We start from the raw sequence: 72,089 nt of genomic DNA on the forward strand, positions 1-72,089 counted from the left end.
TGGCTTGGGCTGATCGCTATACTAACTCGTTTGGCTGGGTTAGGGGGAGGGAAGCCGTGGGTGGGGAAACTGGCGTTGTGGACAGCGACACCTACAGGTCAGGTCTGGGCGCTTGCTCAGCGGAGGCAGGACTTGAGGAAGGCAGCGTGACCTCCCACGCGTTACACTTCACCAATGAGAGCCCTCGCTGCCAGGTGAGAAGAGAGCCACTGGCTGTCGCCGCACGTGTCGGAGGAAGTGTGCGGATACTTCAGGGTTCCCTTGTACCGACCAGTAGGAGAACATGCGCACAACAACCAGGTAGGGGAGGGGGGGGAATTGGCACAACGACTAAATTGGGACGGGGAGAAAACAGAGAAAAATCGGAGAAAGAGAGATACAAAAAAAAAGAAACACCTGGTGGGGGATCTTTAAGAACTGATCATGAAGTTACAATAAGATATTCCTTTATAGATTCCCTTATGGGAAGTTCAGGTGTCATAGCAGCACAGGGGAGGGGGAGGGAGGGATGTGTATGGGAAGGGTAATAGGAAGACAATAAATATAGGCAATACAATATGCCTGAATATGAATAAAAGCTGTATTCCCAACAGGAGGCCTTGGAGCTTACTGCTCAGTACATGGAGTGCAGTGTGTGCAACATACTACATACAACAACATACTTGGAGGACCTGCCTACCCAGGTGGAAGTGGCTGTTCGTAAAAGAAGAAGAAGAAACGAAACAATTCGCTCACAGCTGTTTCCACTTGCTAGCTGTGCCATCAGGATATTTGCCAAAATAACACATCAATTATGCTTCAGGGTTCAGCATGTTTTGTATTTTCTATATTTATTTGGTGGTTCAGAACCTGGAAATAACACAGGGTATGACTTGGTGAAAAGTTAACATGATCATGTAGCAACCTTCCATACTCCATACTTGTTGGTCTTTTTAGTATTCATACGAGGCTCTTTTATGTAGGCCTACAGTATTTGCACACTAACAAACTGATCACATACTGAATTGGGAATTTGGGGGGGATTTCAGGAGAGTCGAGAGACAAGTCAGTGGGAACATTCTGAATAAAGTACCAACATCAATGCTCCTTATTTTCACGCCACTTCGTCCTGGGGGTGCAGTTGTTGGGATCATCCCTATGTTCCCCGGGTCCTATGTTCCCCGGGTTCTATGTTCCCCGCTTTGATTGATTAATAGATTGAACATTTTATAAATTTTTATAATTTTATTAATTATTAATGTCCGCGTTGTTTCGAACGGTTAAGCTTAGGCCCTCTTTCGAACTGGTTAAGGTTAGAGTTTGGAATCAGGGCTGGTGGTCTAAGATTTTCAATCAATCAAAGCGGGGAACATAGAACCCGGGGAACATAGGACCCGGGGAACATAGACATGCTCCCCAGTTGTTTATGGTTCTTTATAAACCTATAACTCTTACCTTTCACTGCCACAATGACAAAGGGTTAACCCTTTCACTGCTACACCACAGAAGGTTAACCGTCTGTAGTGTGGTAGTGAAAGGGTTAACCTTCTGTAGTGTGGTAGGCAGCGAAAGGGTTAAATGGATAGCCCTACTTTGTGTGCTCTGTGGAATATATTTCAGCGAGCCTCAGTGCGGACAGGAGCTCCACACTATCCACAGCTAGCATGGAACAGCAAGGACTCCACCAATCAACATCATCGCTGTGGTCAGTAATAAATAGGGCAAGGGTTCCAAAAAATTTGAACTATTCCTTTAACTCCAACCGTAACCTTACTGGTGGAGACCTCGGCATAACCTCAACTCCAGAATGTCCCTGGCAAAAGAGTGGGGCCAGACTGGTGATAAACAGGAAGAGAGCAGGGGAACGTGCCCAGGCGCACCAGTTCCAGCAGCCATGATGAGAAGCTGTTGTGTACGACAAGACGCAGGACCCAGTAGGCTCTACGTCACAGGGCCGTGTTTACCTTTGACCTTTAGCCCAGGTCAGCTCGTTCGGTGACAAGTGAGGTCAGCGTTTGACACGCCTGCTCTGACATGACATGCGTGACGGGGTCAAAGGTTACAGAAACTGGGTCGCCTGTTCCTGCTCGTCAGTTGTTATGTAGCTTACTGACACTGACCAGCCCACCAACCACCTAAGGCTTAGGTCTCACACCTTCCCCTCTGGCTCTCTCTCTCTCACTCTCTCCCTCTCCCTCTCTCTCCCTCTCTCCGCCTCCCCCACTCCCTCCCCTCACCTCCGAGGTGTCACAGAGAGCACCCTTGTTCTAGTGCTCGCCCCCTGTCCACCGGGACCCCTCAAAAATCCCAGATATCCCTGCAATTTCCGGTGCAATGTTTATTTGGCGGGAACAGGGGGGTGGGGGGGACGGGCTACCTTGAAAAAAGAGCCTCACTCACAAACAGTTTGGGCTGCGTTTGGGAGTAAACATGTACAGGAGGGGCTATGCGAGGCGAGCGGTGAGGAGCACTGAGGAGCGTGTGTTCTGGGGCCCGCCACACAGCTCCCACCTCAGCACGGACACAGAGCGCGGCTCTGTTCGGAACCCAACCGCCACAGCCTCGTAAACAAGTCTCCCCCCCCAGTCCTCCGCCCTCCGTGGCTCAGGGGAGAGCGCCCTCTGCTGGGGGCATCAACACAGGTTTGAAGGACAGAAAAACAGGGCTTGTTTTCCTCGGAAATTGATAAAGACGCCTCTTACTCACAGCAGGCTGACATAGTAACGTTGAGGTTATGTTTATGGAAATCTTTCTTTTTTTGGTATGGAAATAGTTGAACGTGGCAGGGTGAAACACACGGCATGTCCTAATACATAAAGTGTCATGAAGCATTGATGATGTTATTAAAGAGTAACTAAACACATGGTAACTTTGCTGCCCCCCGGTGGCTGATATCTTTACCATGCTGCACACGCTGCCCCAGCCCAATCTGTGATGTCACAGTACCTCTTTGGAGGCGCTATCAAAGTCTGTCTAGGGAAAATAAAAGAGGTACTCTGATTGTGGCGGGGCAGAGTGTACAGCAGGGTGAAAATATCAACCACTTCTAGGGGGGGCAGCAAAATAACAATGTGTTTAGTTACTCTCTAAGGTTGCCTGTCTTACCTGTTATTAAGGTTACCTGTCTTTTGTATTTTGAATACTTTCCTATTGTTTGTTGTAAAACATTCAAAACACACTCTATACACATAAAACCAGTTCCATTATTCCCAGCATAACACGATATGCATAAATCAAATCATAAATCATCAACAAACAAGGACCTTGACACCAGAGAGAGTCAACACAGCTCTATGGAGACTCCCGTCCTCGGCCGGGGCCTATCTCACTTCCTCCTCGGCAGCAGTGGGTGGAGGAGAGGAACCGGCCGGCACTGGAAGGGGGTGTCTGGGGAGGCGCTGGAAGGGGGTGTCTGGGGAGGCGCTGGAAGGGGGTGTCTGGGGAGGCGCTGGAAGGGGGTGTCTGGGGAGGTGCTGTAAGGGGGTGTCTGGGGAGGCGCTGGAAGGGGGTGTCTGGGGAGGCGCTGGAAGGGGGTGTCTGGGGAGGCACTGGAAGGGGGTGTCTGGGGAGGCACTGGAAGGGGGTGTCTGGGGAGGCACTGGAAGGGGGTGTCTGGGGAGGCACTGGAAGGGGGTGTCTGGGGAGGCGCTGGAAGGGGGTGTCTGGGGAGGTGCTGGAAGGGGGTGTCTGGGGAGGTGCTGGAAGGGGGTGTCTGGGGAGGCGCTGGAAGGGGGTGTCTGGGGAGGCGCTGGAAGGGGGTGTCTGGGGAGGCGCTGGAAGGGGGTGTCTGGGGAGGCGCATGGCGGGGGGAGTTCTCGGGCAGCAGCCGCTGTGTCTGAATATCCCTCTCTGTGGCCCAACGTCCTGCTGCCTCTGGACACAAATAGCCGCTGCAGGTCGCTCCCTGCTCCCTGCTTCCTGCTCCCTGCTCCCCGCTCCCTGCTCCCTCCTCCCTGCTCCTGCTCCCTCCTCCCTGCTCCTGCTCCCTGCTCCTGCTCCTGCTCCCTGCTCCCTGCTCCTGCTCCCTGCTCCTGCTCCCTGCTCCTGCTCCCTGCTCCTGCTCCCTGCTCCTGCTCCCCGCTCCCTGCTCCCTGCTCCTGCTCCCTCCTCCCTGCTCCCTGCTCCCCGCTCCTGCTCCCTGCTCCCTGCTCCTCCTCCCTGCTCCCCGCTCCCTGCTCCTCCTCCTGCTCCCCGCTCCTGCTCCTGCTCCCTGCTCCCCGCTCCCTGCTCCTCCTCCCTGCTCCCCGCTCCCTGCTCCTCCTCCCTGCTCCTGCTCCCCGCTCCTGCTCCCCGCCCCTGCTACCTGCTCCCTGCTCCCTGCTCCTCCTTCTCTCCACCTACGATGCCCAGACTGTGTAACCATTCACACAGTCCGTCGACTCGCTCCGTCCCTGAAGTGCGAGGTGGCACCACACCGTTCTCCCAGTCCTTTCCTTTGCAGTCCACCGTTCTCCTCCTCCTCCTCTTCTTCCTCCTTTTCTGCTGCGTGCCGTTCATCATCATCCTCATCATCATCTCCGTTGATTCAGCGGTGGGATCCTCTGGTGGTGGAAGCGGGGACGCCGCCCTGCCCCGTCTCTCCCTCTGCTTTCGCCGCCGTGGGACATTGGAGACGGACAACACTTCCTGTCCCCCTGCCTGCTGCGAGTCTGAGGACTGGCTGTCGTCGGGGACAGTGTGTCTGCAAGAACCCCTGACTTCAACACAGAACCCCTGACTTCAACACAGTGTATCTGCAAGAACCCCTGACTTCAACACAGTGTATCTGCAAGAACCCCTGACTTCAACACAGCGTGTCTGCAAGAACCCCTGACTTCAACACAGTGTATCTGCAAGAACCCCTGACTTCAACACAGCGTGTCTGCAAGAACCCCTGACTTCAACACAGTGTATCTGCACGAACCCCTGACTTCAACACAGCGTGTCTGCAAGAACCCCTGACTTCAACACAGTGTATCTGCAAGAACCCCTGACTTCAACACAGTGTATCTGCAAGAACCCCTGACTTCAACACAGTGTATCTGCAAGAACCCCTGACTTCAACACAGTGTATCTGCAAGAACCCCTGACTTCAACACAGTGTATCTGCAAGAACCCCTGACTTCAACACAGTGTATCTGCAAGAACCCCTGACTTCAACACAGTGTATCTGCAAGAACCCCTGACTTCAACACAGTGTATCTGCAAGAACCCCTGACTTCAACACAGTGTATCTGCAAGAACCCCTGACTTCAACACAGTGTATCTGCAAGAACCCCTGACTTCAACACAGCGTGTCTGCAAGAAAAGGCAAAGTAAACTATTCCCCATTGTTCTGGAGACTCACCAGAACACCATGAAGGACCCCACATTGAGAACCAGTGGTAGTTTGGCTCTATAATGCATTATTAGCAGGCGTTTTAGGTCTAACTGGGTTAAAATGAAACTCATCAAATTAAGTGTTTCTTCTCTCCTCTGGTCCTCATCATTGGGACTGCAGATTCACTGCTGCCTGTACCTACCTACCTATCTATTATTATCTATCTATTATTATCTATCTATCTATCTATCTATCTATCTATCTATCTATCTATCTATCTATCTATCTATCTATCTATCTATCTATCTATCTATCTATCTATCTATCTATCTATCTATCTATCTATCTATCTATCTATCTATCTATCTATCTATCTATCTATCTCTCATCACATCTTTTCATTTGACCTCTCCATCAATTATGAATGAAAAAAAAAACACCAGGGTATATTTACTTTGGGTCTATGTGGACTAATTTATGCCTATTATTTTCTTGTCTTTTTAGTTTTTGGTTACACCATGTAGGCAGTCCTGGACTATGAACTGAAGTTTATTTTAAATACAGTTTTTCTCAATTGCTTTGGTGCATTTCTCTGATCAGAATTAAAGTTCTCATAACTGTTAGTGCATTTCTCAAAACAATTAGTACAAACTGCAAAACCTAGGTGATAACCTGCAGAAGCGTGTCACTTGCTCAAAATGGATAATTCATTCCTCAAAAGCAAGTATTCATGTCAATGAAAGTGTCACTGTCATCAAAATGAAAAGTCCTGACACCATTGTTTATGAACAAGATAGTCAAATGGCTTTGCCATGTTTTCGTTATGACAGTTCACTCTGTAAGTGTTTTCCAATGCAAAAAAAGTCAGATCTTGGTGACACTTTCTGAAAATGCTCAAGACAGCACTATACACTATTTGCACGGCCATTTGAAATCTACAGTTACACATTGCTGTATTTAGTGAGGTAAATGAGTACAAGACACGTATGTTTCACATTTTTACTGCATATGCTCTTTGCCATTTTAATTTGTTCACAGCATTGTGCAAAAGAAAAATACAAACTAATTTACAACAAACATAAGAAACACCCTTTGGCCGTTGGGTAGAGCTGTGCACAACTGTAAACAATATTGCACATATTGGAACTGAATTGGAACATACAACATACACAGTACTGTAAATCATTCATTCACATCCAGACGTTCCTGTCTGTTTGGCTATTGGATTCAGGAATGGGGAGTAGGGAGGGAGATATTCCACCAGCATCCTTTCATGTGCTGCAAACCACTGTGTGACCAGAATTGCGTGGTGAAAACGCACATTATCCCATACAACAACGTACTTGGTCAGATGGTCGCCATTTAGACCCCTCTCATTCTCAGGGATTATGTCCCTGTAAAGAGTCTAAAAAAGTCAGCAGATGTTGTGTGTTGTATGCACCAATGCGGGGCATATGGGTGAGGATGCCGTTTTCTGAGATGGCTGCACACATTGTAATATTCCCTCCTCGTTGGCCTGGGACATCAGTGGTTGCTCTCTGTCCAATGCGATTCCTTCCACGCCTTCTACCTTTTGCCAGATTGAAACCCGCCTCATCAACATGAATGTGTGCAGCGATTCCCTGGCATCCAGCTCCATTCAGGGAAAAAATTATAAAGAAATGTATAAAATTGGCTTGACAGATTTTGACAACTAGTTCAACATATTTGTATGTAATGACTCAAGCAATGAAATGAGGACTATTAGTTTTATAGGGAATGACTATTCAGCAGTCATAAGTATAGTTCATTTTGACTGACATGACCTAAGCAAATGATAATGTTATAAAACAGCAGAGAATTGTATGAAAGCAATTGATGCATGTCCAAAAGCATTTGCAATTTGTTCGGAGGAATGAGAAACTGCTACTATGATGTGCACAAATTACAAAATGTTGTGGAGGTTGAACTAACAGTTATGAGAACTTTAATTCTGATCAGAGAAATGCACCAAAGCAATTGAGAAAAACTGTAATTTAGTAGTACTGGCCCATCAGAACACAGATGTGTAGCAGTATCATATCATTTCTCCACATAAGTGACATGTGGAGAAAATACATTCCTGGACAGAATATTAATATATTGAATTACTCCACACTTGAGAGCAGAAGTAGGTTATCCAAATGTATCAATTATTAGATCATCCTCAAGTGTGTGGCCTAGTTCCATAAAAAGAAGAAAAAAATAGGTGCTGCTGCGTTACTTGGCCGCAGCGTGGCGCTACTCACCCAAAGGTGGACAAGATATGCGCTCAAATAAGTAAAGCTGCTGCGGTCCCTTTTATCTAGAAAAGCAAAGCGGAAGTACCTCACAGGCTGGTCCGGGCGGCCAAGTTCGGCGATAGCAAACAACACGGTAAATATTTTTTTATCGTTTTCTTCTTCATATAAATACATTTGTGTTTTGTGTGGCATCGGTACGCGTGCTGTCCAACTGCACTCCGGTTTGTTTGCGTGTGTGTTTCATAACGCGGTGACGGCGGTAACGAGGAGGAGGAGGAAGAAGCGAGCAAAGTCACACGGAGGTTATCCAGGAAAAAGCTGAGGGAGCTCGTAAACACGCCGATTGCAAAACGCACGTTTGATTGATTGATTGAAAACTTTATTAACAGATTGCAGAATGGGTACAGTACAGCACAGCTCAATACATACAATTGTTAAGGAGATGCAGACCAGAGAGAGACTTTCGTCTTGTTTACATCAGGGTCCCCCATTTTCAATTCATCATAACATGACACACGACATACAGATAGACAGTACTGCTCTATACATTTATGACATACCAGATTTGCAAATAAATACAGTACTGTTTGTGATACAAAAATAGTAAAAAAAACAAAAGAGAGTATATACATTTGACGTAGAAACTGTACATTGGAGGAGGTTGGGTCGGGTGGGGGGGGGGGGCTGTACATTGGAGGAGGTTGGGTGGGGTGGGGGGGGGGCTGTACATTGGAGGTGGTTGGGGGGGGGGGGGGCGACACGACACTGTACGTCTTTACTGTACGTCGTCGTAGTAACTGTTAGTAGGGGATGGTCTGTGACTGTCTTTAAATACCATACACTGACTACTGAAAGTCCAGGGTTGTTTACAACCTCACTGCTGTGTGGTTTGTTATAACAATGACGACTATCAATCGGACGATATTAAATATCATAATGGTTTGGCCAATGTTAGTTGCCAATGAAGTAGTCATCTATCTATACGTTTTCAGATTTATATATCGCAGGTTTTTGTCACAGCTTCTGAAGTTTTCCAAGCCTACTTGTTGCTATCTAAGTGTGTTGGGTGATGTCGCTCTACTCTGTAGGAACGTGTCGTGGGGAGGAATCTGGTTGAGTCTTGTTTGGCTGTCAGCCAGTCACACACCTCTAGGGGCACCAGTCACGGTACCCCTGCCTTTTAGAGAAGGGTGGTAAACAAGCTCGACTTACATACGTGTCCTCTGTTCTGTCTGCATTGTACTCAACTTGTAGTCTGTCATGTATGTGTACTGTAGTCATGCATGTCCCTATGCCCCTTAACAATTGTGTGTATTGAACCGTACTGTATTGTACCCATTCTTCAATCTGTTAAATAAAGTTTTCATTCAGAAACTGGCCTGAACTTAATTTAAGATTTACCAACGTGAAAGCTACCTTCTGTTGTTCTCTCCCATATGTCTTCCCATACAGATGGCTCACAGGCTGCTAGTCCGTAAGATCTGGACCCTCCCTGTGAAGGACATCCGCTGTCTCTCTGCGTCCGCGTCCCCAGTGTCCTCTTTTTCCACCTCCTCCTTGCGGCCGGCCTCCGCGCCCCGCGTCTCCTTCCTGTCTCCGTCACGCGCCCTGCTGCCCCACACCACCTCTCGGCGCGAGGTCTCGTTCAACGTGCAGGACCACGAGGACTTCACGGAGAGAGTCATCAACAGTGAGCTGCCGGTGCTGGTGGACTTCCATGCTCAGTGAGTCCTGGAGGGGGGGAGGGAGGGATGGAGGGAGGGATGGGAGGGCAAGTAAAGATGGTTCTGCCTCTGTCTGACTCAGTGAAGGAAGTAGTGACGGGAGAAAACATTGAGAGAGAAAAAAATAAACAATTTAATCATTACACAATACACACACACATACATATGACCGTTTTATTTTTTTTGTCTACTTTTTCTCCCCATTTTTCTATTTTTCTCCCGTCCCCAATTTCGTATCGTCCAATTCTACCCTCCCTTGTCTCGAACGCTGTTAGGCCATGCCTCCCACAAGCCGGCTGCAATGTGGACGAAGCCTTGCATCACGTGTCCCCTCCGGTACTCGAGGAAGCAGCCGTCGCATCTTTTCACCTGCACAGCGCGATCTCTCAGCGGCGAGGGTCTGCGTGGGAGGCACACGCCGCCCTCGTCGCTTCCTGATTCTACTGCGCAGGCGCACCAACCGACCTGTAGGAGTCGCTGTCCACAACGTCCAATCCCCACCCACCAGCTTCCCACCCCCCTAATACAGCCAATTGTATTAGTATGAACGACCAGCCAAGCTGGTAGCAACGCCAAGAGCTGGGCTCGAACCCAGCATCGTTGGTGGCGAGCGCCTTGCCCACTGCGCCACCTAGCCACCCTATGACCTTTTTATTTGACCACTATATGAATAGCATAGATGTTCGGCAAGGGGATTGGGTCTCTTCATTGAGCCCTTATCATTAGGCAGATAAACATGAAAAGTTCTCCAGCCGTTAGCCGGAGTAAGTCAGTCCTTGTCCACAGTTGTGGAGCCTGGTGGCTACTGGCACAAAGGACTGACTGAGGTGTGTGGGGTGGGGCGGGGGTGAAACTATAACTATATAACTCGGAATGAGAGCAACTTCCCCAGCTGTCTTTTTTGCCACTTTTGTCTCTCTCCAATCGATATAACACAGTAGTGATTCTACCCAGTTCACGAATGCTTCAACATTTTCCGGCTGTAAACGAGTGTGTAGGACATTCCCAAGAAAATCGTCTGGCGCACAGGAAGTGATACGTTTATCAATCGGTAGTTGGCGTGATGATGGCTTATCAACGGCAACGATGGCTTATCACTAGTAGTAGATGTGGAGGATCTTGTGGATTACCAGGCCAACCTCGGCAGCGTGTACGATCCGTGGAACGCCTCCATGGTAACGGGTCACCCAGCCAGTGGGAGGAGGAGCGGCACTGCATCTAGAGATTCCATGTTGAGCCTGTTTTCTCTGAAAAATAGATCCAAATCCCTTCTTTCAAAAGAAGCAGGATAAAGATGAGATGAGGATATGTTCCAATATAAAGCTGTTTGCAGCAGGGCAGGGTGATATGGAAGAAATGAGAGATCCAGGGAAACGTTGGTATCAAAATCCAAATGTATCACTTTTTTTTTGGTGTTCGTGCAGAGTGACGTAACTCACGGAGTAAAGTGTGTTTTCCAGGAAGAGAAAAACTATGGATTTCTTTAGACAAAAATAAGAAGGAAATGATATTGTGATAAGTAATTTCACAGGATCTTTAATGACCCCTTGATTGTAAGGATACCCTGTCCCTCGTATGATGGTCAGTACCAGAATTGGTGTCTGTTCATATAAGACTGTTTTTAAGATTGACCCCACGCTGTCACTACGTCCCAGTAGGCTCTTTTAAATGAAGACTTGAAGGAGCATCATGTGTCCTGTTAAAAAATACATCTTGCCTTTCACATGTATATGCTGCCAGCTGACCACTGGGCTTCCACTGGGTCGACAGGAAGGAAACTGTAAAAGAAGGAAGGGTTGGGCGGCTCGCGCCACAATACCAGCGTTCTATGCTCTGCTTGGTGCCAGACTTTGGCAGTTTTCTTTTGTTTTTTTTTATATTTTTTTCTTTTGGATTTAAGTTTAACAAAAAAAAACAATACAAAACATTTAACTTTAACACATTGGGCGCCAGCCATTACCCATATCCTTGTAGCTAACCCGACAGCTGTACTGTATTGTACCCATTCTGCAATCTGTTAATAAAGTTTTCAATCAATCAGAGAGAGAGAAAGAGAGAGAGAGAGGCGGACATCTGTGCTCTACTGAGCGCACCTTTCTAGTCCCCAGATGACTTTGGCACAGTAGACGCGCGACAGACAGCGTCAATGTGAGAAACACAATCCCTCCCCCTCTCGCTCTGAATAATATGCATATTAGATCACTCAGTGATTAACCGCGACGGGCATATAGTAAATAAGGATAAAGTATGCTAAAGACGCATTTATTGGACTCGTTGCGCGCAGAGTTTACATAGAAACAGCGCGACTCCCGAGGAGATGCATTGCTCCCGAGTCCCAAGAGGAGTATCACGCAGGACTGCATGTAATGACTGAATCCACGTTTTGATGACATCATCACAACAACACGCGTTAGGTTACAGGTTGCTTCCGTTTCTGTGATATATTTTCGGTGAAAAAACTCTTTTGGCCAAAAGCCGAAAAGCCATTTTCGGCCGAAAACTTTCGGTCACCGAAATTTCGGTGCATCCCTAGATAAAAGCTGTTATATAAATGAATACAGTCCATTCACCAGTTCTAATGACGAGACGGATCACTGTGGTAGTTTAACCAGAGATGGTCTAATTCCGAGACGGATCACTGTGGTAGTTTAACCAGAGACTGTCTAATTCTGAGATGGATAACTGTGGTAGTTTAACCAGAGACAGGCTAATTCTGAGACGGATCACTGTTGTAGTTTAACCAGAGACAGGCTAATTCTGAGACGTATCACTGTGGTAGTTTAACCAGAGACAGGCTAATTCTGAGACGGATCACTGTGGTAGTTTAACCAGAGACAGGCTAATTCTGAGACGGATCACTGTGGTAGTTTAACCAGAGACAGGCTAATTCGGCGACGGATCACTCTGGTAGTTTAACCAGAGACAGGCTAATTCTGAGACGGATCACTCTGGTAGTTTAACCAGAGACTAGGGCTGTCAGGATTCGTCGACCATGTCGATGTCATCGACTATGAAATTTCGTCGATTTGCATATTCATGATTGCAGTATTGTTGTTACTTGTATTCCTTTTGCGGTGGAAATGGCAGACGTTCAGAGTCATAACATGCACAACGTGTAATCTAATAAATTAGGTTCACAATATAAATAACTTCTCTTAACTCATTCAGCGCCATTCCTGAGTAAAGTCGGGTTATCTCACCAGCGGTTGAGCGCCATACCCGAGTATAATCGAGTTTTGGCAGTTTTTTTCTTCGATTTTTTTAATTCTTTACAGGCTCACGGACCTCGGTGTTACCATAGGAAATAATTCTGAGACCCCGAGAGAGCAATACCGGCCGGATCCTGCTAGGTGGCAGTATCACCCACCCTTTGAAACCTTATTTCACACTGTGTGTCACATCTAATGTCGTCCAGGCGGAGAATTTAGACCAAGCCAAGTAAATCGCTTCATCCGAGCACTTCGAAACGCATTCAGCACACTTGAGGCATATCTTGTGCCACTTCGTGTCAGGGACCTGAGCGACATCTATACTGGAAATCGCGATCAGACAATTGATGAACTGATCAAAGGTAAGGACTATCTGATGTCAATTCCACCTTAATCCTACAATGATTTCATATCCATCCAGCCGATCAACGTATGTAGTATTCAAAAAATCAAATGCGTTGCTGGCGATCAAAGCATAAAAAAAACTACCCCCCCCCCCCTTTCATGCATTCATGACGAAACATAATACCTATTATATACCTTTTGATTTGGAAATAGTAGCGTGTCCAGGCGAACAACGCGAACGCTTTTAGCAAAATGCACATATCGCTCCACAACGCAGTTACCAGGAATTAGTCAGGATCACTCTGAAATAGGGATGCACGATATAATTATCGGCCCAATATCAGCAATTATGACGTCATCCCGATAAACATTATTGATAGCTCCGATAATATATTAAAAAAAAAATTGGTTAAAAGAAATCCGGTGTGGGTGGATTGGGATGAAGGGCGTTTGTTTTTACTCTAGGCTCCTCCCGTTTTGCCAGTACTGTGGTACGACTGATAGCGTGTGGTTTAGGAAGAGGGAGTTTTTCACAAATCCAGCGCTCCCTTTCTAATGCCTGGCTGTGACGTAGCCACGTAAGTTTCAGAAGCAGCACAGATGGTAAACAAACATGGCGTCGTCGGTAGTGTGGGACGTTTTCAAAGTTTCAGAGGAAAACAGTTCGCTTGCTATTTGTAACAAATGCAGAAGTTCCACGAGGAGGGAAAGGGCCAACACGCTATAACACAGCCAACCTAATAACAAGTCACCTGAAACATCACCACCGCTACGATGGTGTATTAATCCGACGACGCGCGAGCAGCTAAAGGCTAAGCTGCTGCGAATCCAAAGCCAGCTGCAAAGCAAGCGGCGCGGCTTATACCTATTGACGAGCGTTTGCAAAATTAAAGATGTTTGACAGATGATTTGTTTGGTTTATTTAATTGTTTTTGAGGCGTGCTGTCCTATAAATGCCAAGTAATAGTTGTTTCATGGACCAAGACCACAACAGTCTCCTCTCCTATAGCGTCAAATGTTTTATCTGCTGACAAAGCACAATACCTGTTGGTTTTTAGTTCACTCATTGTTCAGGGAAACACATTGTTAATGACATTGACGGATTGTGAATTTTGTGATTGACTCAAATTATATTAACCCATTCTCTGCCACCACTTTGACCATCCTAAACCATCCTCTGCCAGCGCTATTTGTCTATGGAGATGTTCACCTTCTTTGCAGGGCTATAACTTTTTAAATTGTATTGCTAAATTGACATTACTATGGCCCATTCAACATCAATTATCTATCGTTCTGGATGTAGGAACGTTTTACTTTTTCATTCACACATGCATACTAAAATACCGTCCAGAGTATAAATATGTTTTTATCGTTTTCTGCTGTATTTCATAGAACGTGAGATATAGCCATAAATGCATATATTAGATGATCAAATGCAGTTTGATACCGATCAACGTTATATAAAAAATTTCAACTGTACATGATCCTAAACGTCATGACTGGTCATCTGCGGGTGAACGGAGGGGGTCTGGTTAATCTGGTTAGGTCAAAACTACAGGAATATACATAAAAAAAATATAATACATTATATATTATAATACAATAAATATATATATATATAGTATTGGTATCGACCTTGAGGAGCAGAAAGTTATCTATATCGGGGTAAAAAAAATCAATATCGTGCACCCCTACTCTGAAACTATACATATTCACCACGGTATCACACGTGAACGTATACATGAAAAAATTTATTCTTTTTCACATGTTGGACGAGGGATAGTTACTGTCAATTGAGCCATAGTATTGTCTCCATAGCTTAGGGTGACCAAACGTCCTCTTTTGCCCAGACATGTCCTCTTTTCACGCCCTGTCCGGGGCGTCCACTCGTCAAAATCCGTGCCTCGGTTCTCGAGTTACATGCCGATATGTCAGGCATGCAACTTTTTATGCGCGCACGTCAGATTATCACCCCGGGCTCCAGAAGTCAATCATCCGCCGATTGTGAAAATGATTGGTCAGCGTTGTAACTTGTAGCCAACAATGAGTGTAGCCACGTGGGGTTGTGCGAATCAGGGATCTAGGTGAAAATTGACAAGCGAAGACGGGATCAAGTGATAAAAACTCCGAATTTACTTGGATGAGGAAATGGAGAGATGGAGAGCTTTTTTCTTGGCACACGGATGTCTATAAGACTAATTTCTGAATGTTTTTTTTAATAAAATTTGGACCTGTACTACATAAGACTTCAGGCTATGGATTTGCTGTGTTTTCCAGCTTATACAAAAAATATATATTATTTTGGAATATTGCAACTACTACACAAAAATTTTAGTACACAAGTTCAAGTTCAGCCCTATGTTACTCATTAGCACTAAAAGTGATGTTCCTCTATTGTGTAAGAAACTTCTGAATGTTATCTTTCAAAAGAGACCAGGCTTATGCATGTGCTATAAGCATAAAGTATAAAGATAAGCTTTGCAAAAAAAGTATGCAGTCCTCAAGTTCAAATAAATAAATGGCCACTTTTCTGGGCGCATGTTATGTGGTTAAATTTGGGATATTGCAACCACTACAGAAATTTTTTAGTACACAAGTTCAAGTTCGGACGTATATGCTACTCTATTTCATTAGCACTAAAAGTGATTTTCCTTTTTTGCATTAGTAACTTCAGAATGTTATCTTTCAAAAGAGACCAGGCTTATGCATGTGCTATAAGCGTAACGTATAAAGATAAGCTTTGCAAAAATGTCAACTGTACATGATCCTAAACGTCATGACTGGTCATCTGCGGGTGAACGGAGGGGGGGGGGGGGGGGGGGGGGGGTAGTTTATAATTCAATGACCGAAGTTAAATGATTCATGTAGTATGGGTGATATATTGATCAGAGCAGTTTGTATGGATAATAATAAACAAACAGGCTGAAAGTAACGTCAGCCTCCTCTTACCGTTGGGCGATCACACTGGCGCAAACAGATCCCAGTTATGTGATGTTGATCGATGTGATCCAGTTCCGGTTTGTATAATACTAATATACGTCCAAATCATGTTGTTTATTGAGTTATGGCAACGGATCGATATCCACGGTGTCTGGATTGAGTCCCGGGAGCGATAGCAAGTGGCCGGACGGAATAGGGGACGGACCAAGCATTTCCGGCCACTTCCGGTTTGGCAACTCGTCGATCGGCCACGAGGTGGCGGTATTGAAGCGTTGCAGAGTTGAGCGGAGTCCTACAGCACCAGCCAAGACTCCGTGGGTGAAATGTGAATACCATGACGAAAATATGAAATATTGATCTCAAAGACGCCTTACGGCGTCATTGGCAGATTACGCATGGTGGAGAATGACGTGTTAACACGTCATCGGCGGAGAATGGGTTAATAAATATAGTCACTTTATTTGAAGAGTCAAAACTGTTCTCTTGGCTTTGTTTTGTTCATAGTAGTAACGCTCATGTCATGATAAATCTGGTTAGGTCAAAACTACAGGAATATACATAAAAAAAATATAATACATTATATATTATAATACAATAAATATATATATATATAGTATTGGTATCGACCTTGAGGAGCAGAAAGTTATCGATATCGGGGTCAAAAAAATCAATATCGTGCACCCCTACTCTGAAACTATACATATTCACCACGGTATCACACGTGAACGTATACATGAAAAAATTTATTCTTTTTCACATGTTGGACGAGGGATAGTTACTGTCAATTGAGCCATAGTATTGTCTCCATAGCTTAGGGTGACCAAACGTCCTCTTTTGCCCAGACATGTCCTCTTTTCACGCCCTGTCCGGGGCGTCCACTCGTCAAAATCCGTGCCTCGGTTCTCGAGTTACATGCCGATATGTCAGGCATGCAACTTTTTATGCGCGCACGTCAGATTATCACCCCGGGCTCCAGAAGTCAATCATCCGCCGATTGTGAAAATGATTGGTCAGCGTTGTAACTTGTAGCCAACAATGAGTGTAGCCACGTGGGGTTGTGCGAATCAGGGATCTAGGTGAAAATTGACAAGCGAAGACGGGATCAAGTGATAAAAACTCCGAATTTACTTGGATGAGGAAATGGAGAGATGGAGAGCTTTTTTTTTGGCACACGGTTTACCCGGATGTCTATAAGACTAATTTCTGAATGTTTTTTTTAATAAAATTTGGACCTGTACTACATAAGACTTCAGGCTATGGATTTGCTGTGTTTTCCAGCTTATACAAAAAATATATATTATTTTGGAATATTGCAACTACTACACAAAAATTTTAGTACACAAGTTCAAGTTCAGCCCTATGTTACTCATTAGCACTAAAAGTGATGTTCCTCTATTGTGTAAGAAACTTCTGAATGTTATCTTTCAAAAGAGACCAGGCTTATGCATGTGCTATAAGCATAAAGTATAAAGATAAGCTTTGCAAAAAAAGTATGCAGTCCTCAAGTTCAAGTAAATAAATGGCCACTTTTCTGGGCGCATGTTATGTGGTTAAATTTGGGATATTGCAACCACTACAGACATTTTTTAGTACACAAGTTCAAGTTCGGACGTATATGCTACTCTATTTCATTAGCACTAAAAGTGATTTTCCTTTTTTGCATTAGTAACTTCAGAATGTTATCTTTCAAAAGAGACCAGGCTTATGCATGTGCTATAAGCGTAACGTATAAAGATAAGCTTTGCAAAAATGTCAACTGTACATGATCCTAAACGTCATGACTGGTCATCTGCGGGTGAACGGAGGGGGGGGGGGGGTAGTTTATAATTCAATGACCGAAGTTAAATGATTCATGTAGTATGGGTGATATATTGATCAGAGCAGTTTGTATGGATAATAATAAACAAACAGGCTGAAAGTAACGTCAGCCTCCTCTTACCGTTGGGCGATCACACTGGCGCAAACAGATCCCAGTTATGTGATGTTGATCGATGTGATCCAGTTCCGGTTTGTATAATACTAATATACGTCCAAATCATGTTGTTTATTGAGTTATGGCAATCGACTAATATATTTAGTATCGCGATACTATCGTATTGTGACGCAAGTATCGCGATAGTATCGTATCGTGAGGTCTCTGGCGATTCCCACCCCTAATAGTACATATAGCCGTGCATGAGTTAACAGGTGCCCCCAAAAGTGGCAATTTCTTTACTTGAACTTGAGGACTGCATACTTTTTTTGCAAACCAAAATACTATACTTTATACTTATAGCACATGGTCTCTTTTGAAAGATAACATTCTGAAGTTTCTGATACAATAAAGAAAATTCACTTTTAGTGCTAATGAAATGGAGTAACATAGGTCTGAACTTGAGTTGTAGAAAAACTTGTTACTCACGTTTTTCTGTAGTAGTTGCAATAACCAGAAGTAGTATATCCAAAAAAATTTTAATCCGTTCAGAAATGAGTGATTAGGAGCGGTTTTGGTAAAATGTGAGAGAAAAAAAGCTCTGCAGGTTTCAGTTTTCTCATAGACTCCAATGCATTGCGTGTTTTTTTTCTCTTCCTGTTTTTGCTTTTCACCTAGATCCCTGATTCGCGCATCCCCAACTGGGGTATCATTGGAAAGCCACACTCATTGGTTACAACCCTGTCCAATAATTTTCGAGATTGCCAAATGATTGACTGAGCTAGAGCCTCGGCAGTCGCGGGTGGTATTCGGAAAAAAAGAAAAGTCTGCCGTGTACTTTGGTGCACGGCTTGCATATCGGCATGTAACTCGAGAAACGCTGAACGGATTTTGTTGCCTGAAATGGCAATCGACAGGCAACAAATAGGGCTTTATATATATTGTGTTTAAAAATAAAAATGCACAACCGAGCCGCTAGAGGTCGGCAAAGTGGCGCGGCGCGCCGGTGGGCAAATCATCCTCAAGAGGGGCCGGGCCGTTGCACGTTAAGTTAAACCACTATTTGTGATTCTGCCTAGAGCCAGGACTCAACAGTGCAAGTTTTGCTCACATTTGATAACTTCTGTGTTTCACGTCAACTCCAGCTGGAAGGGGAGGGGCTGAGCCCAATACCCCCACCTTCAATTCAATGCAGCTCTTCAGCCCTGGCTGCGTTCTACAGCCTGTGACGACTCCTCTTGCGAGTCTTGCTGTTTCTATGTAAACTCTGCGAGCAACAGGTCCAATAAATGCATCTAATGCGCTTTACATCCTTGATTCCTCGCCATTCCTGTATGCCCACGTTGCGGTAAATACCTTAACTAACGTTAACTACAGTGCTAACTAGGGCTGTCACTAACTATTATTTTGTTATCGATTTAATCTAAACGATAAATTTACCAGAAAAATCAACAATTGATTTTATTTGCAATTGAATAATTAAAATTATACAACAGGTAGGTCTGACCACACATTGTGATTGGTCGAGAGCGTTCTAAGCTGTGAGTATATTCATGATACACTCACGGTTAAATCACCATGAATATACCACTGCGCTGGCTTTAGAATGTTGTAGAAAGTTTCAACTGCCATTCATCAAACGGAAACTGTCAACATTACATGACCTACTCCGCGGACAACGTTACGTTTGATTTAACGTACCTGTAGGAGCTATTTGAATCTCAAACACGCCTCTTGTTAAATGAGAAGGTGAGAGACATTTTTTTCTTTTGACATGTTTTGGCCTTAAATAGTTTCAAAATATCAGTCATTTCTGAAAATAAGTTACAAGAGTAAAAAAAAAATGCGTTTTGGAAAATAGCTCTTTATTTGATTATCATAAAAAAGTGTTTTCTATACAGAGATATCGACATCGGTAAATATCGGTATCGGCCAGAACAGCAATATTAATATCGGTTATCGGTATCGGCCACAATTTTCACATCGGTGTATCACTACCTACGCCATGGCAATATTCCTGATATTCCACTGGTTCTCGTGTATTATTGCTTATCCTCATCCTTTTTAGCTTTAGATATTAAAAAAACTACCAGCCAGAGATTTTTTTACCGTCTTCTCTACTTTATGTTGCCATTTTCAAATGATCAGTAAAGGAACTTGATGTGTAGTTTCACCAACCTTTCACCACCTTTTCACAGAATGTTTACAATCTTTCATCTATCAAGGCAGCAGGTAACCATAACTACTCATGAACATTCCATGCAGGGCAAAAATACACAGCACACTCAAACCTACAACAAATTAACCAGATCTTTTCCAGACTTTTCAAAGGAAATACAAAGACTCATCAAATGCCAAAGCAAACGCATACCGTTGACTCAGAATTGTCTTATTTTATTTAAATTCACACAGCAGTAAGTTGTTTATACCTCAGAAGTAATATTATGGAAGTGATTGAGGAGCCTGACACTTGGGAGGAATGGTGGTGTTCTCTGCTTCCCCGCACAGTGGGCGTGTAGAATAGTCTAGTGAAAAGGTGATGTGCTTCGTGGCCAGACCAGCCGTGCCCAAATAGGGAACATTGTAAATACTTTGTTCACCCATAAATGCAAGACTGCTTAGCTACAGCTAACCCTAACATTACAATGTGATATGACATTTATGTCTTTTAATTGCCACGGTCCTATTTCACTCAAAAGGTTATATTTTTATAATATATAAAGGCCCTAACCCTATTAAAACAGCAGTCAAAGTGTATATTTTCAGCACTACATGTTTACCAATGATTTTAAGTGTTATTAGCGAAATATGAGTTCATAAATATCTCGGCGCATCCCGGCGGAAACCGGATGAAATAGAGCTGTTATACGTGTGTAGCCTTTTTAAAGAAGAGACCCAGGGCTTTCAATGGGCTTTTGAATTTCATAAAACTACACGTTTCCACGTGTGGTCAATGTTGGCATGGTGTTATTCACCGTCAAAGATAACTTAATTTTTTTTAAAATAATTTAAGATTTCTTTTTTACCGTTTATCGCTTTTCATGGTCAGACATGACCGACAGATGAGGAGAGGATGAACGGGAGAAGAGGCGGGGAAGACATGCGACAAATGGAAGTCACCGGGAGTGGGAAGCGAACCCGGGACGGCCGCTTCGCGACGCAGCGCGATACATGGTGTGCTACTAAAGCGCCCCAGATAACTTAATTTTATTTATATATATATTCTCCTTTGGTTCATTACAAACCACGGTGGTGTAGTGGTTAACACTGTCGCCTCACAGCTAGAAGGTCCAGGGTTCGATTCCCGCTTGGGGACCAGGTTTCCGCGTTGCCAGGTACCCAGGCCTTTCTGTGTGGAGTTTGCATGTTCTCCCCCCCCCCCCCCCCCCGATAAGAGAAACCCAATGGAAAAACATGCACAACAGATCGCTAACGCTGTCGCGGCCCCACGCCGACACCCCTATCTGTTCCCGGCTGCCCTTGGGGGGAAGGACGACGGGATGGGTCATGTGCAGAGACTCAATCGCATCGGCAACCCAACCAATTGCATGTGTGTGTGTTCCTGTGTGTGTGCCGCCCATCCGCATGTGTGTCTGCCTGCATGCCGAATAAAGACTTCTCCAAAGTCCAGTCATTATTATTATATTATATTATTACATGGCGTTTTAACATTCGCCAAAATGTTTGATTGTGATTAGTCAATAGTGCTCGGTTGCCCCTAACAACGGTCAATTATTTCTCGATAATTGACCGCTGCTATGGGCAACGCACAATAATGACCGCTGTTAGGGGCAACAGAGCGCTATTGACCAATCACAATCAAGCATTTTGATCGCAGTCACGAAAGCTATAACCTCGTTCCCAGCTTTATCTCGCACAGCTGCACTACATCAGGTGCAATCACATCCACACCTGCCGATGACCGAGGAGCAACAGAACAACTGCGTCTGCATTTGATCTCGTCTTGTCGATGGTGTAAAATTACGTATATTGTTGTTAATAAGTTAGCCATATAATAAGCGGGATAATGTATAGCTATACTCGGTCGGTCAATTATTTTGCGACAATGACCTCGTAGCTATACATTATCCCTTACTTATTATTATTACAATTTACTCAGGCCTAGTAACGGACACAATATTTCTGACACTGGGAATACATTCCCTGGGATCCATAGATGTCCCTAGATACCAAGAACATGTATTTTTAGGCGAATGTTCTGAAAATAGAGGTTAACCTGCAAACATAAAACTGTTCTGACAACACAATATTGATGTAACCAATACATCTTCTGAAATGTTTTTAATGCAGAGGTACTGTATATCAACTCCAATATGAGGTTCACTCTGGCATGTCCATGTTGTAAACTGGTGCCAGAGAGCTGATTCCAATGGACAGTGGTGGAAATTACGGTAATAAAAATTAAATACTTGTCATTGAACGTTTAAAAAAAATATATATATATATATATAAATCTGCTGTCAGTATGTGCGAAGTACACAGACACATGCATGGACAGGAGTTATTACAGTCTCCCCTGTTGCAGTGCTACGCAGGTGTAATAACGACTCACATAGGGGGTCTCTAGCCTTAGACTTTCTCTAAACAGACATTGGCCAGTCTTGCCAGAACACACACCCATCTATAGTATTATTCTATAGTGAATCTGTAAAACCTTCGGCTCACATGACTCAAATCATTAAGAGCCGACAGGTGTTCAGAACGGATAGCTCCCGGCAACCACAGCCATTTTTTAGATGTAAGATTCAGTAATTTACTGCCAGACCAACTCAGTTACTGGGAATTAGCCTCAGCAGGCTCATGACGAAACAGCAATAAAAACATGGACATCAAACACAAGGTCCAGAATAACAGCGTGAAACATAGACTAACCCCCAACCCATAAAATATAACCATAGATTTAACACTTGAGTGACCGCATACAAACAAGTCCTGAGAAAGGTTTGTTCCAAGGTAAGATCACCTGGTGCAGTGGTGCAGTATCAGAATAAAGTAAGAACACCAGGTGCAGACAGTATCAGAATAAAGTAAGAACACCTGGTGCAGACAGTATCAGAATAAAGTAAGAACACCAGGTGCAGACAGTATCAGAATAAAGTAAGAACACCAGGTGCAGACAGTATCAGAATAAAGTAAGAACACCAGGTGCAGACAGTATCAGAATAAAGTAAGAACACCTGGTGCAGTATCAGAATAAAGTAAGAACACCAGGTGCAGACAGTATCAGAATAAAGTAAGAACACCAGGTGCAGTATCAGAATAAAGTAAGAACACCTGGTGCAGTATCAGAATAAAGTAAGAGCCCCTGGTGCAGTATCAGAATAAAGTAAGAACACCAGGTGCAGACAGTATCAGAATAAAGTAAGAACACCTGGTGCAGACAGTATCAGAATAAAAGTAAGAACACCTGGTGCAGACAGTATCAGAATAAAGTAAGAACACCTGGTGCAGACAGTATCAGAATAAAGTAAGAACACCTGGTGCAGACAGTATCAGAATAAAGTAAGAGCCCCTGGTGCAGACAGTCGGACCCCCCCCCCTCACTATTGGTGGATGCCTCTGAGCGTTCCCAGGGATAGGTTTAGTTAGCGTTAGCAGCTAACATTAGTTAAGGTTTTAGCGCGACATGGGCATTCCAGAATGGCGATGATGCAAACTAAGCATGTTAGACCATACATTGGACCCGTCGCAGAGTTTACATTACACATACCGGTAGTTCTAAACTGCGACTCGTGAGAGAAGTCACACAGCTGTCAAACGCAGGGCTGAAGAGCTAGTTTGCTTCTAGAATTGAAGGTCTGCGCCGCTCTGTATTATGAAATGACTATTGCACATTGACACTAGGGCTGTCTTAAATACTTCGAAGCTTCGTTCGATGGCACAAGCTTCGAACATAAAAAAAAAAATCGAAGTTAAAAAAAAACCAATTTTTTTTTTATTATTGTTTTTTTTACTTCGGTGTGTGTGCATGGGGCCATTGGGTGGGGCCGGGGGACAAATACACTGGAGGAAAGGAACCCAGCTCAGCACTGCCCAAATTATATCATCACTATTGCCTGTTTGAAGGATATCATCCTCAAACACATATACACCACCTACACGCCTATTCTCAGTCCTTGCCCCACAATGGTGGAATGAACTACCCACCCCAGTTAGGACAGCCGAATCCCGTCAAATCTTTCGCCGTCGACTAAAGACGCACTTCTTCAACCATTATCTGAAATAAAATAAAAAAATAAAAATAAAAAATCTAACCCTAACTAACCTTACTGTCATGCACTTGTCCTAATAAACTAACCTACACTGTAACACACAACACTTTGATGAATATTGTTACTCAGCTGATAGAGTTGTATCCTTCCTGGTGACCTGTCGTACAGAACTTGTAAGTCGCTTTGGATAAAAGCGAATGTAAATGCCTTGTAGAATTCCACACATAAGAAAGAAAGATACTGGGATGAATAAACAAAATAGGAAATAAAATGTAGAAATGCATGCAATACATAAATAAATATGAATCTCCATATATGAAATGGAACATTTAGATAAGGTGCTACTGAGATGTTTTGGTGAGTTCTTTGTTTTTTTGTGGAAGTAGCCCTTCTTAAAAATGCATGAACATTCACTGATAATTGGTCTGTAGTGGAGTCTACAAGGTCTACATTGCCGGACCATGTAGAATCCGGACCTTGTAGACTGACATAATTCTGTGCATAGTTTAGTCTACACAGGCCATATTTCAAATAATCAAAATCATCATTCATCTTAAACATTCTTGATTTGGGGGATTGGTAGTTCCCATGAAATCTGAAGTTGTTCAAACGACAACAGCGATCCACCTTGAATTAAATCACACAGCCGTGTTGGCTGCGTCACAGTCACGAAAGGGGCTACTTAATTCATTAATCCAATCCACTTTATTTATAGAGCACATTTAAAAACAACAAAGTTTACCAAAGTGCTGTACAAGTCCCACAACATAAGATTAAAAAAAAAAAATGTAATTAATTTTTTTTAATTCGAAGCTTCGAATTAAAATCGAAGCTCCCCCCCGAAGCTTCGATTGCCAAAAAAAAATCTAAGGTCAGCCCTAATTGACACGCCCACTACGCAAAGCCATTACTCGCACACTGTGCTCCTAAATGCTTTTTCCAGTTTGCACTCATCTATCTTTAGGGGCAAATGCGAGTGAAATAGTCGCACTGGAACTTCCGGTATGGTGAGCAGGGAGTAGGACGCGTTTTCCCTCTCTCCCTCATGTTTTTTTAAATTCTACGTTTTAAGACTCCAAACCATCATAATTCTTGTTTATATGCAAGTATCGATACAGCTAACTAAATATTTATCTTCGCAAAGATGACATCCAAGACTCCAAAACCAAAACGGGGCGATGTTCAGAAAGAAGAGGAAGCGGACGACGCTTTTAGCAAGGCCTGGCTGGCCGCCCTGCTTGAAAACCACAAAGAGGCTATGACCACCGAGTTCAGAAAAGCCATTACCACTCTGGAAAATAAACTCGACCAAATTAAATCGGACGTGGCCGACAACGGACAGCGTGTCAAGTCCCTGGAGGAGAACGCGGAATCTGTAAGCGAAAAAATTGTGTCGCTGGAGGCTACATGTGCCGATCTGAGGGCTAGCCATGCTATGCTAAAGGCTAAAGCGGAGGACCTCGAGGCTCGTGGTCGGCGTAATAACCTTCGAATCATTGGACTACCAGAACAGATTGAGGGCCCGAGACCAACATCCTTCTTCGCCACCCTTTTATCCCAGGTTTTTGCTGCAGAAACCCTCCCTACCCCTCCAGAATTGGACCGCGCGCACAGGTCGCTGGCAGCTAAGCCGAAGCAGGGTGAAAAGCCTAGGCCTGTTATCATCAGGTTCCATAATTATCAAACCAAAGAACGGGTGATCCGGGAGGCCAGAAAGAAGAGGGCGGAGATGCAGAAGATCAAACTACTCAAGAATGGGATGGGGTGGGTATGAGGGAGGGGAAGGGGAAATGAAAGGGAAGAAAAAAGATGGAAAATGTACAATGTTGACAATTGTAAATGTACAAATTATTTTTCCTGCAATAAAGAAATAAAAATAGTCGCACTGTAGATCCCTGGTGTGGTTACGTCATTGCTACTTGAGCTGCTCTACCGGTCACAAGGTATAGTCAAAATCCATACCGTAGCGCAAATTCATACCGGTACTTTCTATACCGTTTATACCGTCCACCCCTAGGTTGGACTGTACTGTACACAGTATGGTGAGGTTGGACTGTACACAGTATGGTGAGGTTGGACTGTACACAGTATGGTGATGTTGGACTACACAGTATGGTGAGGTTGGACTGTACACAATATGGTGAGGTTGGACTGTACACAGTATGGTGAGGTTGGCCTGTACACAGTATGGTGAGGTTGGACTGTACACAGTATGGTGAGGTTGGACTGTACACCATAGGGTGAGGTTGGACTGTACACAGTATGGTGAGGTTGGATTGTACACAGTATGGTGAGGTTGGACTGTACACAGTATGGTGAGGTTGGACTGTACACAGTATGGTGAGGTTGTACTGTACACAGTATGGTACTGCTCCTCTACAACTAAGAGGGGTTGTCTGCAGATATATTACAATTGCTTTAGATTAGTCTAAGCTGTTTGTTTTTAGCGTGGCAGTCTGGCAGATTGGTGGAGGGGGAGGGGGTTAGTAATTCATAATTAATTAATTACCTTTTATTTTATGAAATACAATTGAGAGACACTCCCTAATTTTTTATGCAGCCGAGATTACAAAAAACAATAAGAAGCAATACATTACAATCATTCTAACACCACAAAAACCAAAGGGTTGCTGGTTCAATCCCTGGTACCAACACTGCCAATACTACTAAAGTGTTCCTGAGCAAGGTCACCTAAACCCCCTCCATACATTATTGACGTGTACCAACTTGCTCCAAGGACAGGTATTGAAAATTTGCTAACATAAATACTAGGCTACAACTGAATACTGTGATACAACACAACCCTATATGTCATATCTGTCCTCGTAAAAATAAACCATACACGTATACCACCCAACTGCCATTCAGTGCACATGACACTGTAGAGAATGACTCATATATTACGATTCATTTTCAAATACGAGAATACACCGAATATTCTCTGTTTTTTCATGGAAACTGAGCTAATGTAGACCAACTAAAACCAACATCCTAGCTAAGAACGATGCATCCTGGGATAATATTGGGATATAGAACTTGTTCAGCTTTGTCATCGGGATGAGAGATTATCCCGGTTATTGTAATCAGCATGTGACGTCGACATGAGCCGACATATCCTCAGTAATATGAGCCAGGATATTGGTATGCATGTAAGCGCCTATATTTGCTGCTAAACGACTGTTTAACAGTTTTGTCCAGTTCAATCATAATGCTTGGTATGTGTCTGAAAATCCCACTAAGCTTGATTGATTAAGCTGCTAAAACATTTATTAAGCAGTCTCAAAATAGAGATTAAGCAGTTTACTGTTGAATCTCTATGCCTTTCATCTAGCAGCATTACTAAAATGAAGACTACAAAATGAAACTCTCCCAAGACCTACCTAGCTGGAGAGGTAGGTCTTTATAAGGAGGTGTAGTGGTTACGTCATTGTTGTTTCCAGCGCGGTCCACCTCGCTTGAAATTGCAATGTATTTCCAATGGACACATTTCTAAATCGTCTCGTTTAAAACAAATAAAGCATGAACATTGGCATGGTGTACCTTTCTGTGTGTATTCATCCACAATATATAGCTCAACATGTAACGATTAGCAATTAATCGTAAAATAATTACATATAATTTTATTTCAACCAAAAATGCTTAAACAATAATGTTAGTGATAGAAGGGAACTCACTTTGTGCAAAAATGGAAAGCTTGCCAATGTTCATGAGGCAGAATTATTACAATAGCCGATAATACATTTGCCCAATGATAAATCCCTATACGGGTGGACCGCGCGGGAAACTAAAGTGACATCAGACTACACCTCCCTATAGCTGGATGGGTAGATATATATGCTATATATTTTCATATTATCCAAAGAACGTTTTTATTTATCAAGATTATTTTATATTAATTGAATATTTTTCAATCGTTTCGAGGAGGCTTTGTAGCTATGCTAACAATATGTAATCTCTTGCACTGATTTAGTTAGTCAAGGAATAAGGCCTGACTGCATGACATCTAGGGATGGGTACCGAATTATGTACTTTTAAAGGTACTTACCGAAACACGTCGGTACTACCGAGTATCGATTCACGTGAGATACAAAAAAATATATATATAAATGTTTTACACTTAAAAAAATGTGTAACCTTTTTTCTATTCATGTCAACGTTCACACGCACAATATAAGCTTACCTAGGATTTGACTTGATTCAACAACAAAGCAGTCGGGGCAATGGCAAGCCGAAAACGGTCGAAAGTGTAGTTATTTGAAGTTTAGATTATTTTTTTTCACTACTGAGGTGGGTAGATAGAATGTTTAGAGACTAAAGTACCGAAAAAAGGTACCGTTGGGTACCGGTATCGATTCACAGGTACCGGTACCGTATCGGTTCAAATGTGAACGGTACCCATCCCTAATGACATCATTCTTGTATCATTTGACATCATTCTTATAGTTACAGAAAAGTATAGCAATTTCCTTGCCAGCCATACGCTTCCACTGTGCCTGTCTGAGAATGTGTCTTAAAACACCACATAAACTCATGAAAGTCGCCACAAATGCCATGCTAAAATCTGAGGTGCATTTGTTTTCTTGAAAAGTTGCTCTGATATGGCGTCTACAAGGAAGAAGAGGAATTCTACCTCAGAATGCTGTATTATATCACAATGGCAAAACCTTCAGAAAACAAGTGACTCATAAGATGTCAGCATGACATTTTACTCAAATGTGACTTTTCATAACTACCACATTTTTTCAGTAATTGCAAAGGTTCATAGGGGGGGGGGCGAGCGCCGCACTCCAGGGCCCATTTCATTCTTGCATGAGGAAGGATAATAACGATAATCTAGCGTTGATTTCAGGATGATTAGATAATCAGGCGAAAAATTACAACGTGTTTAGTGGATTCCACTAAAACACTATCGCGTCTTTTCCTGGGATTACTAGGAATCACAAACTATACTGAATGAATGAATGAATTATTTTATTTAGAATGTTTACAAATAAATAAACAAACAAATAATTTTTCGAAAATTTTCACAAACAAACGAAAAGGATAGGTTTGAAGCCGAAGGCTTATAGAGCAACCTACCCCTAATTCAAAAAACAAATTCAAAAAAGTTTTCAAAATATAACAAACAAAAAAATCAATCAACAATCAAAAATCAACAAAAACCCATCCAGAAAAGAACAAAAAAGTTAAAGTTTGCAAGATAAAACAAACAAACAAAAAAAATCAATCAACAAAAAACTTTCCTGAAAAGAACATAAGCCAACATAGGAAAATCAAAAATTCATCTGCAATACCAGAGTTTCATGGTAGAAAATAAATAAATTGTAGGTTACATTTTACTATAAGATTCTAGAACCCTGTGTTTAAACATCTTTTTAAACTTAAAAAAAATACTCCTGCTGTTTTTTTATTTCATCCGGTATATTGTTCCAGAGTTTCACTCCTTTAACTGACACAGACATACTTTTAAGTGTGGTTCGAGCTCTAGGCTGTTTCAAATTGAGTGTTCTTCTTAAATTATACGTCACCTCTCGTTCTTTAAACAAAATGTGTAAGTTACATGGCAGTTGATAACTTCTAGCTTTAAAAACTATCTCTGCTGTTTTTTTTTTTTATTTTTTATCCACTTTTTCTCCCATTTTTCTATATTTTCTCCCATCCCAATTTCGTATCATCCAATTCAACCCTCCCCTGTCACGAACGCTGTTTCTTGCCTCCCACAAGCCGGCTGCAATGTGGACTAAGTCATACATAGCACAAGTCCCCTCCGGTACTTGAGGTAACAGCAGTCGCATCTTTTCACCTGCGCAGCTCGATCTCTCAGTGTCGAGGAGTAACGCGTGGGAGGCTCACGCTGCCCCCGACACTTCCTGATTCTACTGCGCAGGCGCACCAACCGACTTGTAGGAGTCGCTTGTTCACAACGTTCGATCCCCACCCTTCAGTTTCCCTCCCCGTAATACGGCCAATGTGTATTACTGCGGACGACCAGCTAAACTGAAAACAATGTGGAGAGCTGGATTCGAACACGCGAATCCTAGCGTCTCCACACTGGTGGCGAGTGCCTTGTCCACTACACCACCTAGCCGCCCTATCTCTGCTGTTTTAAGGTCAACTAAGTCGAGGAACTTTAATGCCCTTAGTTCAAAAAACAGTGTTTGTAGGATGGAGATAACTAACATTGTTCACAACCCTTATTGCCTTTTTCTGTAAGATAATAGGATTCAGATTCGTTTTGTATGCGTTTCCCCAAGTTTCTATACATTAAGTTAGATATGGTAATAAAAGAGTACAATAAATTGTGTATAATGATCTCAAATTTAATATTCAAAACGGTATAAAACGGAAATGTACGGATGAAAAAAACTATCTGTTTTGTGCATGTTGACTGGAAGCAACTCACTAACGATCGACGGGTGTATTAGACCCATAGCTATAATATAAGATATATTTTAAGCACTCGCAGGTGAACAAAGCGCCCCATTGACTTACAGCACTAACATTCTATACAGAAGGTAAACAGCGACCCCTGGCCGTGAATGTGTTAACACTAAACTTACCATCTTTAGATAATAAAGTTTGAAAACATTGAACCTAAATGGTTCTTCGCCCTGAGGTACTTGATGTTGTTGAACGGTGAAATGGAATGTTGTTTTGTTGACTCTGTCATGTTTGTGTTTTTCAAGGTGGTGTGGTCCCTGTAAGATCCTTGGGCCTCGGTTAGAGAAGGCCGTCGCTAAGCAGAAAGGCCGTGTTGCCATGGCGAAGGTTGACATAGACGACCACACAGACTTGGCTATTGAATATGGGGTAAGAACTTTATTTTTCAGATTTTTTTTAAACTTATTTCTGCTCTATTTCTGCCTCCTACATAGCTTAACATATATGGACAAAATTCCCACTCCTATGCAGAGAGTTGGATGACGTTCCCCCGTCAAACATCTCTGCTCAAACAGGAAGTAAACCAACCACTGCTACCTATACTTGTATTATTTTTCCATAACATATTGAAGAAATAATATTAAGTTAATTGTTCCCTATATATTTTATTAGTCTACTTTATTACTAAGAAGTAAGAACCAAAGAGGAGTTGGTGAATAATTACATTTAACGGCATCTGTCCAGCCTTGTTTTTTCACCGTGTCCATGGAAACGACGATGAACGCAGCCATAAAGGTATCGTTTCCGTACGCAGCAAAGATGGTCCGTTTACTTTCCTGATAATTATCACGGCATAACTCATAAATGTTCAGACAAGCTTAATATTTGGTTTATTTGTATATACTATGTATTCATGCAATTCAAAGTTATTTCCACATTTTCTTTCAAGCTAATTTGGTCGTGGAGGTCAGTTTTTGTTACAGGCGTAGAACAGCTCTTCATAGGAGTGTGCAAAAAAAAAACACCCTTGGTTTCGTGTCGTTAAATAATCTCGTCTAATTCTAACGCTCTCTCGTCTCCGTCACCAGGTGTCAGCGGTTCCGACGGTAATCGCCATACGGGGGGGCGCCGTCATCGACCAGTTTGTGGGGATCAAAGATGACGAACAGCTTGACTCATTCGTCGGCAAGCTCATTGGACAATGAACCCATCCATCACACGGCCCTGTCGTATGACACTCTCATGACCCCCTGGCCCCCCCCCCCCCCCCATTTTTTCAGATCCCGGCCAGGTCCGCAGCACCAAAATGGCCGACGTAGAGTCTGTTGAAATGCAGAGCAGCCAAAAAAAACAAACCCACCCTGACACGATCCCTACGGACAAACACTTGAGAAGCACAACGCTCACACCCATCTCTGACCTTCGAGGTCCACTGCTTCGATCTCTCCCTACCTGTCACTGTCTGAAGTCTAGTGATGGGTGTGGGCCTATGTGAAGTGCCCCCACCCCCCCCTTGCTTTTTTTGTTTTGTTTGTTGGTTTTGTTTATCTTTTAACTCCCATCATGCAACATTTCCCTCCTTCACATGCAGTAATGTGACTGCTCCACACCATTGGAGCTGCTCGGGAGGCAGCTGAGCCAGTGTGTACCAGTAGAATAGAGTCACCTCAAACCGCTGTACTGTACCTGCAAGCTTTTACTATTAAAGGGGGGGGTACAGGAAACCAGACATAAGTGAATGAGCTTTGTGACGTTGCAACCTGCAGTTTTTGCTTCTGTCCACACGAGGGAGGTCTTTCTCTAGCATTGCAAGGCCACAAAACACAAGTCATTTTACACCATTATGCCTAATGATGTGAGAGAGGAATGTGTAGGTCAAAGTGATTGCGAGTGTGTGTGTGTGTGTGTGTGTGTGTGCACCTGCACGTCTTGCGTCTGTTTCTCCGTCTTTCAGCTGTCTGTGTCTGGGTTCCGACTGACATTTTTTAGTTAAGCGGGAATCACAAACACGGTTTTGGGTTTGACTTTAGGTTTTATTTCAGTAATAAACGTATGTAATATGACCAAGTGAAGTAATAAATAAAGGAGTTTAAAGATACACTCTGGAGCGTGCTTTGGCTGGGGGGGGGGGGGGGGAAGAGATTTGATGGGGCACGAGGAAGTCACGGTTTTGTTCATTACCTCTTAATGACGATGCTGCAACGGACACAGTATTTAAAGCATGTACTTTCACACTCAGCGATGCTGGCTTTCTAGTTGGCGACGTAGAGCTTCAGGAATGTAGAAGGAGAACAGATTGCTGTTGTGTTTGTTTGGTGGCAGGAGTTGTCAGGAGGAGGTCGGAGACATTTCGGGGACACTTGATTAAACTGTTCCCTCAAGCGAGAGGAGCGGGTGTGAGGTTCCCACAGAGGCTGCCAATCGACCTATCTCAAACCCCGCCCTCTTTTCCTCAACCCTCCAATCAGAACTGTTGCAAGCAGGTAAAAATTACTACTGAATCTATTCTATTTCAAACAAACTGCCATTGCTGCTGGTGACATGAAACACATCACTTCCTGTTGTTGCCGGTGGCATGAAACGCATCACTTCCTGTGCACCGGTGATTTTCCAGGGAATGGAGTAGCATCTGGTTGAAGTGGAAGACGAGCGGGAAAATTAATGGGAGGCGACATCCTCTGAAAACTCAACACACATCATTCATGTCATTAGCTAAACTGACCTGTGCAATAGCAGTCAACTGCTCAAAGGAACATGCCAACATTATAGGGAATGCACTCTACATCCTCTCCAGACAAGAAGATGGATACCAAGTTCCTCTCTGTGTGTTGAGTAGAAAGCTATACCTGGCTGCAAGCTGGCCAACAGCTAGGCGAGCTGATCCTCTTCCATTCATTTGTACTAAGCTACGCTAGCTTGCAGTCGGATAGCTTTCTACTGAACGCACAGAGAGGAAATTGGTATCCATCTTCTTGTCTGACTGGAGAAGATGGTAAGCACATTTACTATAATGTTGGCATCTTTCTTTTAAATATCAGGAATGTCAATTTCAACATTGTAAATACTATATTTTCTCAATTTCATGTCAAAACTGCCAAATCGTTAGTCTATCTCCCCCTCCTTTTTTGTAAATCATCAAAAATGGGGAATTATGTCATCGGTATACAATATAACAAAAATCCAAAAAATTTAAGATCTGCCTAATGACCGTAAACATGGTAAGCCTCCTACTTTTAATGCTATAAGCAATTGTACATCTCTCTCCGTTCATTTAGTAGATTTCCATGCCTGCTTATTTCCCCAGAGAAACATATAAACATAACATCAAAAACAAACATATAAACATAACATCGAAAACAAACAAACAGAAAATGGAAACGACATAGAAAAAAGAGAAACAAACATAACAAAAAAACGTAGAAACAAAACAACAGAGAAACATAAGTATACATTTCTCTATCTACATTTTTGTACCTAATTTTCATTTCCTTTTTCTGTGCGTTTGTGTGTGTGTGTCTAAACATGTAGGAGCTGCTCACGCTCCGTCCAACCCCCTCATCAGACTAGCGGAGCGAGGGGTGAAATACGCCTACATACCTCCCTCCACCCTAACGCCTCTAAATTACCTCCCGCTGTCCGTGTCCTCGGATCAACTCTCTAAGCATCTAAACCCCATCGCCCAACAAAGGAGTTTTAATTAAACAATAATTTGTTGTTGAAAAAAACACAAACTGGCATCCATAATAAGCAGAGGCCCATGTTTATAAAAATATAAACGAATAATAAAATAAAAATGTAATAAATGTAACTTACAACATTAAAGGTCACAATCCGGAAGCTGGGAGATTTAGCTTCTCATTATGCGATTTATAAATGGACTCTAAATTCTTTCAAATATATCGGAGGAACTGCAAACAGTTTTTCAAGTTTGAGATGGTGCATGATGCGCCCCTTCTTGAGGGCTCATAAGAAAACTAAGATTCCATGAGCGAATCTGGCAAGTTGGGAAAGGAGAATAACTAAGAATCTTTTTTATTTTTAGTAATTTTTTTCGCATTTTTACAGCTTTACTGGTCTGACAGAGGAGATGGTGAACGGGAGACATGCAACAAATATCGCCGGGAGCGGGAGACGAACCCGGGACGGCCGCGTAGGTGTGCGAGCCACTATGCGGTGCGCCACGAGGGCGCCCGAATAACTAAGAATTTTAGTGAGATTTTGCAGCTGTTGGAATGTAGGAAATATTTTTATCTAACTAAGGAGATTTTTTTTATTAATTGCAAATGGTTATGGTAAGGGATAGGTTTATAAACAACTTTTTAGGTGGAAATTGTGATGAATAACAGCTTTGCAACTTGGCCAACAACGTTATTGATTGTTTGGATCCCCAATAGCTTCCTCCTATGTGGTTGCTAATCTTCCTGAGTTCCATGGAAACAAATGCACACTGACAACATAGAACAAACGAGAACTAAACATTGGAGCTTGATCGTATGATTAGAAACAAAAGAAACAAAACAAAATGCGGACAAAGGAAGAACATACTGTAAAACCGTAACGTTGAAAGTTAAAAAGTGACGACATCCATGAAAACGTCTTTCTGGACGATGGGACCTAGACACCACCCTCCCTCATCCCCACGTCTGGGCGATGGGACCTAGACACCACCCTCCCTCATCCCCACGTCTGGGCGATGGGACCTAGACACCACCCTCCCTCATCCCCACGTCTGGGAGATGGGACCTAGACACCACCCTCCCTCATCCCCACGTCTGGGAGATGGGACCTAGACACCACCCTCCCTCATCCCCACGTCTGGGCCTATTACCTGACACACTTTTCCTGCAGTAGCACAGCACTTTCCTCTCATTCATCATAGCCAGTGACACCCCCCCTCCACACACACATCATTCTTCTGAGACAGATAACCATCTCCCCCTTGCTCCCATTCCAGCTCCAGCTGCTGGTGGGGTGGAGCGAGAGGTTAAACCACCTGCCTGCCTGCATGTCTGTCACCAGTACAGGTGCTATTCCAGTATTGTCCCGTCATCACCTCAGCTTTCTCTAGCTCTATCTCCTATCTCCCTTTCTCTTTATCTAGCTCTATCTCCTATCTAGCTCTCTATCTATCTCTCTCTATCTATCCCTCTCCTATCTCTCTCTCCTACTTGTTTCCATCTATACTGTTGTTTCTTTCTTATTTTATCTATCTGCCAGTTGGGGACTATATTTATGTGTTTTTGAACTTACAAATGAACCTGCTGAACCAGGGCCACGTTACTGCTTTCTACCCTCTGCCCTGTAGATCTGTGTGTGGAAGCAATATTACAACATGTTTCTTCAGCTTAAAGGGGTAATGCCACCCATTTTAAGAATTCATATTCCACTCTTTTGTGTCTTTTGTGTTTACTACTGAGTATAATGAGCTCACAACCAGCGTCCTGCTTTACAAAGGACTACACTGAGGTGAAAAACGGGCAGGCATCAGATGCCAGTCAAAGGTCTGCCACTCCTACCAGACACACACAAGGAGGGGGGGGGGGGGGGGGCTGAGCGCTGTCTGCTTCTGATCACTCCATCACCTGGCGAAGAGAGTGGGAAACCGATTGAGAGAGACGATAGACATGTCATGACAAATTGAGTGAGGGTAGAGCAATGCGTCATTGCGACATCTGGCTCCGCCGAATTAACACGTTCCGCTGCTGTTTCAGAACAGAGATCGCTTTGGCCACATAGAGAGAGTTCATCGGTCACGCCTTGAATCTGATAAACGAGTTTAACCCTTTCACTACCACGCTATAGAAGGTTAACCCTTTCACTACCACACTACTGGTGGTAGTGAAAGGGTTAACCTTCTGTAGTGTAGTAGTGAAACGGTTAACCTTCTGTAGTGTTGTAGTGAAAGGGTTAATTGCCTTCTGTAGTGTGGTAGTGAAAGGGTTAACCTGTAGTGTGGTAGTGAAAGCGTTAACTCTTTGTAATGTGGTAGTGAAAGGTTAACCTGTAGTGAAAGGGTTAACCTGTTGTAGTGTGGTAGTAAAAGTGTTAACTTTCTGTAGTGTGGTAGTGAAAGGGTTCATCTGTAGTGTGGTAGTGAAAGGGTTAACCTTCTGTAGTGTGGTAGTGAAAGTGTTAACCTTCTGTAGTGTGGTAGTGAAAGTGTTAACCTTCTGTAGTGTGGTAGTGAAAGGTTAACCTTGTGTAGTGAAAGTGTTAACCCTTTGCAGTGTGGTAGTGAAAGTGTTAACCCTTTGCAGTGTGGTAGTGAAAGTGTTAACCCTTTGCAGTGTGGTAGTGAAAGGGTTAATGTTGCTTTGCGGTGGTATTTCCCTTTAACCTGTCTAACTTTGTGATGTCACCTGGATGTAAAACCAAGAGAGAGCGTGGCACTGAAACACAGCTGGGGTCAGGGGTTTGATCGGCCGCACAGAACATGTCTTCAGCACGTTGTTAAAAGTGTCCCACTGAAACAACACGGGTAAGAGCACCCGGGTGCCGTGTGTCAATGTGATTAGACGCTGGCAACCGTCCCGAGAGCAAGTGAGAACAAAAGGTAGAACGGCACCTGTGCCCGTCCCTTTCCTCCCCCAGTCATCATTCCATCATCTCCTCTCCTCCCGATGACTGCACCCCAGGAATATTCCCACCCATCCCTGCCTGCCCGTCGCAGCGTGTTATTACAGGACCCACAGCTGAGCGGCAGCGTGGTGGTGGTGGTGGGGGCCCCTCAGACTGCTTATTAATTAACAAGAGGCAACATTTGACATATTCCAACTGCAGTTTCAGCACTCTGCGATTAGATCATCGCTGTCGGGCTGTCCAAATAAAACGCCTCTGGATAGATTCACACAGAGTTGTTATAGCTGTTCAGTAGCCAACGCAGCAGGCAGAGATCCAGCAGTGAAAGAGGGGGGGGGGGGGATTCCACTTGCATTACATAATCAGGTATGAGTAAGGCGGGGGGCTGGACCAGCCAATCATATAGATATATAAAATCCTGACTTCTGCTCTGGATGAAAGACATTCCTTTGGGGACACTACATAGCTTAAATGTCTGGGATTACAAGGCAGTGTCTTTGATAATGATCTACCATTTTTAACCTCTGTCTCTCTCTCTCTCCCCCCCCCATCTCCCTCTCAATTAAATCCTCAGTAGCTTTACTGGTATTAACTTACAATAATTACAAGGTCTTACCATTGTTAATGATCTACAACGTTTAACCTCTGTGTCTCTCTAAATCACTGTGTGAGTGGTGTCTGTCCCTCGAGGCCCAGCACTGTCTATGTGTGAACCATGTTTCCTCCCCCTGTGTGTCACTTCTGTCTCTCTCTCTCTCTGTGCGTGTTCATCCTCTTTGTCTGTCCCGGCGGTCAGAAAGGAATGAGTTGTTTGTCTGACTGACTGCTGTAGTGGATGACGGCGGGCGGGCGGGCAGGCAGGCGGGCATGCTGGAAGGCTGCGTAGGCTCATGGAGCAGTGTAACCCTACACCTCTTCCGCCAAAACAATAGACCACACCTCCGTCCTCGCTCCCGCTGTCTCTCTCTCTCTTACTCAACCACTCTTGTTACCATATAAGGCAAAAAAGACAGGGGAAGCCAGTGACTGTTGAACAAACAGGGAGAGAGCGGGAGAGAGCTGCAGAATTCCTCCGCTCTCTCTCTCTCTCTCTCTCTCTCTCTCTCTCTCTCTCTCTCTCTCTCTCTCTTTCTCCCCCTACTTTCCTCACTCTAAAAAAACTGTTAATGTTTGCTGTGTGTTTGTTTGAGGGGCCTTGCCTGAGCCACAAAGCCAAATGCCTTCTTCTCCTTGTGTGTGTGTGTGTGTGTGTGTGTGTGTCTAGGTGCGCAACTGCATATAATGTGTGTGTGTGTGTGTAAGAACTGTGCGTTTGTGTTTGTGTGTATGTGTGAGACGGAGACTAGCTCCCCTGTAACAACAGCCAGATCTGGCACGGCCCAGGAGTGTCCTGTGTTTATAGTAAATACAGCTCTGTATTTATATTTTAAACACACTCTGCCCACCAGTTTGTTAGGTCTCTATTCTGTTCCAGACCAATGCCAACCCCAGGCAGGTCAGACAAAGCAGCCACTGTTGCTCTCTCTCTCTTTATCACCGTTTTCACAAGCTACTCATACACATGAAACAATAAACATTGACTTATATATCATAGCTGATACATTGACTTATAGCTTATACATTGTCTTATATACTTATAAAAGTGATACTATATAGACCTATACCTTATATACACTGACCTATATCATAGCTCAAATACATAGGCATATCATAGCTTATACATCGACATATACAGTATACTTGTACAAATTATACAATATAGATTTATACCGTATATACACTAACATATCATAGCTAAAATACATTGATTTATATCATAGCTTATACATAGATTTATATCATAGCTTATATACATTAACTTGTATCATATCTTATACATTGACATTGGAGATGAATTTAGATCTTTACAGATGAGACCAGGAAAGAAAAGACAAAAACTGAAAATAATGATCGCTCACACAAAGATGACTTGACGATGCATCCAGGAGAACATAAAAAGGCAATATAGACATAATTGTTCAAATTCAAAACGAGCGGAGTAGGAAGGAACTCTTCCTGCCTGTTCCCTTTACTACACATTCCTCAGTTTTGTGAGTCAACGTGTGCCTTATCAACCCTTCCTCTGTCCTGATTAGGGAGGAAGGGGAGGCGGTCAAGGGCAGCGATAGTAACCTTCAGAAGACACAGCAAAGCACCAGGCTACTATACAATCTTATTACTGCATGTCGGGAATTCTGGAGTTGCTGTTAATTATTCTGTGTGGTTGAAAGAAGGGATGTGTACAAACCACACACACACACGCCCCCTTCTCCACTGCCATTTAAGGACACATAACAAACAGACGTTCTCAGAGCGGTGCTCTGTCACGTCAGAGAGGAGAGCCTGGGCAAAGGAAAGAAACTAAGGAGAGTTGCGTAAATTCTCTTGGCAGGCATTTCTTGGACACGGCTGTTGAATGAAATACAATGGGTTGTGTTGCTGTCACCCAGAACAATGTGTTTCAACTGATAGTCCCTGGGCTTGGACTCCAGCATCTGTGTGTGTATTTAATTTTGTTTTCAGAGCATGTGTCGTGTGTTGTGAGATAGCGGTTCTATCTGGACTGAATGCAAACAAACCCAACAATCTATTTATTGCCAGACATATTACACATAAGCCTACACACATGGAGTGATGTGCGCGTGCGCATAGATATATATATATATATATATAAAGATATAAAGATGGCGCAAGGCGGAGTCTCCCGCGTAGTTCACCAGCGGCCATCTTGCTACAGTTAACTACTGCTGGTGAGTTATCTGCACAAACAAAAATACTCTTAACTTGCTGAAATCTTGACGGATTTACAAACGGTTTGGTTTATGACAAACGTTATTAACGTGGCTGTGAATAATTTATTTAAGAAATGTATTTTTCATATGAACGTCCATTATAAGTATGCAGTATGATAACTACATCTCTGACGTTTTTAACAAACCAAACGGTTGAACATTTTGCAAGCTATATGGACCATGGGTACAAGGGCCAAGGTGGTAACCCCAGTTGGCAACAGTGAGGAGTTTGACATCCTGGCTGGGGTGATGCAAGGGGTCACCCTTGCCCCCTTCCTTTTCGTCATAGTCCTCGACTATGCGCTCAGGAAGGCCATCAATGGACGGGGGCAGGAACTTGGTCTCACAATGACCCCAAGGAGATCAAGACGACACCCTGCCATAGTCCTAACAGACCTGGATTACACGGACGACATCAGCCTGCTCTCTGACCGCGTAGATCAAGCACAGGAACTCCTGTGCAGAGTGGAGACGGAGTGCGCCAAGGTTGGCCTTAGGCTAAATGCCAAGAAAAACGATGTCATAACTTATAACATCCTCCCGGATCATCCCCATCTAACAACAACAGGAGGCACTGCTCTAAAGGAAGTCAGTGACTTCAAATACCTGGGCTCGTGGGTCAACTCGTCCGAGCAAGACCTTAAAGTGAGGAAGGCGCTTGCGTGGAGGAAGGCTCTGAACGGCATGACCAGTGTGTGGAAATCCAACCTCCCCGACAAATCGAGCTCAGCTTCATTTATGCAACAGTGGAGTCGGTCCTCCTATATGGCAGTGAATGCTGGACCATGCAGCCCACCATGCAGAAGTCCCTGGATGGGTGCTACACCAGAATGATTCGTGTGGTGCTTAAAGGGGAACTATCTTATAAATGGCCTTTTCCAGTGGTTTGCATTGTTTTCTAGCAATGTGGGGTTGTACCAACACTGACTAGATGTGAAATTCTCATTCAGTCCCGTTCCTCCAGTTCAGATGAGACTGATTGATTGATTGATTAATTGAAAACTGTATTAACAGATTGCAGAATGGGTACAATACAGTACAGCTCAATACATACAATTGTTAAGGGGATGCAGACCAGAGAAAGACTTTTGTCTTGTTTACATCAGGGTCCCCCATTTTCAATTCATCATAACATATATGACATACATGACATACAGATAGACAGTACTGCTACATCTGTACATTTATGACATACCAGATTTACAAATACAGTACTGTTTGTGATACAAAAATAGTAAAAAAAAAAGAGATTATATACATTTGACGTAGAAACTGTACATTGGAGGAGGTTGGGTAGGTGGGGTGGGTTGGGTAGGTGGGGGGGGGGGGGGACTGTACATTGGAGAAAGAAATAACTATATAAATAGAGGCACCATGAGCTGCCAACCAGCAAACTTGTGCTGTGGGAGCCAACACACGGGCATCGATCACGAGGACGTCCCACATTAACATATGTGGACGTACTCGGGAGAGATGCGGGAGCAGAAAGTACCGGCGAGCCAGCCAGATGCATGGAGGATCGGGATGACTCGAAGCACCGATGGAGGGCCCGTCCGAGGACGACCTAGATAGAAGCTATGGTTATTTCAATAGTACATGCACTATAGACATTCATGTTATGAGTGGGCGTGCTGCCCTGGCCGTCATGTGGCAACGTCGGTCTCCGTTGGCCAGCAGCGCGGGTGAGTCATCTAGTCTTTATATATATCTATGCGCGTGTGCGCACACACACAAACACACACATGAGGAGAAGGCTTTGTGGCACGGGCAAGGCCCCTCAATTTACAATTACAATTTACAATTTAGTCATTTAGCTGACGCTTTTATCCAAAGTCAGCAGAAGGGGTACCTCTCTGGCAGCTAAGGGTCAGTGGCATTGTTCGTCAAATAATACCGTAGAGTGCATAGTAGTATAGACATATTAGCAAGATAGGTAGTAGTATAAGAATAGTAGCATAGTATTAGGGTACATAATAGTAAAAAGACAGTAAGTAAGTAAGTAACAAACACAGCAAACATGAACAGATTTAGAGTCAAACACATTCTCACCCAAGCACTCTCTTCGCAGACCTGAATGTCCACATACATGAATTCACACAAGCAATCTGGCCGACTGAGAGAGTGGCCAATAATAGCAGCCTGTTCATGTATTGAGACTCAATGGGTCCCTTTCTTTCTGCAGCAAATGATATAATGACTTTGCACACCCCGAAGAGCACAGACACACCCTGCTGCTATTACAACGGAACGAGGAGAGGAAAGGAAAGGGAGAGTGGGTCATGGGGAAGGAGGGAGGGAGGAAAGGAGGGACGGAGGGAGGGAGGAAAGAAGGACAGAGGGAGGGAAGTCGAGAGGGAGGGAGGAAGGGGAGTGAGGTCAGAAGTGTCCATATTTGGTAATTCACAGCAGTGCCCTGTTTTTAATCCATCTGCAGTCCTGTGCTCCTGTGTTGTTGTCGCGTGGACAGACGGGAGTCATGTTGATTAGGTCTTGTATATATAGTATTTCTCTCACTATATCTGTGTCTCTGTCAACCTCTCTCTCTCTCTCTCTCTCAGTTTTTCTCTATCTCCCTATATTTCTACTCTCTCAGCATCTGTTGCTGCTCAGCAGAGTGACACGGTGACCTTTGATCTCCCTGCTGAAATTCCTGATGTTGTCCAACCAGCCGAGAGAGAGAGAGAGACACACAGACACAGTGAGAGAGAGAGAGAGAGAGAGAGAACATGTTGACTCTTATGTTCAATTTACATGTGATGTAAATCTGATGAATGTGCAGCCAGGAAACACAGACGCATTCCATTCATACTGACACACGGTGGGCAGAGATCACACACGCCGTTTAACCCTCCAGTTGTGGTCAAATCTGGCCCAATAACAACCTTCTTCTATCAAAAATAGGTATCCTTCATTAATTCCTCCACACTGGGCATCTGAATATATATTATAAATATATCTTAATATATATTAATTATCACCACTTTCAAGTGTTTTGATCAAACTTGTACACTGGTGGTGTTTCTGGTCAAATCTGACCAAATAGAAAATGAATGGGTGAGACTACAATAAAGCATATAGTAATTTGTTGGTACTACAGGATACTACATGTTACTACATGTTACTACATGTTACTACAGGATACTACATGTTACTACATGTTACTACAGGATACTACATGTTACTACAGGATACTACATGTTACTACAGGATACTACATGTTACTACATGTTACTACAGGATACTACATGTTACTACAGGATACTACATGTTACTACATGTTACTACAGGATACTACATGTTACTACAGGATACTACATGTTACTACAGGATACTACATGTTACTACATGTTACTACAGGATACTACAGGATACTACATGTTACTACATGTTACTACAGGATACTACATGTTACTACAGGATACTACATGTTACTACATGTTACTACAGGTTACTACATGTTACTACAGGATACTACATGTTACTACAGGATACTACATGTTACTACATGATACTACAGGATACTACATGATACTACAGGATACTACATGTTACTACAGGATACTACATGTTACTACAGGATACTACATGTTACTACAGGATACTACAGGATACTACATGTTACTACATGATACTACATGTTACTACAGGATACTACATGGTACTACAGGATACTACATGTTACTACATGTTACTACATGATACTACATGTTACTACAGGATACTACATGTTACTACAGGATACTACATGATACTACATGTTACTACAGGATACTACATGTTACTACAGGATACTACAGGATACTACATGTTACTACAGGATACTACATGTTACTACATGTTACTACAGGATACTACAGGATACTACATGTTACTACATGATACTACATGTTACTACAGGATACTACAGGATACTACATGTTACTACAGGATACTACAGGATACTACATGTTACTACAGGATACTACATGTTACTACATGATACTACATGTTACTACAGGATACTACATGTTACTACAGGATACTACAGGATACTACATGATACTACATGATACTACAGGATACTACATGTTACTACAGGATACTACATGTTACTACATGTTACTACATGTTACTACAGGATACTACATGTTACTACAGGATACTACAGGATACTACATGTTACTACATGATACTACATGTTACTACAGGATACTACAGGATACTACATGTTACTACATGTTACTACAGGATACTACATGTTACTACATGTTACTACATGATACTACATGTTACTACATGATACTACAGGATACTACATGTTACTACAGGATACTATAGGATACTACAGGATACTACATGTTACTACAGGATACTACATGATACTACAGGATACTACATGTTACTACATGTTACTACATGATACTACATGTTACTACATGTTACTACAGGATACTATAGGATACTACAGGATACTACATGTTACTACAGGATACTACATGATACTACAGGATACTACATGTTACTACATGTTACTACAGGATACTACAGGATACTACAGGATACTACAGGATACTACATGTTACTACAGGATACTACATGTTACTACATGATACTACAGGATACTACATGTTACTACATGATACTACAGGATACTACATGTTACTACATGTTACTACATGATACTACAGGATACTACATGTTACTACATGATACTACATGTTACTACAGGATACTACATGTTACTACAGGATACTACATGTTACTACATGATACTACAGGATACTACATGTTACTACAGGATACTACATGTTACTACAGGATACTACATGTTACTACAGGATACTACATGTTACTACATGTTACTACAGGATACTACATGTTACTACAGGATACTACATGTTACTACAGGATACTACAGGATACTACATGTTACTACATGATACTACAGGATACTACATGTTATTACATGTTACTACAGGATACTACATGTTACTACAGGATACTACATGTTACTACATGATACTACATGTTACTACAGGATACTACAGGATACTACAGGATACTACATGTTACTACAGGATACTACAGGATACTACATGTTACTACATGATACTACATGTTACTACAGGATACTACAGGATACTACAGGATACTACATGATACTAAATGTTACTACAGGATACTACAGGATACTACATGTTACTACATGTTACTACATGATACTACAGGTTACTACATGTTACTACAGGATACTACATGTTACTACAGGATACTACAGGATACTACATGTTACTACATGTTACTACAGGATACTACAGGTTACTACATGTTACTACAGGATACTACATGTTACTACATGTTACTACATGTTACTACAGGATACTACATGTTACTACAGGATACTACAGGATACTACATGTTACTACAGGATACTACATGTTACTACATGTTACTACAGGATACTACAGGATACTACATGTTACTACATGATACTACAGGATACTACATGTTATTACATGTTACTACAGGATACTACATGTTACTACAGGATACTACATGTTACTACATGATACTACATGTTACTACAGGATACTACAGGATACTACAGGATACTACATGTTACTACAGGATACTACAGGATACTACATGTTACTACATGATACTACATGTTACTACAGGATACTACAGGATACTACAGGATACTACATGATACTAAATGTTACTACAGGATACTACAGGATACTACATGTTACTACATGTTACTACATGATACTACAGGTTACTACATGTTACTACAGGATACTACATGTTACTACAGGATACTACAGGATACTACATGTTACTACATGTTACTACAGGATACTACAGGTTACTACATGTTACTACAGGATACTACATGTTACTACATGTTACTACATGTTACTACAGGATACTACATGTTACTACAGGATACTACAGGATACTACATGTTACTACAGGATACTACATGTTACTACAGGATACTACATGTTACTACAGGATACTACATGTTACTACAGGATACTACAGGATACTACAGGATACTACATGATACTACATGTTACTACAGGATACTACATGTTACTACAGGATACTACATGTTACTACATGATACTACAGGATACTACATGTTACTACAGGATACTACATGTTACTACAGGATACTACAGGATACTACAGGATACTACATGATACTACAGGATACTACATGTTACTACAGGATACTACATGTTACTACAGGATACTACATGTTACTACAGGATACTACATGTTACTACAGGATACTACATGTTACTACATGATACTACATGTTACTACAGGATACTACATGTTACTACAGGATACTACATGTTACTACAGGATACTACATGTTACTACAGGATACTACATGATACTACATGTTACTACAGGATACTACATGTTACTACAGGATACTACATGTTACTACAGGATACTACATGTTACTACAGGATACTACATGTTACTACGTTACTACAGGATACTACATGTTACTACAAGATACTACATGATACTACATGTTACTACAGGATACTACATGATACTACATGTTACTACAGGATACTACATGTTACTACATGTTACTACAGGATACTACAGGATACTACATGATACTACATGTTACTACAGGATACTACATGTTACTACAGGATACTACATGTTACTACATGATACTACATGTTACTACATGTTACTACAGGATACTACATGTTACTACAGGATACTACAGGATACTACATGTTACTACAGGATACTACAGGATACTACAGGATACTACATGTTACTACAGGATACTACATGTTACTACATGATACTACATGTTACTACAGGATACTACATGTTACTACAGGATACTACATGTTACTACAGGATACTACATGTTACTACAGGATACTACATGATACTACATGATACTACATGTTACTACAGGATACTACATGTTACTACAGGATACTACAGGATACTACATGTTACTACAGGATACTACATGTTACTACAGGATACTACATGTTACTACAGGATACTACATGTTACTACAGGATACTACATGTTACTACATGTTACTACAGGATACTACATGTTACTACATGTTACTACAGGATACTACATGTTACTACAGGATACTACATGTTACTACATGTTACTACAGGATACTACATGTTACTACATGTTACTACAGGATACTACATGTTACTACAGGATACTACATGTTACTACATGTTACTACAGGATACTACATGTTACTACAGGATACTACATGATACTACATGTTACTACAGGATACTACATGTTACTACATGATACTACAGGATACTACATGTTACTACAGGATACTACATGTTACTACAGGATACTACAGGATACTACATGATACTACAGGATACTACATGTTACTACAGGATACTACATGTTACTACAGGATACTACATGTTACTACAGGATACTACATGTTACTACAGGATACTACATGTTACTACATGATACTACATGTTACTACAGGATACTACATGTTACTACAGGATACTACATGTTACTACAGGATACTACATGTTACTACAGGATACTACATGATACTACATGTTACTACAGGATACTACATGTTACTACAGGATACTACATGTTACTACAGGATACTACATGTTACTACAGGATACTACATGTTACTACGTTACTACAGGATACTACATGTTACTACAAGATACTACATGATACTACATGTTACTACATGATACTACATGATACTACATGTTACTACAGGATACTACATGTTACTACATGTTACTACAGGATACTACAGGATACTACATGATACTACATGTTACTACAGGATACTACATGTTACTACAGGATACTACATGTTACTACATGATACTACATGTTACTACATGTTACTACAGGATACTACATGTTACTACAGGATACTACAGGATACTACATGTTACTACAGGATACTACATGTTACTACAGGATACTACATGTTACTACAGGATACTACATGTTACTACAGGATACTACATGTTACTACAGGATACTACATGATACTACATGATACTACATGTTACTACAGGATACTACATGTTACTACAGGATACTACAGGATACTACATGTTACTACAGGATACTACATGTTACTACAGGATACTACATGTTACTACAGGATACTACATGTTACTACAGGATACTACATGTTACTACATGTTACTACAGGATACTACATGTTACTACATGTTACTACAGGATACTACATGTTACTACAGGATACTACATGTTACTACATGTTACTACAGGATACTACATGTTACTACATGTTACTACAGGATACTACATGTTACTACAGGATACTACATGTTACTACATGTTACTACAGGATACTACATGTTACTACAGGATACTACATGATACTACATGTTACTACAGGATACTACATGTTACTACATGTTACTACAGGATACTACATGTTACTACAGGATACTACATGTTACTACATGTTACTACAGGATACTACATGTTACTACAGGATACTACAGGATACTACATGTTACTACAGGATAATACATGTTACTACAGGATACAGGATACTACATGTTACTACATGATACTACATGTTACTACACAGGATACTACATGTTACTACATGACACTACAGGATACTACATGTTACTACATGTTACTACATGTTACTACATGTTACTACAGGATACTACATGTTACTACATGATACTACATGTTACTACATGTTACTACAGGATACTACATGTTACTACATGATACTACATGTTACTACAGGATACTACATGTTACTACATGATACTACATGTTACTACATGATACTATATGTTACTACATGTTACTACAGGATACTACATGTTACTACAGGATACTACATGTTACTACATGATACTACATGTTACTACATGTTACTACAGGATACTACAGGATACTACATGTTACTACATGATACTACAGGATACTACATGTTACTACATGTTACTACATGATACTACATGTTACTACATGTTACTACAGGATACTACATGTTACTACAGGATACTACATGTTACTACATGTTACTACAGGATACTACATGATACTACACGATACTACATGTTACTACATGTTACTACAGGATACTACATGTTACTACAGGATACTACATGTTACTACAGGATACTACATGATACTACAGGATACTACATGTTACTACATGTTACTACAGGATATTACATGATACTACACGATACTACATGTTACTACATGTTACTACAGGATACTACATGTTACTACAGGATACTACATGATACTACAGGATACTACATGTTACTACAGGATACTACATGTTACTACTTGTTACTACAGGATACTACATGTTACTACATGTTACTACATGATACTACAGGATACTACATGTTACTACATGTTACTACATGTTACTACAGGATACTACATGTTACTACATGATACTACAGGATACTACATGTTACTACATGTTACTACATGTTACTACAGGATACTACATGTTACTACATGATACTACAGGATACTACATGTTACTACATGTTACTACAGGATACTACAGGATACTACAGGATACTACAGGATACTACATGTTACTACATGTTACTACAGGATACTACATGTTACTACATGTTACTACATGTTACTACAGGATACTACATGTTACTACATGTTACTACAGGATACTACATGTTACTACAGGATACTACATGTTACTACATGATACTACATGTTACTACAGGATACTACATGTTACTACATGTTACTACATGATACTACATGTTACTACAGGATACTACATGTTACTACATGTTACTACATGTTACTACAGGATACTACATGTTACTACAGGATACTACATGTTACTACAGGATACTACAGGATACTACATGTTACTACATGATACTACATGTTACTACATGTTACTACAGGATACTACAGGATACTACAGGATACTACAGGATACTACATGTTACTACAGGATACTACATGTTACTACAGGATACTACATGTTACTACAGGATACTACATGTTACTACAGGATACTACAGGATACTACAGGATACTACATGATACTACATGTTACTACATGTTACTACAGGATACTACAGGATACTACATGATACTACATGTTACTACAGGATACTACATGTTACTACATGATACTACATGTTACTACAGGATACTACATGTTACTACAGGATACTACATGATACTACAGGATACTACAGGATACTACATGATACTACATGTTACTACAGGATACTACATGTTACTACAGGATACTACATGTTACTACAGGATACTACATGTTACTACAGGATACTACATGTTACTACATGTTACTACAGGATACTACAGGATACTACAGGATACTACATGTTACTACATGATACTACAGGATACTACATGTTACTACATGATACTACATGTTACTACATGATACTACATGTTACTACAGGATACTACATGATACTACAGGATACTACATGTTACTACAGGATACTACATGTTACTACAGGATACTACATGTTACTACATGTTACTACAGGTTACTACATGATACTACAGGATACTACATGTTACTACAGGTTACTACATGTTACTACAGGATACTACATGTTACTACAGGATACTACATGTTACTACATGTTACTACATGATAATACATGTTACTACAGGATACTACATGTTACTACATGTTACTACAGGATACTACATGTTACTACAGGATACTACATGTTACTACAGGATACTACATGATACTACAGGATACTACAGGATACTACATGTTACTACAGGATACTACATGTTATTATATATTTTTTATATATAAAAACATAAGCTATTCATCTTTTGGAACAAGTTCTCGTGGTGTAGCTATAGTTGTGAAACGAGGATTGAATATTAAATTATTGGGCGTATGGTCTGATGCAGACTGACGAGTAACTATTGCTAAGATAGAATATAGTAACAGGAAAATCGCTTTGGTAGCGGCTTACGCCCCTAATATTTACGATGCTAACTTCTACGCTACTCTCACTAGAACAATGTTGGATCTACCTGAGTATTCATTTATAACTGGTGCGGATTTTAATGCCATCTGGGATCCCTTGATTGATAAATCTAATACCACCACTTCCAATGATCAGAAACAGGCCTCTAATGCATTACAGGCTCGGGCCAAGGATACAGGTGTAAATGATCTGTGGCGAATACTCAACCCAACGGCCCGAGAGTACTCTTTTTTTCTCAGCAAGACACAAGTCATTTTCTAGAATAGATTATGTTTTTGCTTCCCCTAGACTATTTGATAGCTTTGACGTGGAATTGGTAACCAGTGCACTATCAGATCACAGATATTTACTCCTAAAGGGCTCTTTTAGTAGAATGACTTCCCGAGCACCAAGATGGAGTTTTAACCCGACACTGTTGAAAAACACTGAATTCATTTTACAATTCAGCACTAAACTAAATGATTTCGGGGGGGCAGGTGGCGCACGGAGATTACGTTCGTCACCAACACCGGGAGACACTAGGATTCGCCTGTTCGAATCCAGCTCCCGGCGTTGCTATCAGTTTGGCTGGCCTCTCACACTGATACAATTGGCTGTATCAGGGGGTGGGAAAGCTGAAGGGTGGGCAGCGACCCCTACAGTTCGGTCGGGGCGCCTGCTCAGCGAGGGTTGGAACTGAGGAGAGATAGTGTGGCCTCCCCCAGGTTGGCCTGCCCCAGGCTGCACATGCGTCGGAGGAAAGCATGTGACAGTCTCCGGTCTCCCGGACCAACAGTAGGGGAAAGTACGCAACAACCAGGAAGGGTGGGATGGGAGAAAAATCGGGAAAAAGGAGGGGAAGAAAGATATAAAAAAGAAAAAAAAAAGAAAAAAGAAAAAAATGATTTCCTACTGAGTAATAAGGGTTCGGTACAGGACCCCAGAATGTTATGGAGATCGGTAAAGGGTTTTATTAAGGAAAACACTACTGTCTTTGCCTCCAACCTCCGCAAGAAAAGTCTCAAATTAAAGTGTTAAAAAAAGAGATTAACTCCATTTTAAGACAACAATCTGAATTTCAAATACGCAGTACAAGACAACATTATTACTTTCATGGCTCTAAACCCGAGTCACCTACTAGCTATGAAGATATGATCCAATGCACAATTTGCTGATATACCCGCTATTAAGGGCCAACAGGGACTTGTTACAGACCCCAAGAAAATCAACGAGACGTTTAGTGCGTTTTACTCTAACCTATACAAGTCAGAAGTGATATTCGATCATAATAAACTGGATTCATTTCTTGATCAAATTAACCTACCTAAAATTTCAGATTTTTTTTTTGGATTACAGAAAATTTGCACTAAAGTGCTATCTGTTGCAGCTGCACTGTTCTCCATGAAAATACCATTTCTCAAAATCTGAAAGTCATTATTTAATAAAACACAGAAAAGGATCACCAAGTTACTCTGGATTAAAAAAAACCTTTACAGACAACATTGAGACAAAGCTTCCTGACACATCTCCATCCAAACTCTTGGAAGAACTCTTTGAAATCTCTAAGTACCAAGTATCTCATCTCATGGCCCACCAAGTATCTCATGATGCAGCAGTTAAGGTGTTGATACCATTCAGCACCACATAGTATCTGTGTGAAGCTGGCTTTTCATCCATGACAGCTCTGAAAACAAAATATAGGGCCAATTTGAAAGGTCATGATATTGGTGTTATTTCAATAAATTTAAACATGGCCCATTTCATGACTATTTTGTTGGGGCGAGGGGCCCAAAATATTTTGGTCCGCCAAAGGGGGGCCTGACAGAAAAAGTTTGAGAAGCACTGCACTAGAGGAACTTAGGGAGGCTATATCTGAATTGCAAAGTGGTAAGGCCCCTGGATGGGATGGTATCCCACCAGAACTGTACCTCTCATGTTGGGATGTAATCGGACCCCTATTACTTGACATGATTTTATACTCAATCAAAGAGGGGAACTTCTCCAGGGACGTTAATATGGCACTTATAACTGTCCTCCTTAAAAAAGACAAAGACCCCACCGACTGTGGTAGTTATAGACCCTTAAGCCTCCTCGGAACCGATATTAAGCTGTACGCTAAGGTTCTAGCCATCAGACTACAAAAGCATATGACATCTTTAGTTTATCCTGATCAGACAGGCTTTATAAGAGGCCGCCTGATCACGGATAATATTAGACGGTTACTGCATGTGATAGAAGCCAGCAAAGAAGCTGTACCTCCTGTAGCTGTATTATCCTTGGATGCGATGAAGGCCTTTGATAGGTTGGAATGGTCTTATTTATGGGCAGTACTTGGAAGGATGGGGTTAGGAGATGGATTTATTAATATGATCAAAGTACTATACACAGATCCGTCGGCCATGATTATAACAGGGAAATTCACCTCCCCAAACGTCCCTGTGTCGCGCTCGTCCAGACAGGGTTGTCCTCTTAGTCCCGGACTGTTTGCTCTATCTCTAGAACCTCTGGCACAGTATATAAGACAGTCCCAATCCATAGAGCCGATCTCAATTAAGGGAACACAGCATCATAACAGTTTATATGCGGATGATATAATAATGTTCATGCAAAACCCTACCACCTCACTACCTCATCTTTTCAAGGTAATAGATGATTTTGGCAATCTATCAGGATTTAAGATAAACTGGCCAAAATCGGCCTTCCTTCCACTTAATGTGACTGCGAAGGCTACCTCACTCCCAGTAAATATACCAATGGTAGAACACTTTAGATGTCTTGGAGTTGAGATATTTCCCACAATTTGCCAAACGGTGAAGTATAATTATGCCGGATTCCTAGATAGGATCACAGACGACTTCGGCAGGTGGTCAAAACTAAAAAACTCAGTACAGGCCCGAGCATCAATAGTTAAGATGGATGTTTTGCCTAGAATCAACTTTTTCAGTTCAATGTTGCCGTTACCCCCCCCCCCCCCCCCCCCCCCCCTGTTGGTTACTGGCAAAAATTACAATCCGCCGCATATGAATTTATTTGGAACAATAAACCTCCACGAATAAAAAGATCCACTGCACAGAGAAATAAAGCCGACGGGGGTTTAGCATTCCCAGATTTCAGCTACTATTTTAAAGCGTTCTCTTTAAGACCACTGATCACCTGGTTTGATTCTCAAGCATCTGTATCCTGGAGACCATTAGAGGAGAACATAGTGGCACCACATAGACTGCAGGATGTAGTATACACCAACTTATCAATTAAGCAATGCAACTTGAAATTTGGCCCTCTTATTACACATGTGATTCGGATATGGCGTGACACAGAAAAGATTTACTAACCAACATAAATGGCATAGTCATTCTCCCCTATTTAATAACAATTCACTCCTTATTGCACAACAACCTATCAGATTTACCAAATGGGAAAAGAAGGGCATACATACATTGGGGGATGTTTTCAACGATCAGGGTTTTTGCAGCTTTAAAGATATATATAACAAATTTAACCTCACCAAATCCACTTTTTATTTCTATCTACAATTAAGAACAGCTTTAAAGGCTCATGGAGTTCCATTAAAGGTGCCGCTTGAACACCACAGATATCACAAATTCTTTTCTGAAAAGGAGACATTGGAAGAATGAATATTGTATGTGATTTACCTATGCTAGCCACAGGATGTTAGCCAAGTCATACCATATTGTTACCTCTTGATGATAAAGCTGCGCGAGGCTCGTCTCCATCAGTTACTGTGAAGTGCGGCTGTATAATTGGATGCCGCTATGCGTGCTGATGTCACCTGTGAAAAGGATGTTTTCCTCAAGCATCGAGTGGACGTGTGTTTGTGTTAGTGTTGGTCGCCCTACAACGTAGCTGATCCCATCATCTGTTTCCCCTTCAGACTGGGGCCTTTAGGAAAGCATTCAGGTCTGGCGTCGCCCCTACGAGCCAAGGAGAGGGTAAGAGAGAGGAAGGTCAAAAGGTCAACGTATAGAGTTACCTCCATTCTTCCTCTTTCATCCTTCTTCATTCTTTTTCTTTTTCTTCTCCCCGCAAACCCAGCCTCCTGAACAGCACCTGGAAATTCTTAATTATTATTCCAAATATTATTTTATTTTTAGGAATATTTAATTGTATTTATTTTATATATTATTCCAAATGCCCCTATATACCTGGAATGACGGCCGTGAAGATAACTATGATTATTAAAAAAGATTCAAATAATTATACGTATGTAGAATGCCTTTCACAGAATGTTTAGAACGCCCATTTTTCCTCCATATTGGAAGAGGCAACGGTTGCTATGGGCTAAACAATGGTTGCTATGTGTTGATATATGAGACATACCGGTATATCAACAACAATTTATAATTCTGTGTCTTATATTTACTGGATCAAGTCACAGTGGAAGAGTATGTCATGCTTTTCCAATGTTTTGCTCTCTTTAACCACTGAAAATAAATTTGCCATTTTCTTTCTAAAGTGGCTACCAGAGGTTATAAACAGCCATGTTTGAAGACATTTACATTTAGTCATTTAGTCATTTAGCTGACACGTTTATCCAAAGCGATTTACAAATTGTGTCCAAGTCAGCAGGAGGGGTTTACCTCTGGCAGCTAAGGGTAAGTGGTATTGTTCATCGAACAAGTGTCTACACTCTGAGTGCATAGTAGTATAGACATAGTAGACATATATAGGTAGTAGTATTGGTATAGTAGCATAGTACATAGTAGTATAGATATAGTAGCATAATACATAATAGTAAAAAGATTTTCTTTTTTTTCAGATATTGATTGAAGAAGTGTGTTTTTAGTCAACAGAGGAAAATTGGACGAATTTCAGCTGTCCTGACTGTGATGGAAAGTTCGTTCCACCACCGTGGAGCCAGAACTGAGAATAGCCTGCTCCAGGAAAGAAAGAGAACTACACAAACATTCCACAAAAGGCCTCTATTAGTTGACTAATCAGTCATTTTGGTTTTAGTCGACTTCAATATTTTATTTTGTAGCCATTTTAATGCCATTTTCACGTTGAATGACATCTCTGGTAAACACTAGATTAACCTTCTGTAGTGTGGTAGTGAAAGGTTAACTGTCTGTAGTGTGGTAGTGAAAGGGTTAACCTTCTATAGTGTGGTAGTGAAAGGTTAACCGTCTGTAGTGTGGTAGTGAAAGGTTAACCTTCTGTAGTGTGGTAGTGAATGGTTAACCTTCTGCAGTGAAAGGGTTAAGGGTGAAAGGGGTAACCTTCTGTAGTGTGGTAGTGAAAGGTTAACCTTCTGTAGTGTGGTAGTGAACGGTTAACCTTCTGTAGTCATACCCCTAGGTTCAAGTTCAATCGTGCCGACCAACATGTCGTGGCAAGCCCGGTTCCGCGTAGGAATACGTCTGGCGAAATACGAATGGTACTATTTGTTCACAGCGCATATATATATGGCGCAAGTAAAGTAGAACTTTCTTTTAGTCCATTAGTTCTTTACCCTCCAACCTAGTAACAGACGCAAAGCCTCACCCACGACGCACGTGTGGTGCAGTAAGGCCTACTTGGCCTCAGAATAGGCATTGAGATATCGTGTGGATTAATAGTTGAATTGTCATAGTTTGGCACTATACCGTCGAGTTGGACGTATTTCTATTAAGCTAATAATAGTCTATTATGTATGGTGCATCGTTCGGTTAGAGTTATAAAGTGAGCAGTACCCCCATCGTTCCTGACGTTATCTGGAGTCTTAACCAGGCTGGGCAGACCACGTGTGGTGCTTGCATCCGAGGAGCTCCGGGCCAGGACGAGTGGACCTGTACATTGGATTACTTTACCCGGACGACGGCGAGCCTTCCACGGCTTGGATTATCTACATGCTTTGGGTGCTTTGATTATTCCATGGATAACGGCCAACACTGCTGAGTGTTGGAACTACCCCCCGGAGAGGAGTCCAGGTGAGACGGCGCTCTACACCAAGTGAGGTCGCCTCACGTCTCTTCATCTGTGGACCGGCAGCTACCGTCCACCAGAGGGTCCAGCTGTATTCATCTGCGGACCGAGGTTCTGTGGGCATCGTGTTCAGGACTCTGAATTCTCCCAAGAAATCGTCGGCCAGATGGGATACCGCCAGCGGCTCTTCTAACCCCCCCCCCTACTGTCTTACAACCAGCGGGACCCACCCCCCTTAGTGTATCCAGCTATAATCATTTAAGTACCATCGCTATAGTTCCCTAACGAACCAGGTTGTATACTTACTCCCTGCGTAACCAGAGATTGGACATTCAATGTTGATTTACCTACGAATACTCATTTGCCATACAAGTGCATTTCAAATCATAAATGTCATTAAGTGAACGTTGTATATACCCTTTGCTATATAAAATATTCGATTTATACATTTGTGTGGACTTCGTTTCATCAGGTGGGAAAGTGTTCATCATATCTATATCATGTACTGGATGGCCAGAAGTTAAAGTACAAGAGGTAGTGGTTTAATAATACCATACTTATCAATACAGTCAGGGAATTGTACCCCTCAGTTACAGTGGTAGTGAAAGGTTAACCTTCAGGATCTATGGGTAACAGTACTGTATATTTGAATATCGTATATGTCACAAATGTAACAGTACTAAATACCTGTATGTCATGTATGTCCCTATGAATTGAAAATGGGGGACCCTGATGTAAACAAGACAAACGTCTTTCTCTGGTCTGCATCCCCTTAACAATTGTGTGTATTGAGCCGTACTGTATTGTACCCATTCTGCTATCTGTTAAATAAAGTTTTCATTCATTCATTCATTCATTCATTCATTCATTCATTCATTCATTCATTCATTCATTCATTCATTCATTCATTCATTCATTCATTCATTCATTCTGTAGTGTGGTAGTGAAAAGGTTCAAAGAGTTCCTTCTGCATGACTGCATGTGGAGAAACTCAATCTTACAGAGTTGTCCATGAAATCAAATATTATATTAATCAACTAAACAACAAATAATGTCTTTATTCAACAGCCATAGTTTACACCACATCAATAATTACATCAAACACACAATAAGGTTGGTGTGACTGTGGCTTTGTTTGTTTGTTAGTTTGTTTTTTCAGTTTTGTTTTATGCTGACGGTGATTGCTGTTGATTTTGGGTCCCAGTGTCCTCTTGTGTTTCCGCTGAGGTTCTGCAGATGTCCTCCCGTGTCTCCCGCGTGTGCCGGATTGGATTCGCTGTCATCACCCCCAGCTGTTGTCTATTAGTCATTGATCCCCTGTGTATGTACGTTCCATTCCCCCGTCGGTGCTCGTACATCAGTCTGTCTCTGTAGTCTTTTCATTTTTAGCCGCTACGTATCTCGTAGTTCTACCTTGTGTCTGTTCCTGCCTGGTACTTTGTCATCTGTCCGCCTGCCTGGTCTCCTGCTCCTTAACCTGTTAAGCTGTTGCTTTATCATAAATCTATCAATACAGACTGCATTAATTAATGTTGTGTACATTTTTCAAATGTAGCCAAGAGTAAAGACCCTAACCCTATCAAAACAGCAGTCAAAGTGTATATTTTCAGCACTACGTTTGTTTACCGATGTTTTTCAAATGTATCGGAATAATGCAAATTCGATCTCTCTTTTATCGTAAAACCGTGAGGAAATGACTAAATCCAGATTTAACACTGCCATTGGAAAGAGCTTTTCCCCATCATTGGTGTATGATATGGCCATAATAAGGTCATTTATAGTTCATAATTCAATTTTGAATGTATAATTCAAATATATTATAATTATTACTGTATCTACAAATCCTTCTGTTTAATCATCTTCCCTTTATTAATTTGCTTAGAGTTTAGAATGAGCGAGGTCGGAGGTTCCACAATTTTAACATGGTGTTATTCACCGGCAAAGATGCAAAAAAGAATATCATAATTTATATTCTCCTTTTGTTTATTCACAATTTAGGGGTACCCGGCTTCTGCTCGTCACCTGCCCCCCTGCCTCCTGTCTGCACTTGGGTCCACATCTCCGCACCTGGTCGTTACATTCACACTGACTGTGTGAAAAATATTTATTTTCCTTTTCGCTGACGTCTCCCCGCTGGTCGTGGCACGTGCACTGGCCCTTTCATTCCACTCAGCAGTCTGTCTGAGATGGGATAAACAGACCGCCAAACCCCTGCCCCAGAAAATGACTTACTTATTGTCAATTTACACGAGGCCATTGAAACGTGCCCTCCTAAATACACATACCAGTACACAATAGTCCCCCTAAATGGAAATGCATTTATATAACGGTTTACCACATTATGCCTCACATTCACCCATTCACTCACACATTCACCCATTCACCCGACAATGCAAAGGTGTCAAACCTGCTCATTGGGAGCAGTTACAGGGTTAAGTGTCTCGCTCAAGGACACACTTCAACACACTGCCGGAATGGAACCGGTAACATTCTGATTTCCCAGATGACTGCACTACCTCCTGAGCCACTGTCACCCCCCACGCGATGTATTTCTTCAGTTCAGAGTTCAGAGCCCAGTGTCTGGGTGGAATATGTCCACAACACGCTGTCCTGCTCAGCCAGCTGCCTGTTGTTCCACCCTGCTCTGCACAGCTCTCAGGTACCAGTAGGGATGTCCCCGACTAAGGATTTGGATGGTCGACTATGATTGGCCAAAATTTGCATTTTTTTTTTTTTTTTTACTATTTGACTAAGAGGTTGGTTAGTCGACTACAGCTCCTTTCGACCGATTAGTCGACTAATCGACTAATAGGGGTCAGCCCTAGGTACCAGCAGCAGGTTGACCATGGCTCCTGCTCTGCAGCTCTCAGGTACCAGCAGCAGGTGGACCATGGCTCCTGCTCTGCAGCTCTCAGGTACCAGCAGCAGGTGGACTATGGCTCCTGCTCTGCAGCTCTCAGGTACCAGCAGCAGGTGGACCATGGCTCCTGCTCTGCAGCTCTCAGGTACCAGCAGCAGGTTGACCATGGCTCCTGCTCTGCAGCTCTCAGGTACCAGCAGCAGGTGGACCATGGCTCCTGCTCTGCAGCTCTCAGGTACCAGCAGCTGGTGGACCATGGCTCCTGCTCTGCAGCTCTCAGGTACCAGCAGCTGGTGGACCATGGCTCCTGCTCTACACAGCTCTCAGGTACCAGCAGCTGGTGGACCATGGCTCCTGCTCTGCAGCTCTCAGGTACCAGCAGCTGGTGGACCATGGCTCCTGCTCTACACAGCTCTCAGGTACCAGCAGCAGGTGGACCATGGCTCCTGCTCTACACAGCTCTCAGGTACCAGCAGCTGGTGGACCATGGCCGTGTTCTTGCTCCTCCACGCTGCCCTGGCCAGAGGGTTTCGCTCTCCATCCGTGGCCTGGCTGTCGCTCAGGGTGGAGTCATGCAAGCTGGCTCCCAAGTTCTAGTTCACACAAAGCGTCCTCTTAGAATGTGATTATTGATGTATTTTTTTAGATCTAGATTTTAAATGACCACTCCACTTATTAAAACAATAATGGGGCAAGATATCCATCTAAAAACATTAAATAAATCTAAAGGCAATAGTGATAACAACAATACAAGATGTTACATCTTAAAGCTGCAACTTTGGAGAAATTGGCAATTGGGGGTTTACCTGCAGAGCATAAATAGAGTAAATCAGAAATCCCTTTGGATGGATGAGCAACAAAGCAACAAAGAGGCACCAGCAGCTTTAAGCCCAATTAAAAATAAATAAATAATAATAATAATTGGCAGGTGGTTTGCTCTTTGTGTGTACTTTTTGACAAGGAACACAATGGTGGTCTTATTTTTCCGACGTGACCCTGGAAGAGCAGTTCATACCCAGACTGACTGGGGTCTCATTAAAGAACAGTTCAGGATAACTGGGGTCTCAGATGATGGAGTGAAAGGGTTAACCTTCTGTAGTGTGGTAGTGAAAGGGTTAACCTTCTGTAGTGTGGTAGTAAAAGCATTAACCTTCTGTAGTGGTAGTGAAAGGGTTAACCTTCTGTAGTGTGGTAGTAAAGGCATTAACCTGTAGTGTGGTAGTGAAAGGGTTAACATTCTGTAGTGTGGTAGTGAAAGGTTAACCTTCTGTAGTGTGGTGGTAGTGAAAGGTTAACCTTCTGCAGTGTGGTAGTGAAAGGTTAACCTTCTGTAGTGTGGTAGTGAAAGGTTAACCTTCTGCAGTGTGGTAGTGAAAGGTTAACCTTCTGTAGTGTGGTAGTGAAAGGTTAACCATCTGTAGTGTGGTAGTGAAAGGTTAACCTTCTGTAGTGTGGTAGTGAAAGGTTAACCTTCTGTAGTGTGGTAGTGAAAGGTTAACCTTCTGTAGTGTGGTAGTGAACGGTTCATCTTCTGTAGTGTGGTAGTGAAAGGTTAACCTTCTGCAGTGTGGTAGTGAAAGGTTAACCTTCTGTAGTGTGCTAGTGAAAGGTTAACCTTCTGTAGTGTGGTAGTGAAAGGTTAACCTTCTGTAGTGTGGTAGTGAAAGGTTAACAGTCTGTAGTGTGGTAGTGAAAGGTTAACCTTCTGTAGTGTGGTAGTGAAAGGTTCATCTTCTGTAGTGTGGTAGTGAAAGGTTAACCTTCTGTAGTGTGGTAGTGAAAGGTTAACCTTCTGTAGTCTGGTAGTGAAAGGTTAACCGTCTGTAGTGTGGTAGTGAAAGGTTAACCTTCTGTAGTGTGGTAGTGAAAGGTTAACCTTCTGTAGTGTGGTAGTGAAAGGTTAACCGTCTGTATTGTGGTAGTGAAAGGTTAACCTTCTGTAGTGTGGTAGTGAAAGGTTAACCGTCTGTAGTGTGGTAGTGAAAGGTTAACCTTCTGTAGTGTGGTAGTGAAAGGTTAACCGTCTGTATTGTGGTAGTGAAAGGTTAACCTTCTGTAGTGTGGTAGTGAAAGGTTAACCTTCTGCAGTGTGGTAGTGAAAGGTTAACCTTCTGTAGTGTGGTAGTGAAAGGTTAACCTTCTGTAGTGTGGTAGTGAAAGGTTAACCTTCTGCAGTGTGGTAGTGAAAGGTTAACCTTCTGTAGTGTGGTAGTGAAAGGTTAACCTTCTGTAGTCTGGTAGTGAAAGGTTAACCGTCTGTATTGTGGTAGTGAAAGGTTAACCTTCTGTAGTGTGGTAGTGAAAGGTTAACCGTCTGTATTGTGGTACTGAAAGGTTAACCTTCTGTAGTGTGGTAGTGAAAGGTTAACCGTCTGTAGTGTGGTAGTGAAAGGTTAACCGTCTGTAGTGTGGTAGTGAAATGTTAACCGTCTGTAGTGTGGTAGTGAAAGGGTTAACCTTCTGTAGTGCGGTAGTGAAAGGGTTAACCTTCTGTAGTGTGGTAGTGAAAGGTTAACCTTCTTTTTTTTTTTTTTTTTTTTTTTTATTATTGCAAAACAAAACTTATTAAAAGTCAGTACTCAACACACAATGTATAATGAAACTTTCAGTAAAGGTGGTTAAAATATATGCAAGTACAGAAACAGGATAAAACAAAAATAGTCAATAATAACATTTTAACCGTATACAGTGTATATCCAGCGAAGTTACAATTATATAAATGTTAGTATATAATATACCCCTAATACCTATTTTCTAAAACCCTACACACATATGCTCCAGCTCAAACCCCCCCCCTCCCGGACCCCCTCTTGGATAGTGCCTCCATTATCCCTCACTCCTAACCAAACATCACCATTATAGGCTAGCTTTTATTCTCTCCACCACTTCTAACCACATTGACATTTTGGATTCATTGAGCCCCAGAATTCTTGCTGTAGATATTTCTTGATATATCACATCGAGATATGTAAGAAACCACACTTTCCGGCACATTTTTTCCGGTTGAAACCAACGTGATGCGATCAGTTTTTTAGCTACTGTGATACCCGATAAAACCAATCTTTTTAGTTGTGGATTCACTGCAAACTCAAAAACATCATTCAATAGCAATACCGCGGGGTGTACAGGTATATTCCAAAATACAAGTATTGATAATTGTTGGGACACATCTTTCCAGAATGCCTTAACTGGTGGGCAGTCCCAATACATGTGCATAAATGTTCCTTCGTCCCCATTTGTACATTGGGAGCATTTGGAGTCTTGTATAAGCCCCATTTTGCACAGCCTTATAGGAGTCAAGTATGTCCTGTGAATATAGTTCAGATTGATTTGTTGATGATCCGGGTTCCTTGATGTAAGTCGGACATTTGCCCAGGCTCCTTGCCAATCAAAGTCATTTTCCAGGTCTGGTATATCCCTCCTCCAGACATTGTCTAGTTGAAGGGTTTCATACGAGGACGTTAGTAATTGATAATAAAAACCTGATACAAAACCTCCCAATGTATCTCTTTCATAGAAAAATGTGTGGTATCTGTGGTGTTCAATTGGTATGTGTAATGGAACACCGTGAGATCTCATACAAAGTCGTAACTGTATGTAAAAAAGCCATGTGGACTCGGTGAGGTTAAACTTTATGCATATTTCGACATAACTACAGAGGCCCTTGTTATTAAAAATATCCCCTAATGAGTGTATGCCTCTTTCTTCCCATACAGGGAATCTTATAGGTCGTTTTCCCATTAAGAGAGCATTGTTATTGAATATGGGAGTGTGATTATGCCATACTTGAGGGTTAGGAAATTTCCTTTGTGTTTCCCGCCATGTCCTGATTGCATGGGTTATTATTGGGCCAAATTCTCGCTCACAATGCTTGATTGAAAGTTTAGTGTATGCTATGTCTTTCAATCTCTGTGGGGCTACTATGTTTTCTTCTAATTTTCTCCAAGATACCAAAGCCTCGGGGTCAAACCATATCTTCTTCAATGGTCTTAATGTGAAGGCATTAAAATATTGTAAAAAATCTGGGACTGCCATGCCACCGTCTGCTTTATTTCTCTGTGCGGTGGATCTTTTTATGCGAGGTGGTTTGTTATTCCAAATAAATTTGTATGTGGAGGTTTGTAATCTTTTCCAGTAGCCCTCTGGAGGAGGTAACGGAAGCATTGAGCTGAAGAAATTGATTCTTGGTAATACATCCATCTTAACTATTGATACCCTTGCCTGTACTGAGTTTTTAAGTTTTGCCCACCTGTCCAGGTCGTCCTTGATTTTGTTCTGTATTTTTGTGTAATTGTGTTTCACCGTTTGTCTTATGGTGGGAAATATTTCCACACCCAAGCATCTGAAATGTTTGACCATGGGTATCGCACCTGGGAGGGTTGTCTCTTTTTTTGCACTGGTGTTAAGAGGAAGAAAAGCCGACTTAGGCCAATTTATTTTAAATCCCGATAAATCACCAAAGTTCTCTATCAACTTGAGTATAAGCGGCAATGTGTTGTTGGGGTTTTGCATGAACAATATTACGTCGTCCGCATATAAACTAATTTTATGATGTGTGCCCTTGATTACTATTGGTTCTATGTGTTGGGATTGTCTTATAAATTGTGCTAAAGGTTCTAATGATAGATCGAATAGTCCGGGACTAAGAGGGCAACCTTGTCTGGCTGAGCGTGATACCGGAAAGATATCGGAGATGAATGTGCCTGTTGTAATCCTGGCCGATGGGTCCTTGTATAGTACTTTAATCATATCAATGAAACCTTTTCCTAACCCCATCCTTTCCAATACTGCCCATAGAAACGGCCATTCCAACCTGTCAAATGCTTTCATAGCATCCAGGGATAGTATCGCCTTAGGTGTGATGTCCTCTTTGTCTGTATCTAGTACGTGCAGTATTCGCCTTATGTTATCATTGATCAGGCGACCTTTTATGAAGCCTGTTTGGTCCGGATGAACTAAAGACGTCATATGCTTTTGCAATCTGATGGCTAATATCTTAGAGTACAGTTTGACATCGGTTCCGAGGAGGCTTAAAGGACGGTAACTACCGCATTCAGTGGGGTCTTTGTCTTTTTTGTGAAGAACTGAAATGAGTGCGGTATTTTGGTGTTCAATGAAGCTTCCCTCTTTGACTGAGTATAAGATCATATTTAGTAATAAGGGTCCAAATATGTCCCAGCAAGAAATGTACATTTCTGATGGGATACCGTCAATTCCCGGAGCTTTGCCGTTTTTCATTCCGGATATGGCCTTCTTGAGTTCTTCTAATGTGATCGGTACTTCTAACTGTTTAGCGTCTTCATCCGTAAGTTTAGGGAGAGTAATTTGATTAAGATATGTGTCTAATTTGTCTTGATCAAAGGTCGTTTCTGAGTTATATAAATCGGAGTAGAATTCTTTGAATGTATCGTTTATTATTTTGGGTTCTGTTACTAGAGCTTGTTGTTTCCTAATGGCAGTTATATCTGCAAATTTTGCATTAATTCTTAGTCGCATGGCTAATAGGTGACTAGGTTTAGAACCTTGGAAGTACTGCTGTTGTCTAGTGCTGCGTATTTGCAATTCCGATTTTTGTCTGTACATTGCTTTGATCTCTGTCTTTAGAATGTTAACTTGGTTATCTAGTCTAGTAGAGTTGTTGTATTTTAAAGAATTAAAAAGCGTTGAGTAAAGCGTTTCCATTTCAGACAGTTTTGTGTTTTGATTTTTGCGCAATATGGAGGTAAATCTATCCGAGAAATCCTTGATCATATTCTTTACCGACATCCATAATATTCTGGGATCTTGCACCGAGTTAGCATTATCTTGTAGGAATACTGTGAGAGCTTCTTTAATTTGTGTAATGAATTCCTTGTTGTTAAGCAGCATCGAATTAAAACGCCATCTTGGGGCCCGGGTAGATAGTGTACCAAATGTTGCTTTCAGGATTAAGTAGCAGTGATCTGATAGCGCATTGGGTGTCATTTCCACTTCATATTTATCAAATATTCTCGGGGATGCAAAGACGTAATCAATTCTGGATAGAGTGTTGTGTCTCGCCGAACGACAGGAGTACTTGCGGGTCATGGGGTTAAGTGAACGCCATAAATCAGTTACTCCTGTTGATTTCGACCAATCTTTTAATGCTTTAGATGAATTCTTTTGTTCGCTGGAGAAGGAAAGGTAAGTTTTGTCCATCCTTGGGTTCCAAATGGCATTAAAATCCGCACCTATTATATATGAGTACTCGGGATGGTTTAACATTTCTCCTGTTAGTGAAGTGAAGAAACCCACTTCGTACAAATTCGGGGCATATACCGCTGCCAATGCAATTTTCCTGTTATTGTGTATAATCCTAGCTATAGTTATGCGCCCCTCAGCATCCGACCATACCCCTTTCAATTCGATATTTAATTTGCGTCTGACGACTATGGCTACCCCTCTAGTTCTCGTAGCAAAAGAAGAGTGACTAATATTATGGTATATGTTATCCGCTAACGTATTTATGTCTCCCTCTAAAATGTGCGTTTCGCTTAATAGAGCCACGTCCACATGTTCTTTTTTCATCAGTGTAAGCACGCTTTTGCGCTTGTGTTGTTTGTTTATCCCACCGGTGTTCCATACCATTATATTCAAACTAGCCATAGTCTATGCATGTTTTCGTGTAGTTTTTGGTAATGTTTCTGGAGTATGAAGCTACAATAGATGCACATCCAATTAATGAGGTCCCGTTGAGAGCTGAGCTTAAAAACATATATATATACAAATAAAAATCCCCTATTTTCCCCTCACCCAGAAAGTCGAACATGCCTGTGTTCCAAGAACACATCCTCCGCGATTGACTTTCTCCCATGGTCCACCGGATTGCCCAAACTGAGCATTGTAATCCTAATTTTCCTATGCTCATTGCCATAGGATCTAACATTTCCATTCTATTGCAATAGAATGTCGCTTTTGGTCTTGCACCTTCCCTTACTGTAATGAAGTATTGTGATAAATAACCTAAAGATAAAAATAAAAAATAAAATAAAAAAAAGAGAATAAACCTTTATCGACATATTCCTTTGAACCCTCCACCAACGTGTGGGGGGAAAAAAAAGGAAAAGATTGTAGAGCAATATTGACACCTTAATGTGAAGAACATTGGAAAAGAATAATGTAAGTTAAAATATATTAAAAAAATATAGAGTAATATTGACACCTTAATGTGAAGAACATTGGAAAAGAACAATGTAAGTTAAAATATATTTAAAGAATATAGAGTAATGAGAAGAAAAAATTAAATAAAATAAAAATCAATGGAAAGATATAGATAAGGAATAAGAGATAAATAATTATCAACGTGGAGAAGCCACTAGAACCGATTTAACTGATTAGATAAGATAGAAAAGCAGCGCCTTTTAGCGCTTCAATGTGCCTTTAATGGAGTGATTACTTAAATTGTTAGAATAACCTTGCTGTGCTCATACGTTTATGTGTGGTTAATTTTAAAGTATTATTAAGGACTGATTGCACTTAATTTAATTTATTATCTGCTATGTGTATGCACACCGAATGTTATTGTTATAGTTGTATGCTTCGTTGTCATGGTGCCTTATATTCTAGAAGGTTGTAGAATATACTAGTGCCTAGACTATTTTACATTCCAGAATGATCTAAGAGACCCAGGGCATTTGAGCGATAAACCCAGAATATTCCAGATAGATCTTTTTGCATTGATATTTATTTGTCCCCTCAGAGACCAGAGACTGAAATTATAATGTATTATGAATCGTATTATACACAGTACACTTTGTTATAGACGACTTGCATATCGTTTGCTACTTTGATGAACACAACAATGTCATTCCAACACTGGTGGAATGACCTCATTGATGAACACAATAAAGTCATTCCAACACTGGTATATATTTAGAGAGAGGCTTAACTGATTCCGGCATTTTCGTCATGCTTTGGGTTATTTGCTGCATTTTGATTCAGGAAATCCTCAGCTTCAAAGGGTGTAAATGGACCTGACCTGCGGCCGTTATTGTCCAAGAATGATAACAGCGCCGGATATGCTAGCCTTGGCTTGTAGCCGGCTTTGTACAGCTTTTGCATCACATCTTTGTATGGTTGACGTCGGATGATGGCCTCTCTGCTCAAATCTTCGTAGATAAATATTGGTTTATCACCATACTTCAGCTTCCCACGTTGGTTGCGAGCATATTTGATGATGTCATCCCTTGTTGTAGTTTTCCGCAGAGTGACAATGATGACTCTCGGCCCGTTGATACTTTGCCCCTGGGAACCAATTCTGTAAACTTGTTCCACTTCTGGCACTTTGTTTGGATCGGAGTTTTCCAAAATCGTTGATAACTCTTTTGGAAAGTTGATGTCTTCGCAGTTCACTGCTTCATCAAGCCCCACAATGCGGATGTTATTCCGCCTGTGGTAACGATGGGTTTCTAGTTGCCTCTCCATCACTTCGTTTTTAAGCAATTTTATTTCCCTCCGATATTCCTCTTTAGCTCTTTCCATCTCTTCTCCCATCTCTGTCAAGCCACCTTCGTTCGCTTTGACTGCTTTTGTGTTTTCTGTCACCGAAATCTCCACTGTCGTGATTCGCACGGACTGCAAAACGACCGCTCTCATAACCTCTTCGAATTTAGTATCGATGTGTTTAGCGTGTGCGACCAACTGTTCTTCTACGTGTGCTTTGAAAGCGACCATCTGTTCTTCTACGTGTGCTTTGAAAGCGACCATCTGTTCTTTGATCAGGATAGTCAGAGAGTTGAAGTCGGGCTGTGCAACTGAACTGCTTGTGTCAGTTGATGTTATTGGAGCAGTGAGGGATCCGATGGATGTTTTTGCTATTATCTTCTCAAAATCGCCTGCTTTTTCCTTCACGGTACTTTTTTCTGATGTTCCTGTTATGTTGTCATCTATTGTCTCCATCTCGGGGCCAGTTGTCCTTGGTCCCTGTGTATTCTCCTCTATATTCCCCGCGTCGGGGCTTGTCCCCAACGGATCTGCCACAGCGTCGCCTGTTATTTTCCTTGAGCGTGTTTCAATCGGCGCCGTTAGAATTGCTGTGTCTTGTTTCCTTCCACCCTTTCTCTTATCCTTATCCATGTTGTCTTTTTGATATAGTTAGTAGAGGGTCTTATCAATACATACGATGTGGTCTAATCTCTTTAGGTATTGTCCAAATAAGGTTTTTAAACGAAATTAACGATAACGGGAGCGGAGCTGTAACCAATTGCGTGCGCTACATATTGCAGCTAAACCGGTAGTGTGGTAGTGAAAGGTTAACCTTCTGTAGTGTGGTAGTGAAAGGTTAACCTTCTGTAGTGTGGTAGTGAAAGGTTAACCTTCTGTAGTGTGGTACTGAAAGGTTAACCTTCTGTAGTGTGGTAGTGAAAGGTTAACCGTCTGTATTGTGGTAGTGAAAGGTTAACCTTCTGTAGTGTGGTAGTGAAAGGTTAACCGTCTGTATTGTGGTACTGAAAGGTTAACCTTCTGTAGTGTGGTAGTGAAAGGTTAACCGTCTGTAGTGTGGTAGTGAAAGGTTAACCGTCTGTAGTGTGGTAGTGAAATGTTAACCGTCTATAGTGTGGTAGTGAAAGGGTTAACCTTCTGTAGTGCGGTAGTGAAAGGGTTAACCTTCTGTAGTGTGGTAGTGAAAGGTTAACCTTCTGTAGTGTGGTAGTGAAAGGTTAACCTTCTGTAGTGTGGTAGTGAAAGGTTAACCGTCTGTAGTGTGGTAGTGAAAGGTTAACCGTCTGTAGTGTGGTAGTGAAAGAGTTAACCTTCTGTAGTGTGGTAGTGAAAGGTTAACCTTCTGTAGTGTGGTAGTGAAAGGTTAACCGTCTGTAGTGTGGTAGTGAAAGAGTTAACCTTCTGTAGTGTGGTAGTGAAAGGTTAACCTTCTGTAGTGTGTTAGTGAAAGGTTAACCTGCAGTGTGGTAGTGAAAGGGTTAACCTTCTGTAGTGTGGTGGTGAAAGGTTAATCTTCTGTAGTGTGGTAGTGAAAGGTTAACCTTCTGTAGTGTGGTAGTGAAAGGTTAACCTTCTGTAGTGTGGTAGTGAAAGGTTAACCTTCTGTAGTGTGGTAGTGAAAGGTTAACCTTCTGCAGTGTGGTAGTGAAAGGTTAACCTTCTGTAGTGTGGTAGTGAAAGGTTAACCTTCTGTAGTCTGGTAGTGAAAGGTTAACCGTCTGTATTGTGGTAGTGAAAGGTTAACCTTCTGTAGTGTGGTAGTGAAAGGTTAACCGTCTGTATTGTGGTACTGAAAGGTTAACCTTCTGTAGTGTGGTAGTGAAAGGTTAACCGTCTGTATTGTGGTAGTGAAAGGTTAACCTTCTGTAGTGTGGTAGTGAAAGGTTAACCGTCTGTATTGTGGTACTGAAAGGTTAACCTTCTGTAGTGTGGTAGTGAAAGGTTAACCGTCTGTAGTGTGGTAGTGAAAGGTTAACCGTCTGTAGTGTGGTAGTGAAATGTTAACCGTCTGTAGTGTGGTAGTGAAAGGGTTAACCTTCTGTAGTGCGGTAGTGAAAGGGTTAACCTTCTGTAGTGTGGTAGTGAAAGGTTAACCTTCTGTAGTGTGGTAGTGAAAGGTTAACCTTCTGTAGTGTGGTAGTGAAAGGTTAACCGTCTGTAGTGTGGTAGTGAACGGTTAACCGTCTGTAGTGTGGTAGTGAAAGAGTTAACCTTCTGTAGTGTGGTAGTGAAAGGTTAACCTTCTGTAGTGTGGTAGTGAAAGGTTAACCGTCTGTAGTGTGGTAGTGAAAGAGTTAACCTTCTGTAGTGTGGTAGTGAAAGGTTAACCTTCTGTAGTGTGTTAGTGAAAGGTTAACCTGCAGTGTGGTAGTGAAAGGGTTAACCTTCTGTAGTGTGGTGGTGAAAGGTTAATCTTCTGTAGTGTGGTAGTGAAAGGTTAACCTTCTGTAGTGTGGTAGTGAAAGGTTAACCTTCTGTAGTGTGGTAGTGAAAGGTTAACCTTCTGTAGTGTGGTAGTGAAAGGGTTAACCTTCTGTAGTGTGGTAGTGAAAGGTTAACCTTCTGTAGTGTGGTAGTGAAAGGTTAACCTTCTGTAGTGTGGTAGTGAAAGGGTTAACCTTCTGTAGTGTGGTAGTGAAAGGTTAACCTTCTGTAGTGTGGTAGTGAAAGGTTAACCTTCTGTAGTGTGGTAGTGAAAGGTTAACCTTCTGTAGTGTGGTAGTGAAAGGTTAACCGTCTGTAGTGTGGTAGTGAAAGGGTTAACCTTCTGTAGTGTGGTAGTGAAAGGTTAACCTTCTGTAGTGTGGTAGTGAAAGGTTAACCTTCTGTAGTGTGGTAGTGAAAGGTTAACCTTCTGTAGTGTGGTAGTGAAAGGTTAACCTTCTGTAGTGTGGTAGTGAAAGCGTTAATCTTCTGTAGTGTGGTAGTGAAAGGTTAACCGTCTGTAGTGTGGTAGTGAAAGGGTTAACCTTCTGTAGTGTGGTAGTGAAAGGTTAACCTTCTGTAGTGTGGTAGTGAAAGGTTAACCTTCTGTAGTGTGGTAGTGAAAGGTTAACCTTCTGTAGTGTGGTACTGAAAGGTTAACCTTCTGTAGTGTGGTAGTGAAAGGTTAACCGTCTGTATTGTGGTAGTGAAAGGTTAACCTTCTGTAGTGTGGTAGTGAAAGGTTAACCGTCTGTATTGTGGTACTGAAAGGTTAACCTTCTGTAGTGTGGTAGTGAAAGGTTAACCGTCTGTAGTGTGGTAGTGAAAGGTTAACCGTCTGTAGTGTGGTAGTGAAATGTTAACCGTCTATAGTGTGGTAGTGAAAGGGTTAACCTTCTGTAGTGCGGTAGTGAAAGGGTTAACCTTCTGTAGTGTGGTAGTGAAAGGTTAACCTTCTGTAGTGTGGTAGTGAAAGGTTAACCTTCTGTAGTGTGGTAGTGAAAGGTTAACCGTCTGTAGTGTGGTAGTGAACGGTTAACCGTCTGTAGTGTGGTAGTGAAAGAGTTAACCTTCTGTAGTGTGGTAGTGAAAGGTTAACCTTCTGTAGTGTGGTAGTGAAAGGTTAACCGTCTGTAGTGTGGTAGTGAAAGAGTTAACCTTCTGTAGTGTGGTAGTGAAAGGTTAACCTTCTGTAGTGTGTTAGTGAAAGGTTAACCTGCAGTGTGGTAGTGAAAGGGTTAACCTTCTGTAGTGTGGTGGTGAAAGGTTAATCTTCTGTAGTGTGGTAGTGAAAGGTTAACCTTCTGTAGTGTGGTAGTGAAAGGTTAACCTTCTGTAGTGTGGTAGTGAAAGGTTAACCTTCTGTAGTGTGGTAGTGAAAGGGTTAACCTTCTGTAGTGTGGTAGTGAAAGGTTAACCTTCTGTAGTGTGGTAGTGAAAGGTTAACCTTCTGTAGTGTGGTAGTGAAAGGGTTAACCTTCTGTAGTGTGGTAGTGAAAGGTTAACCTTCTGTAGTGTGGTAGTGAAAGGTTAACCTTCTGTAGTGTGGTAGTGAAAGGTTAACCTTCTGTAGTGTGGTAGTGAAAGGTTAACCGTCTGTAGTGTGGTAGTGAAAGGGTTAACCTTCTGTAGTGTGGTAGTGAAAGGTTAACCTTCTGTAGTGTGGTAGTGAAAGGTTAACCTTCTGTAGTGTGGTAGTGAAA

The 72,089-nt window shown here is 41.9% G+C and overlaps 1 protein-coding gene across 1 annotated transcript; it reads left to right on the forward strand.

Annotated features, from left to right (window-relative positions):
- Positions 1-7,609: 7,609 nt before the first annotated feature.
- txn2 (thioredoxin 2) lies at positions 7,610-32,381 on the forward strand. The gene is made up of 4 exons (XM_084328838.1): positions 7,610-7,672; positions 8,992-9,263; positions 30,589-30,712; positions 31,372-32,381. Exons 2-4 carry the CDS (start codon positions 8,992-8,994, stop codon positions 31,486-31,488), a joined length of 513 nt encoding a protein of 170 aa, XP_084184964.1. The 5' UTR covers positions 7,610-7,672; the 3' UTR covers positions 31,489-32,381.
- Positions 32,382-72,089: the final 39,708 nt, after the last annotated feature.

The sequence above is a fragment of the Notolepis coatsorum genome (assembly GCF_963971535.1).
Source record: "Notolepis coatsorum genome assembly, chromosome: 14".
NCBI classification, from domain to species: domain Eukaryota; kingdom Metazoa; phylum Chordata; class Actinopteri; order Aulopiformes; family Paralepididae; genus Notolepis; species Notolepis coatsorum.

Coding starts and splice junctions, on each gene's coding strand:
- txn2 (XM_084328838.1), top strand. CDS start 8,992: ATGGCTCACAGGCTGCTAGTCCGTAAGATCTGGACCCTCCCTGTGAAG. Junction 9,264..30,588: donor CTGGTGGACTTCCATGCTCA/GTGAGTCCTGGA, acceptor GTGTTTTTCAAG/GTGGTGTGGTCCCTGTAAGA. Junction 30,713..31,371: donor ACTTGGCTATTGAATATGGG/GTAAGAACTTTA, acceptor CTCCGTCACCAG/GTGTCAGCGGTTCCGACGGT.